This window comes from Vicia villosa, linkage group LG1 (assembly GCF_029867415.1).
Source record: "Vicia villosa cultivar HV-30 ecotype Madison, WI linkage group LG1, Vvil1.0, whole genome shotgun sequence".
Lineage (NCBI taxonomy): Eukaryota > Viridiplantae > Streptophyta > Magnoliopsida > Fabales > Fabaceae > Vicia > Vicia villosa.
Genome location: NC_081180.1, coordinates 41,947,065 through 42,019,153, shown reverse-complemented (window position 1 = coordinate 42,019,153; position 72,089 = coordinate 41,947,065). Strand labels below are relative to the sequence as shown.

Genomic DNA, 72,089 nt, shown 5'->3' with positions numbered 1-72,089 from the left:
TATAGCTTAATAGTGTAATGGTAGTAGAGTTAGGCGGAACGTTGGTGGCTGTAGAGTTTGGCACTATGTGTATGGTGGATAGGAGTTTGAACTAATATGTAATTATTTGTTTCAGGTGTAATTGCTACAGCTGATGTTGTTGAGGCATGTACTTGAGTCAATATTGCAGTCATGGTTGGTGGTTTCTCGAAAAAAAGAAGGTATGGAGAGGAAGGATGTGATGTCTAAGAATGTCTGTATTTACAAGTTTCAGGATTCTGAACTTGAAAAGCATGATGCTGCCAAATGCAAGGTAAACTTTTCATCACTAATACATAATTGTCCAACTTCTTAATGAGTTTCATCATAAACTCATTTGTATGCAGGGAACGCGCCCGGGCTCAACCCCTAATTTCTTTGTATTTCCTCTAATTTAATAGTCGATTTCTAAACGAAACCAGGAGCAAAATTAATAAAAATAAGGGTGTGAAAATTAAAACAGATGAATACCCAATGGTTCAGGTAGGCCCAACTCAATTACTTATATATGACTTAGAATAGAAATTAAAAAAAAAACTAATTATGTGTCGCCCGTCTTCTCTCTCTGACTGTTTGTATTTTCTCAGTTTCCCTTTCCGGTCACTTTCAAGAAGCAGACAGATACTTCTCTTAAAATTTCTTTTTATTATAACAATATATTATTATTATATTATATAGGTTAATTCATATTGTCAGTAGTAGACTGGTAGTACCTATTTGTAGTTCTGCACGTCGTAGTTCGTACCGCAATTGAAATTTACAATATAGACTCAATTTCATTTTCATATGGTTAGGTCATTGCCAATTACTTGATATAGAACCGCCCTGGTACTATACTGCAATGGTAATATAAATTACTTGACATTGACATATTATATATTATAATAAAATAGTTTAATGTTTTTTTTAAATCTAAAATAGTTTAATTCTTTTTCTTATTATATATCTGTTTTTTTTTTTAGAATTCTCTTTTAACTTTGGTGTTACAATTTATTTATTTTATTTTATTATCCGGTCTCGTCGTGTTGCAAATTATTTATTTAAAAACTCTTTTTATTGAATCATTAAATTTCAGAGATGAGAAGGTTTTTGGTTCCTAGAACAAGTATTAAGAAAGTGAATGTTAAGCAACCGGAAGTCGAAGTAGAAGAAACACCCCCTAATGTGGCCAATGAGTTTAATCCAAATGAGATTGTGCGTGATCGAGGATGTAGGAAACAAATTCATGAGTATGCTCCGAATATTCAAATGGTTCAAACTGAGAAACATTTGGTATTTCCATTGGTCTACAAGCTCGTTGAGTTGGCTTTGATATTGTCAGTGTCGACAGCATCTGTTGAAACAACATTTTCAGCAATGAAGATTATCAAGTCTAATTTGCGCAACAAGATCAACGACATGTGGTTCAATGACTTGATGATATGTTACACCGAGCGGGATATATTCAAGTCACTTAAAGATGTTGATATTACTCGAACATTCACCGCAAAAAAGTCTCGGAGAGGGCATTTACCTCTTAATTTTATTTAGCACACTATTCGCAGATTAGGTTTCATCTCTCTTATGTAGCACACTTTATGACTACTTATATATTGTCACATGTAACGTGCAGTTAAATTTTTTTGCCCAGGCTGCATAAAATCATAAAATTTCTGGCTCCGTCAATGTTTGTATGTAATAATTTGACCCGATTGTCAGCTTGGTAATATCTCAAGGTCCAAATAATTTAGCCGGAATATCAAATTTTAAAAATTCATACTATATTTTATTAAGCATTCAATGATTATTTTTAACTTGATTCTATTATAAAATATCTTTTGTTAATATAGTTGAACGTAGAGCCGTCAAAATGGGCCGAAGCCCATGGGCCGGCCCGCGGGGCCCGAAAAATGTTAGGGCTTGGGCCTAATTTTTTGAGCCCATTTTGTTTCGGGCCTTTTTGAGCCCGGCCCAAAAAAGTCCGGCCCTAAATGGGCCAGCCCATATGGGCTCCGGGTAGCCCATGGGCCCGATAAATAGTAAAATTTAATATTTAATTAATAAAATTTAATATTTAATACTAATTAAAAAATTCAAATTTTTGTATTTCTTTAAAATATATTTTATAATAGTAAAATATAAAAACAAATTTTAATATTTTTTTAAAAATTAAGCTTAATATAATATTTTTTTAAAATTAAAGAGAATATTTAATATATTTTTTGGAAATGGGCTTTTTGGGCCCGGCCCGAAAAAGCCCGAGGCCCGAACAGGGCTGGGCCTGGGTAGTAAAAACGGAGCCCATATAAAAATGGGCTTTTTGGGCCCGGCCCGAAAAAGCCCGAGGCCCGCTAGGGCCGGCCCGTTTAGGGCCGGGTAGCCCGTTTTGACAGCTATAGTTGAACGGGTGGTATCACTGAATCAGCCAAGTCGAACTTGTTTTTTACTCTTATCTATGCATTTTCAATGTGATATACTCCATGGAACTTGTTTTTTACTTTTATCTATGCATTTTCAGTGTGATATACTCCATTTGATTTGTTACTTGCTTGGTTTTGTTTGACATATCTTAAGTTTTTACTCAAAATTTGTTTGCCATGAATGGAAATGTGGTGCAAGAACTTTTAAGATATATGAAATGAAAGTGAATCTTTTTATCATGCCTCTTTGGCATAATGATTACGAGCCCAAACAATTTAAATATGTTGCTTGTGTTGTTTTTTATTGTGTTTTTTTTTTTCTAGTTATTTTCTATTGAATCATTTTGAAATGAGAGAAAATATTTTTAAAATATGAATAATAACTTTTTTTTAAAGTACGAAATTTTGTCCTGTATACACACTAGTTAATCTCAAAATCCAATGGGAGTTCTAATACTACATAAAGCACAACAAGCACCAATCAGCTAGAAACAAAATTATTTTCTACTTCTACATAAAGCACAAGTACGACCAACACATTTTGAAACATAGTTCAATCTATGCTTAGGTTGGTTGGATACAAAAGTGCAAGAAAAATAACAAAATTTAAGTTGCCAAGTCATATTCTAATAGAAACACCATTAAGTAATCTTCATTTATATCTCAAAGATCATCAAATGTGTTGGAACAAAACTTAATACTTGAAAAATAAAACTTCAAAAACAACACATCTCAGGTAAATTGTAAGTAATACATAACAAATAATCTAAAAAGTCTACAGCAGATTTAAAAAGGTCGGTGCAAGGATCTAAGCAAAAGAAAATCATAATTTAATCTTCATCCTCTTCGTCTCCATCACCACCTGAAGCCTTCTTAGCTGCAGCCTTAAGGTTCTTTCGCTTCACGCGACCTGGACGACCACCTCCAAGAGGACTGGTGAGTGAAAAGTCAATGTGCTTCTGTGAATCAACCCTCACCATGAAGGATGGAATGTTCACCACTTGCCTCCCAACCCTAACAGAAACACAAAAAAAAGAATAAATACAAACTATTAGGGATGAGGATTTATGAAACACAGACCAAAATTGAATGCAGAAATACACGAGTTTTAAGGATCATAAAAGATTCAACATATACAATAAGGATTTATGAAAGAAAAACTGAAACTGAAGACAGAAATACACCAGCTTTGGCTATCAGATCATTAGAGGTCCAAACTACAAACAAGTAATGGCAGAGGAAACAAAACATGAGTGAATGGAAAGAGACCAAGTAAATACTTGAATAGAAGAGACCAAGTAAATACTTGAATGGAAGAGACCAAGTAAATACTTGAATGGAAGAGACCAAGTAAATACTTGTTAGGTCTGTTTGCTTACTTCCAGGCATACTTTCTTGTTTGCCAACTATCGGTTGATTCAAACTAATAGATCCAGACATTTTCAAATAAATTAAGTAGGCACGAAATCAAATAGACACAAAACATAGACAGAGTAGAAAACAAAATAAATCAAATCCATCATAGTAAACTCATCAGAAGACAGTAAATTCTACATATTGTAGTAGCAATAACATCAAGCAAGTTGCAATCCAATTGAAATCTAATTGAGAAAAAAATAATGTTAACAGCGTGCTAGTCTCTTTTTCTCGTATACACATAATAGTTAGTATTGATTTAAGTATTTATCGAATAAAAAAAGAAAACAATATCTATTGCTCTAAAGTGTGCAAAGAAATTTAATATATGTGATGAAAACTTAACAAATACTGGACTGAATGTGCTTAGAATTTTACTTAAATTTTCCTTATCTTATGCTTATTATTGGTTGAGACTCTAAAATGTTCTGCATCCTTGGAGGCCTCGAAATGAACATGGGGAACAAAAGGAGTCAACGAGGACAACAGGTGGTCTATTTCACTAAAAAAATTCCAAAGGGCCATGTTGTATCTTAATTTAACTTGTAAACTTTTCATAATAGTTGTTAAAAGAAATTGACACAAATAAAATAAATAGGCACAAGACACGCATACAGAAAATGCACAGCACACAAAAAAGCATGGAAAATATCACAATCTAAAATTAATCACGGCATCAAACTATCCGGAGATTATTTACATAATGCAATAACATTAGGTAAACTAGTTTTAACATATAAAACAAACTCTATTGGATATCATTAACAAATGATAATTTGTTGAAAATGAAAAAAAAAGTTATAACAATTCTAATCATGATTTATAACAAGGTGAAATCAAAATTCTAAATAAGGTGCAATGCGATCAAAGGTAGTACCTGATGTGCCTTTGCCTAATGAGAACCCTAGCATGATGAATAGACTTAGCCATGCCAGATTTGAAGACAAGTGTCTGAAGACGACGCTCAAGAAAGTTCTCAACAGTGAGAGCCAAGACATAATCGAGCTTGTTCTGAGTTTCATCAAGGAGACCATATCTAAACATTCTCCTCAACAGTGCTTCACCTTCAAAGATCCGGCGAGGATTCTTCTCATCCAATGTCAACAGATTCCTTGCATTGTTACGGATACGGCTCAGAGCATATTGAACTCTCCAGAGCTCTCTCTTACAGCGAAGTCCATACTCTCCGACGAGCTTCAACTCAGCATCCAATCGCTCCTTCTCGTATGGACGACGGGGCTTCTTGAAGGTTTTCCCATCTATTCAATCGAGAACAACATTTATGTAAATTCAACATTTGCCCTAATTGCTTGATTTGAAGTGAAATAATTCATTCAACAATTTGATTTGAAGAAAACGAAAAAATAATCAAAAGAATAAATGAATTGATATGAATCGGATACTCACAGTTTCGGTAAAACGAAACATGCACCATAGCTGCTCTTCTTCTTCTGTACTCTCTTCCCCTTCGGTTCCCTGCTCGTCGCCGGTTCTCTAACCTAGTAGGTTTTCGCAGACATTTTCTTTCTCTCTATAAGTATCACAAAACCTTCCTATTTAATGGGCCGGGTATTTTTTTAAAAGCCCATTATACTGACAGGGCCTATATTTTCGAACTACTATATACACTACTACTACCAAAAGTAAATAAAAAGGATGAGTGTCTTAGTAAAATTAGATATTTGGATCCGCTTCTAAATTTATTTAGGGTAGATTCAACGTAAGATAAAAGAATAAATAGCAGAAAAGACACTAAATGTATTCGGTTAGACGTGGCAAAACAAGCAAATTTGTTTCGTTCAGCCTTACTCCACTTATATTTTTTAAAAATTAGACGAGATAAGTCGTGGCAAAACAAGTAAACTTGTTTCGTTCAGCCTTACTCCACTTATATTTTTTTTAAATTAGACGAGACAAGTCAAATCAACTTAATTTTTCATGTTTAATATTTCACTTCATCTTACTTATTGGTTAAAAAAAACTTTTTACTATGCTTTTTAATTAAAACACAAATCTAAATATCTAGAATTTTGATCAATATTGAACATTTGTTAGTAAAGATGATTAATAAACTTTTACATGTTGATAAAAAACTTAATATGAATAAACTTTCAGTTGGTTGTGAGTAATACTTCTGAACTGTCTATTTGATTATTTCATATTATATGTATAAAAAAACTTAATAGTTGATGACTCAAATGGATTAAAACTACTTATTGAGATAGTCGTCAACTATAGGAGAGTTTGTTAAGATATGTCTATGAGCCCGCAACTTTTTAATTGGTATTAGGGTGTAAGAATCTCTTGAAAATGATATCCCTCCACAATAGACCTTTCCATTTTTTTATTGCGTACATATGATTTAAGTTGTCCTACGTACCTATTATTGAACCACAATATTAGTAGTTAAAAAAACTTTGTAAGTTAGTAACATTAGAACAAAACCCCATAGTTTTACCTTTCGACAAGATACACTCATGGATAATGAACAAGACATCCTAGTTTAACTTCCTCAACAAGGTGAACAATCAAATGAACCATAACCATGAAGAACGAAGGAGGAAATAACTTTCCATGTGGCATAAAGAGAGGACATTTTGGTTTTGCAATTTTCTCAAATCTTCAATTTTCATTACATTATCACATAATTGTCTAAAGAATGAACATAACTCAATCAATAATGTTGAAACCTCATGAAGTATTATTGTGTGAATGACTAATGCTAGAAGTTATTCCATAAATATATGACAATTATGACTCTTTACCATTCCATTCACCTTGAGATTTACAAATACATCTAAAAATGTTGCTTCAATAATCATCAGGCACCCTGATATTCTTTAAAGTTGTTAACAAAATTCCTTTTATCTTTACTATTAGAGTAATGGTTGTCGAATATGAAAACGGGAGGCGGTTCCTCAACCGTCGCAGATGGGATGTTAAGGCGATTTCAATCACAATTGTCATAATCACGTGTTATTGAATTTTTATTTGAATATTTTGTAAGAAGATTTATTTATTTGTATTACAAACTTTGAGGCAGTTGGGCTTAACCACTGCGAATAGGAAATAAGGGTGGCTATTACACAAGGTCGCAACCCATGAATCACAAAATGGCTAATTTCCTATAGTGTAATCTCGATGATTTGACGCATGTATAATATTTTACAAAAGAACTATATTTTACAAAATAACTCTATGGATAAACAAAATTGATCTTGAATACTTTAGTTGAAGGCACCATGTTAACTAAATCTGTCACGTGTATGTTTGGTTTATCTTTAAAATAGGTAAAAACAATTTTAAAAATGTAAAATTAATTTTAAAATAATTTTAAAGTATTTGGTTTTTCTAAAATATAATCAATTATACTTTTAGAATTGATTTTATTTAAAACTATAAATTATAATTTTTAAATTTTAAAGTGATTTTTGTTAAACTCATTTCATATAAATATATTGAAATATAAAGGGTTAAATGTGTTGCAAGTCCCTGTAAATATTCCAAAATCTGGTCTTAGTCCCTGTAACATATTTGTTTAAAGAATCGTCTCTATAAAGTTTTTCGTCCCTATTTTTCATCTCCGTCGTCAGTTCCACTTAACGGACGCAGACGTGGACAATGTGTTGGCATTTTTTAAAAATAAATGGTCAACAACTAATTTCCACTTGTGTAATCAAATTACAATCAATATTTATATCAATCATTTTGTACCTACACATATTTCCTTCTTTTCCCTAATTTCTTGCCCTAATTCCTCTTCGTCTTCTTCATTTTTCGCTGCAGGCCGAATTGACAATTTTATTCAACAAATCAAAATCGTCCTTCGTCTTCTTCATCTCAGGAACATTGATGTCGTATTCCATAACTAGTGCTTCAAAACCCATTAACAATTCATCGTCTGTTGTGCAATGCAAACGATGAAGGAAGTGTGGCTGTGAAGCACGAATGGTTTCATACATATACAAGAACGGTCCAAATAAAGGCGGGCTCTTCTAGAGGTGTCCTTTTTGGCAGAATGGATATACTTGTGATTCATTTGTATGGGATGAAGATATGGTTGAAGATGACGGTGTTGGTGTCTGTTAAGTGCCAAACTGTAGTTATTTTGTGTATGTAAATAGTGGCACTTATCAATGCTTTTTGTTAATACCGTTTGAATAATTCCCCGTTTTTGTGTAATTACGTTTACTTTACGAATACTTGTATTTTAATATACTTTTATACCGTTTGATAGTTTTGTTGTATTTTTGTAGGTATTCTTGCGTTTCTGGAGCCTTGAGGAATAAAGTGTCGAAGACACGGCTGCGAGAGCAAAGAGAAAATAATTCTGCTGTTCTGGTGCAGGGCGCTTCGCGCGCTGTAGGGCGCGTCGCGCCCTCTTTGAGTTTGAAGAACATAGTCTGGCAGAAGTTAGGGCGCGTCGCGCCGGAGTAGGGCGCGTCGCGCTCTAGGGCGGTTTAGTAAATTTATATAGGGCGCATCGCGCCGAAACAGGGCGCGTCGCGCCCACTGCGAAACTCAGTTTTGTATAAATAGTTAATAACAGTTTTTTTAGGTTTTTGATCACCTCTTCTTGACAAGTTGAGCTCTGATCCTTTTTTGGTAGTTTAGAGGCTTAGGAAACACCATTGGGTGCGACGTCATGTGGATTGATCATGGATCTGACTCGATTTCATTGTACCGGTGAGATCTTTCCGGTTCATCTTCTCTCTTCCCTTTGTTTCATTCCAATGGTGGGTGTTGTATGTATGTTTCTACTCTTATTGTATGTATATTTGTGGATCTTGGGATCGTTTATATATTCGCTTTACAAATCATCATTGTTGTTGTTCTTGATCTTTTTGCTTAAATGCTCTGGATTTGTGTTGTTGCAGACATGGACACCATAGATCTTGATTAGGAATGATAACTGTTAGTTTCTGGGTTGCAGACATGGATTCAGGACTAACAATCGTAGTGGGTATCGAGTTTAATGCCTCCGTGTTGTTTGTGTCGGTGGAGAAATCGCTGATGTGAATAGTACGGTTGAGCTTTCGTCGGTGTTGCAGACATGGGCACCGATGTGGCATCTCGAGTGATGCCCGGTGATGTTGATGCGTCTTGTGAGTGTCGAGCGATAGATCTTCAGATTTAAGTATTCGACGGGTAGAACGAAATGCAATTCCATAACTATTTCTCTTAGGCTATTGAGATTGTTTATCTGCTTTTATTTACTTTTCCCGCATTTACCTTTCCGCACCCAAATCATGAAACTTAGAACGCGAGATAGTCGAACGGCAGTTCTTCTCACCAATCTCTGTGGACACGATAATTCCCGGATGAATATTTCCAAATCTTTTGTTGCTTGCCGCTCTACCGCTTCAACAAAATGGCGCCGTTGCCGGGGATTGGTTGAGATTAATCGCATTGCGATGGTTTTATGTTTTAAGTTTCGTTTGTTAAGTGTTTGGGCAGGACGTTTTCTTTAGGTTGCGTTTGAGGCGAAAGCATTGGCGTACCGCGAGGAAGTTTCTTACCATTCGCGAAACAATAAAGGCGTCGAGCTAACGACGTTAAACGAGCGCTTGTTGGGAGGCACCCCAACGGTTTTATTTTTCTGTTTTTCTGTAATTGAGTTGTGTAGGTGTTAAGTGGTGGCTCACTGGAAAATCTGTCTTTTTAGACTGGTCTGATTTTTCTGGTGTAGCGCGCGTCGCGCGCTCATGGGTGCGTCGCGCGCTGGGTTGCTTTTGGCCAGTGACCTCTTTTTAACGGGTCACTCGGCTTGCCTTTTTCCCACTTACACCAAGGCTTTTATAGTATAGTATTTTATCGATTTATTTTTAATTCTTTTGTTTGTGTTTAGTTTCAAATTTTGGCCCAATTACTTGGAGTCGCATTCGGTAGTTCTCCGATTTTGATTGATTCAACAAGCCGGTTGTGCGGTAATGATTGTTCAAATTTGTACATTACCAGGTACTCGTTTATCGCTTTCTATAGCCTAGCATGTTTAGGAGACTTTTCATTTGTACAATTTTCATATTACTCATTCTTTTTGCATAACTTGCTCATGACTTGAATCACAATTAGTTTCCCTTTTTACCATAAATGTGAGGTGGCTTTCCATTGTGTATATATGTGAGTGACCGACATTTCTTGTTTTAACTGGATATTATTATGTTTAATCTTTCGTTTGTATTGATTTTGTGAATGCACGAAAGTGATCAAGGCACTTGTTTGATTTTGAGCACAACTACCATAGCCAAATATTCAATTCACCTTGTGAGTGTGTGATCATTAGTATCCCTTTTGAGCCTTTTTGTCATTGTCCATTTTGTTTTTGAACTTGAGACATAGTTCACCCTTTTTGATGGATTTTGATTCTTTGTTTTCTTGACCTTCACCTATGATGTTTAGTTGGATTTTTACCTTGCCTTAGAAAGTAGGGAGTATTCACTTTATGTTATGGTTGAATTCAAGTTGGGGAGAGGATGTTTGCTTGCTTATGTTGTGATTGATGTGAGGTTAAGAGAAGAAAAAGAAAATATGTGAGAAAGAAAGAAAAGAAAAAGAAAGAAAAGAAAAAGAAAGAAAAAAGAGAAAAAGTTTGAAAAAGAAAATAACAAAAAAGAGTTGAATAAGATTTGTGCTAATAAGTATTGTGTTTGGTGTGAAACTTGTGATGAAGAGAAAAGTTTGATTGAAATTCCTTTGTTTGAAACTTTGTGGAAGTAATTACTCCCTTAGGTTTAGGCAAGTTTTTGTTTCGATTAGCTTTAGGACTTATCACTTGTTTGTTAACCGAGCCACATTACAACCTTTAAAGCCCTTGTGATTCGTGCCGTTGCATTTTCGATACTATTTTTAGATGAACGCATAATTTTGTCTATTGTTTGCAAGATTGTTGGATGAGTGTTCAAAGTCCTCACCTTTCTGTGTTTTTCATCTACCGATGAGTTTTTGCTAGACGTGATTCGTGATTGAGCTTGTTTTTGTTTAGAATGTTTTGTATGATTTTTGTACTTAGGATTCGTTTCATTTTCATGTTCGTTATAGGATTGTGGTAAGTGTTTACTTTGTTTGTGCGTTTTTGTTTGAACCGTACAATTGTTTCGTTTTTCCAAATCTTGTTGATTCTTGATTCTTTGGATTTTTACTTTTGATTCTTTGAATGTTTGGCCCTGTTTGAGGACAAACAGATTCTAGTTGGGGAGAGTTGTTAAGTGCCAAACTGTAGTTATTTTGTGTATGTAAATAGTGGCACTTATCAATGCTTTTTGTTAATACCGTTTGAATAATTCCCCGTTTTTGTGTAATTACGTTTACTTTACGAATACTTGTATTTTAATATACTTTTATACCGTTTGATAGTTTTGTTGTATTTTTGTAGGTATTCTTGCGTTTCTGGAGCCTTGAGGAATAAAGTGTCGAAGACACGGCTGCGAGAGCAAAGAGAAAATAATTCTGCTGTTCTGGTGCAGGGCGCTTCGCGCGCTGTAGGGCGCGTCGCGCCCTCTTTGAGTTTGAAGAACATAGTCTGGCAGAAGTTAGGGCGCGTCGCGCCGGAGTAGGGCGCGTCGCGCTCTAGGGCGGTTTAGTAAATTTATATAGGGCGCATCGCGCCGAAACAGGGCGCGTCGCGCCCACTGCGAAACTCAGTTTTGTATAAATAGTTAATAACAGTTTTTTTAGGTTTTTGATCACCTCTTCTTGACAAGTCGAGCTCTGATCCTTTTTTGGTAGTTTAGAGGCTTAGGAAACACCATTGGGTGCGACGTCATGTGGATTGATCATGGATCTGACTCGATTTCATTGTACCGGTGAGATCTTTCCGGTTCATCTTCTCTCTTCCCTTTGTTTCATTCCAATGGTGGGTGTTGTATGTATGTTTCTACTCTTATTGTATGTATATTTGTGGATCTTGGGATCGTTTATATATTCGCTTTACAAATCATCATTGTTGTTGTTCTTGATCTTTTTGCTTAAATGCTCTGGATTTGTGTTGTTGCAGACATGGACACCATAGATCTTGATTAGGAATGATAACTGTTAGTTTCTGGGTTGCAGACATGGATTCAGGACTAACAATCGTAGTGGGTATCGAGTTTAATGCCTCCGTGTTGTTTGTGTCGGTGGAGAAATCGCTGATGTGAATAGTACGGTTGAGCTTTCGTCGGTGTTGCAGACATGGGCACCGATGTGGCATCTCGAGTGATGCCCGGTGATGTTGATGCGTCTTGTGAGTGTCGAGCGATAGATCTTCAGATTTAAGTATTCGACGGGTAGAACGAAATGCAATTCCATAACTATTTCTCTTAGGCTATTGAGATTGTTTATCTGCTTTTATTTACTTTTCCCGCATTTACCTTTCCGCACCCAAATCATGAAACTTAGAACGCGAGATAGTCGAACGGCAGTTCTTCTCACCAATCTCTGTGGACACGATAATTCCCGGATGAATATTTCCAAATCTTTTGTTGCTTGCCGCTCTACCGCTTCAACAAAATGGCGCCGTTGCCGGGGATTGGTTGAGATTAATCGCATTACATGGACTGAGATTGTACATTAACCGAAATAACAAAGTTTGCAATTTAATACATCAGAAAATTACAAGTAACTGCTCAAAGTTTACATCATACATAGATTGCAACTTAATATCAGCAAATTATACATAGTTTGCAACTCAAAAATACAACAAAAATTTCAAAATAGGTAGGTTCCTCATTAAGTTAAACTTTTTTGGATGTCATCCCAGCTTTTCATATCCTTCTTGACTGGTGGCTTTGATGTGTCCTCTTCAACGATTACAACTGGATCTTCAGGGTGTCTTCCAGGTCCCTTTATGTTTTTAGTTTTTACAATCTTGAGTCTCTCACTCTTTCTAGTATGCACCTCAGTAGTTGGTCCCCCACACTTACTAATATGCACCTCAGCACTTGGTCTCTTACTCTTACTGGTATGCACCTCAGCATTTGGGACATACTTCCTCCTTGCATCGATCAATGCAACGACCTAAATTATGAGCCATAGTCAATACAAGAAAAACATTGAAATAAAACTATGTAACAGGTTATAACCAAACTTACTGGATCACTGAAGGCTGGTTTGACATGATATTTCTTTGAAGGCCTTTTGTTTACTGCAACCTGATTTTTTATAGGACTTTGGTCAACATTGAGTGGTGGAATGTCAAGAACTTTTTCTCATCATTATTGATATCATCGAGAATTGCCTCAAGAACATCTGGATCTATTTCATCAAGGTATCTTGTTCTAACTGGGTTCGATGCAGGATCAGTAGTAAGAGCTTCATCTTACTCAACATGAACTGGGTTTGGTGCAGGTTCACCAGTATTCACTTCAGCTTGAATAGGAACAGGCCCTGCACTGTAGACTGCTTAACATGAAGTGATACCTGGCTTGGTGCCTGACCTGATGCCTTCACATGAGCCCTTTTACTCTTTTTATTAAGTGACCCCTTTGGTCTACCCTAAACAGTATATGAGGGAAAATGAATGGATCAGTAGTTTTTGTCCACTTTTTTGGCCATTCAGAGGGGTGATGACTTCCTCATAACACTTGACATAAGTTGATTTATGATAGTACTCATGAACATAATTAATAGAATCATTTACTTTCCTATGGATTGCAGAAACTGCATGTCTATATGGTATGTTAATGAGATCCCAAATGTTACATGAACATGTATGCTTAGCTAAGTAGACTACAAAACTATCAGTAAACATTACATGAGTAACTTGGAAGGTCAATTATCCTACGTAAGTTGTTGTCCAACTAGCACTCTTTTCAATCTCTCTATCCAATCTCTTAAGTGGTTTAGACATGATTATACCCTTATACCTATTAATTTTTCCCCTTAAGGTTGCAAACCTACCCATAAGATAAGATCTAATCCATTCAAACATAATTATGATTGGTTTGTCCCTTTGAAGCAAGATAGTTGCATTAAAGGATTCACTTAAGTTATTCATCAAGGCATCACACTTAATCCATCTTCCTCATTAAACCTAACAACCTTAAGGCTGTCATCATCACTATCATCTTCAGCACCACTATCAAGTTCATTAGTCAAATACTCATCTTTAATGATATGTTCCTCACCCATTTATGGTGTAATCAAACAAGGTTTCATAGCCTCACTAGAGTCTGCAACATCTGCAGTAGGTTGATTAATGGGCTGACCTCCTAAAGCCTCTTCAAAACCCTCATCAATACCTTTGTCAAATGGATTCATCCTTGCTTTTTCACTGTCTTCAAACTTGATATCCTTCACAGACTCATTACTCGAGCCATCATCACTATTTGGTTCAATAGCACCTTCAACTAATACACCATTCTTCCTCTTTCTTACATTCTCCATAAATGTTGCATCCCTTGTACTTGGTATGGGCTCAACATATATTTCAATTTCACCTATGTCTGTAAGGACAAAAGCAACCATCTCAATTGCATCACCATCATCCCTAAATGATTTTAGGTCAGTTTCTAGACTTCCAGCAACATGTTTCCACCACATTCTAACTTTTTTGTATTCAAACCCAGGATCCATGGACTTACTTAAATCACAAGCATAAAAAAATGACCATGAACCAGAGTCTTGACCATTAAAAGCATAAACTTCCCCCCTTCGTAGGTTAAAATTGGATCTTTTACAAAACGGCCATTTGTGTAAAATATTACCTTAAATAAAGTCATTCCTAAAAAATGGAGTGAAAAGGGCAATAAACATTGGACCCACAAATAACATTTGAATATGGAAAACCCTACTCAGTTAATACACTACAAAATATCCCAGGCCAAAATTCGATAAAATGGAATCTAATATTAAACAATTGGACCTACCTCAGATTCAATGTCGAGGGACCACAAGCATGCACCTTTCAACTTGTGTCTGAGACCACAAAGCTATTGTGAGAATACAATGAGTTCGAATATGCAACCAGAACAAAAATAAACAAGCCGTGACAAATACAATGATGCTTTTGAATGGACGGATGATGTTGGAAGGGTGGAACAAACATTCACCTTCTTTTGGAAAAGACCTAGTAATGGAAGGAGATTGACCAAATTTTAGGGTTTCTTTCACCGTAACAACCCCTTTGTGTTAGAATCTTTATTCTAAGTGTAGATAAATATGTGTCAAATGATGTTAATAACGTGGCATTCAATTACTCAGCATAACTTCTCAAGAAAAAAAGTCAACTCATTGTCCATGTCTACGTCCATTAAATGGAATTGACGGCAAAAATGAAAAATAGGGACGTAAAACTTTATATGAACGATTCTTTGAACAAAAATATTAGAGAGACTACAATCAAATTTTGATATATTTACAAAAACTAAAAACATATTTAATCCAAATATAAATCACTTTTCAATCCATTTGAAATCAATCCTGTAAATCCAATTTGTTTACCATCAATTCTTCTATTACAAAACCAAACATATACTAGTTCGTACTTTAGTCACCTCTAATAAATGCATTTTATTATTCCACGGAAGTGTTTATGTGCATGATAACGAACTCAATTAAATGTGTCATCTGCTCCATAATTAAATAAAAATGATGGGACAAAATAATGGAATAACTTTAATTATGCAACTGTCTAGCAATATATTTGGACAAGCCAATATCAAACATTTTGGAAGGACGAAAAATGAATTATCATATGAATGTTGATTTTCTGCCCCCCAAATCTTGATATTTAATTTTGGCTTTTAAGTATTGGTTTACACTAAATCATTTTTTCTAAAGAGACTAAAATATGATATAAAAGTAACCAAGCACTTGGGCTCCAGTGGTAAAGGAGCTCCAGCTAAGGACGTAATCTGGAGAATACCGTGTTCGATTCCTAGGTGGGAACAATGTTTGGCCAGTGTCCATACCTCTCGGCACAAACTCTGGATTACTAGGGCCTATTTCCCCTAGGAACTAGAGGGCGATATGCATAAATTCCTTACAAATAATATCATTTTTGATATTTGTTTGAGATTTTTTAAAATGGACTTTTTCAATTCAAAAATTAATTCTCACACAAGAATGTGGAGGCGAGACGGGAGATACACAAACCTTTGGAGTGGAAAACAAATATTTAACTTAGATTTAAACTAGTAACAAACGAGTGTGTTTGCACGGGTTATGATACGGGACGTGCATTTTTTTCAGATGTATATTTTTTAATAGAAAAATGTCTAGTTACCCGTGAAAAAATAATGATTGAATGTATAATTAATAAAAAAAATTGATTTGTAACTTCATGTTCCGTTAATAATCAATATTTTGATCAATAACTTCATATTCACGTATATAAATATTATTTTTGTTTAGGTATCGTCATCAAAAATATCTAGATCAATAGTAAATTTTCGTATATAAAAATATTTAGATTAATAATAGATTTGTTCATATTTATTCAGTTCTTTAAAAACAATGTATTATTCAAATATGATATTTTTTTATGAGATAAAGAGAATAATAAAAAATTAATTACAATGAAATATGAAGTTGTAAAAGGAAAAAAAAAATAAGAAAAGAAGTAAATTTAAGTTGAAGAATAAATTGTTTAGTTTTTTTACAACTAAGGCAATTATTATATAAGAGATTATACAATTTTAAAATATATACTTAATCTTTTTCACATGTTTGTAAAAGATTGTTGATATATTTTCATTATTATATATTTGCTTCACCAGTCACATTTTTCCCGTTTCATATAATTTCTACGATATGAGAAAATAAAATTTATTAAATTTTTATTCACTCGCTACATAATTGGATCAATTATTTCATTTTTCTCGTTTCATATAATTTTCACGATATCAGAAAAAAAGAATTCTTAAAATTTTATTGACTTACTACATATTTGGACAGTAGTTTTATTTTTTTTTCTATTTCATATCATTTCTACTATATGAGAAAACAAAATTTATTAAATTATTAACTCATTACATATTTGGATAAGTATTTTTGTTTTTCCCGTTTCATATAATTTCCACGATATTAGAAATTTTTTTATTAAAAATTATATATTTAGATAAATAATTCATATTTCCCGCTCCATATAATAGCCCTTGTAATGTACCATCTATCTATGTTTTGGAGAGACATGTAGCTTCTAGTTCCCATGTAATAATTTATATTGTATAAAAAATATAATAACTTGTACGTTCGACACGATTTTTGGTCTGAATATTCGTGCGTTCACATGGGTGTTGGTGTGTTACACGTGCATTCACATGTGTTTTGGGATGTAGCTATTTTAAATATATTTTGGTCTGAATAATATTGCGTTCAAATGGATGCTGGTGTGTTACCCGTGCGTTCGCACGGGTTCTAGTACCCGTATATGCATCTATACCCAATTATTTTAGTGGGTAATTGCCCGTGCCCATATTCGTGCCTATTTTGCAAGTTTTTATCCTACCATTTATGGATATATTTTACAAATATTCATTGAGGATGATTCCAATTACCATCCCTAGATGGTAGGGATAATACATTTAGATTGACAATATATTTTTTCGAATAGAAATATTATTTTTCTTTTAGATATAAATATAATTAGTACATTTAGATTGACAATATTATTTTAACATATAAATAGAAAATATTTAAAGTCAAAATAATAATAATAATAAAATAATAATAATAATAATAATAATAATAATAATAATAATAATAATAATAATAACAACTAAGAGGGGGTGACTCTACGAAAAATATGATAACTTATCCAAAAAAATGAAAAGATAAGTTACTCTTTTTGTGTGGAGAAATATTTTACTTATGTTGAATCTCAAACAAATTGACATCACTAATTAGCTTCACTTTAATCATGAAAGGATTTATAAGTAAATTTTATGGGAAATTATTTCCTTCAAACATCGTGAGATCAGGTTGGAGATGAAGTTGTTTGTATGGGTTGTTAGTCGAGATGAAGGCTTTATCGAGAGGTTATCCTTGAAGAGAAGGGTCAGGGTGGTCAAGCTAATGCATCTTCTGCCACAACTAAGGGATCCTCCGAGTGAGCTTCTTCTACTTTGTTCTTGCATGGAAATCACCAATCTCTTTTTTGACTTTAGAACATGTCAACCAAATCATATGGAGAAACAACTATTTGGTTTGATAAAGTGTTGCGAAGGGCGATTGAAGACATTGTGGTTGGTGGAGGTATTTTCTTTGGGGACCTTCAAGAGATGGTGGCTTTTTTCCCTATTAGTTTGGAGATTGAGTTTGTGCTCGGCAGTAGTGGTTACCTCATACGCTTTTATGACTTATAGGGCCAAATCTTAGGTGTTACACATGATCATATATTGAGAGACAGTGAGATATATGGTATGGACTCTAATTTCGATAGAGCTTTGGATGATACTGGTGTTGTGATTCCAGATTTTGACCTTAGTGGTTTTACTAGAAAGAACACCGCCCCTCCTAAAGCACAACATGTTTTGGCGCGAGTCCTTTTTAGAAAAAGTGTTTAGGACATGGATGTAAAGTTTGACATAGCTAGAAAGTAGAAAGCGGTTTTTGGTTGTTTGCAAGCAACGCATGCTCAAATTTTTTTCCTTGTTACCCCTATTGGCTGTTTGGGTCAATATATTTCCCCAGTAGAGTACTGTACCATCCTTAAATCCTGACTTATGGTTCCCTTATTTCCTATTGACGAGGTTTACCCTATTTTCCGCAAGGCATGATTGAATACATTTGGGGAGCACTTTATTCATTATAAGGAGCTTTTAGAATTCAAATACCAACATGACTTGCTTATGGTGTCCTATTTAATATATTTAGGTGTCCTGGGGTTTTCGTGAAGAAAAAGGTGTCTATTAATTTCTTGACTGACCCACAAGAGGGGATATAAACTCTTAGGCCAATAGATATTCTTGTGTATGAGTGGGTAGGAGGGAAACATCTATTTGTAGACTTGACTGAGGTTTTCTTACTAGTGGAACTAAGGACTGTAGGTTTTACTGTGAGAGAAACAATTCTTAAAGTTGCTTCAGGTAAAGGGGCCAAAAGTTACTTTTTTAAGTTTATATCTCAGGGGAATTATTTAAGAGAACGTGAATTCAAATTTTAGATAAAAAAAATTTGGTAGACATTATTTATTTCTTTGTTATATTTCAGAGTATTATAATCTTAGTCTTCTAAAAACTTAAGACTTAAGCGACCTAAGAAAAAGTAGGCTTAATGTATCCTTTAGTCCTTTAATTTAATTTCAGGTTTCATTTTTGACGCAGTCGGAAGCCGCCCAAAGGAATAGCAAGCGCTAAACCTTGAATGAAAACAGGGTTGCAAGCGCAAACCCTATAGATAAGCTCTGGAGTCCACCAGGAATAAAGAAAACTTTGGATTCTGTATAATAAAAGAGATAATCCTTATGGCTATGCCAAAGGTCTTTAAATACATAAAACAAATAAACCCTATTGGGCCTTATGGGCTTTTAATCCAAAACAAAATTAAATAAAACAAATAAAATAGAAATTGCTTAAATATTAAAACTAAAATTGCTTAAATATTAAAATGCTTTCCGATGTTCGATTTCTTCTTTGATACGCACAATCCTCCTACATCATTCTCCTTCACTTCTGAAGAACTCGACCCCGAGTTCTCTTCTTGATAAAGAACTTCATCTGGCAGCTTGCTATAATTGTAAGTACCAACTGAAAACCTCTCCTTACGCCGAAACGCCATCACATCTTCTCCCACATTGAAAACTTTGATTTCCACGTGTTTATCTCGCATAGGAGGCAAATCGTTTGTCGGGTCATCTGCGGTCAACTCCGTGAAATCCTTTAGGATCCCTAGCAGTTCTTATGGAATTGTTGTTTCCTCCTTTGCAACATTCATCAACCCTTTGATCATTACTGGACATAAATATTCAGTTTCTTTTACAGCCTCATCAAGCTCCTTTTCACTCTGCATCATCATCAAGAATCTAGACTTCTTTCCTTCTGGATTCTTATCAAAGTGTAAAACAGGAGCCATAGCAATTTTATGTGCGCCCCATGTAAACATCATCACGTTATCCCGTCCTCGATAAGTGATATCATTATCAAACTGCCAAGGCCTACCAAGTAAAATATGACAAACATCCATATCAAGAACATCACAAAGTACCTCTTCTCTATAATATTTTCCGATGGAGATAGGAACTCTGCAGGTTAGTGTTACTCGAACTTGGGAGCCCTTACTTACCCAACCGAGGTTGTATGGCTTCTCATGTGGTTTTGTGGACAACTTCAAATAATCTACCAATTTTTTTGACACCAGATTCTCCATGCTGCCACTATCCACAATTAGATTACACACTTTGTTCTTGATAGAACAATGTGTCTTGAACAACTTCTTGCGCTGCCCTTCGTCTTTGGATGCTAGTAACATTCGCTGCAACACAAAATTTACCCTCTCATCAGATTCTTCCACCGCAAACTCAACATCGGCATACTCATCGTTCTTAACTGTAGAATCTTCTCTTTCCTCATCTTCCTCCCTTTCTTCCACAACAGCAACGACTCTTCTTGTTGGACAAACATTTGATTTGTGGCCTCTTCCGTTACAACGATAACATGTGTCTATAGCGGGTCTAGCATATGGATTATTTGGCCTCTGAATTGGTGCTTTACCATGCTGCACACTGCTAGAGCTGCTAACCCCCTTATTCTCAAGATTGGAATCCCGGGGTGTTGCATTCTTTTCCTTGTCACCTGCTGATTCACAGTTACTTTGGGGTGAATACCTTTCAATAGACGAGAAATTTCGAGGGGATTTCTCCATCAATTCTGCCTTCAAAGCCAAACTGGATGCTTCAGCTACGGTCCATACAGTCTGTAAACCCATCTTCTCCTGCAAGGATCCCTTTAGGCCACTGATGTATCGAGCCACTTTCTGGCTTTCTGATTCTCCCAATTCATTGCGCTCAGAAAACCGCAGGAACTCGGCTGTGTATTCAGTCACGGTTCTCTTGCCCTGAACACACTCGATGTACATCTTATAAAGAATCTGCTCATAATCCTCCGGTAAAAACCATTCTAGCATCAATTGTTTCATTCTTCTCCAAGTTCTGACTGGCCCCTTTCTTTGTCTCTGCCTTTGAACAACAAGTTTATCCCACCAGATAGTTGCAGTACTTTTAAGCCTGATCGCAACCATCTTGACTTGCTTGTTCTCAGGGACACCCATAACGTCGAAGAACCTGTCGACGTCGATCTGCCAATCAAGAAACTCCTCCACTCCCATGGTTCCGTAGAACAATGGAATATCAGCCTTCACTCGATAGTCATGATTGTTCGGTAGATTCCCACGATTATCTTCTTCATTGTAAGGTTCTTCATCAGAACTCGAATCTTCGACACAGTTTCCACCCCGTAGAACCCTAATCGGCTCCCCTCTCCTGTCTCTTCGCCGATTCCCATTGTTGGCGTTGTTCGCCTGATTTGCTAAATTCGCCATCTGTTCAGTCAAAGCAGTTAGAGCCGCGATAAAAGCCGTGGTAATTCCCTCAAGATCTGCTTTGGTCACCGGTTGGTCCGCCATAGTTGTCAAGCTATGAAAAGAACAGGAGAAAACCTGCTCTGATGCCAACTGACGCAGTCGGAAGCCGCCCAAAGGAATAGCAAGCGCTAAACCTTGAATGAAAACAGGGTTGCAAGCGCAAACCCTATAGATAAGCTCTGGAGTCCACCAGGAATAAAGAAAACTTTGGATTCTATATAATAAAAGAAATAATCCTTATGGCTATGCCAAAGGTCTTTAAATACATAAAACAAATAAACCCTATTGGGCCTTATGGGCTTTTAATCCAAAACAAAATTAAATAAAACAAATAAAATAGAAATTGCTTAAATATTAAAACTAAAATGGCTTAAATATTAAAATGCTTTCCGACGTTCGATTTCTTCTTTGATACGCACAATCCTCCTACATCAATTTTTGTCCCTTATTTAGGAGACGTTCATTTTAAGTCTCTTAAATTATATTCCGTTAGACACATTGGTCCTTATTTAGTAGACGTTCGTTCGTTTTAAGTCTCTTAAATTATATTCCGTTAGTCTGTTAACTTTGGCTGTCGTTGCACTCCAGCTCGTTTAAGTATGATTGACATGGAATTATTTTATTAATAGATTATTATTATTATGCATCAACTATTTTTCTCTCTTCACCAAAACCCTAGTCGTCACCACTATTTATCTCTTCTTCCTCTATCTTTATTCTCTCCATCCTCAGTGGGAACCTCCATCAACTTCAATGTATCTCCATTCTCCTCCTTAAGTTCTATTTGAATTACTCAAACAACTTTCAACATGTTCAAAAACCTCATTTTCAAATCTAAGCATCTGTTTACAAATGAGACATTCATATACATTGACTGAATATCTGTTTTGAGATCTCTGAGATGAAGTGACCAAAGAATCAAATGGATTAAATACATCTCCGTGTTTACGAGCTTTTTTTATTATACTATTATTTGAAACTGAAGCAATCGGTAGTGTGGATTTGGGTTGAGTTTGGGTTTAGGTTTTGAATTAGGATTATGATTATGAGATTTGACTTCTAGTTGCTTTTTTGTTAAACATGTTTGGGGTTTGTACAAGTTCTTCAAAACGATATTGATTTGTTAAACCCTTCTAGTGAGCTTGAGAAAAGAAAATATTAACTCAAGCAACTTGAATAGTCACCAAACTCTTTCATCATGGTATTAATATGTTCTCTTTTATTATTATTATTATTATTATTATTGTTGTTATTGTATTGAGATTTGAACTTATGCGAGCTTCGTTTGTTTACACTTTTGATCTATTGAACGAGTATTAATCCCTTCCTTTTGGTTTATAAGGTCTTTTACTATATTTGTGTATGAGTTATGAGGTCTTTTTCTTGTCATTGGAATATTTGTGCACGTAAGTTCATGTTTCACTTGATATTTTTATGTCATTGCATTTTAAGAATCTCTAAACTACCTAGTGCTAACTTGCATCCAATTCCAAGATTGTCAATTGTGTTAATCCATGGAAATGTTGATAATGTGTATAATGAAAGAAATTTTTTTTAATAAAGAAATCTAATTTTGCCTATCATTATGGGTTATCTTTCATATTCTTCAATACAACTTTCAACCTTTGGTCATAATTATGATAACAACTGAGGCAGTGCCAACCTAAAATCACCAATCTATTCTTCAATACAACTTTCATCTTTTGGTCATAATTTTATTTATTTTTCGTGAAGAATGAAGCTTTTTATTTATTTATTTTTCATGTTCAATATTGTTGCATCTAAATTGTTTGTTTATTCTTCTCTATGATGTCCTAACTCCGGAAATTTCAAGACTCAAAAGTAGTGGCTGATTATGATGATTAAGTTGATAGCAATAAACAAGCCTTTTTAGTATGTGAAAAATGATAACTTGATGGATTTTTTACAGTAGCTAATTTACCATACTATGTTGGTCTATTTTGTTTCTTTGATGTTTATTACCTCTTATGTTTCTTAGAATACAAAATATGTTCATGTACTGAAAAATATTGTTGGCATACAAACAGGTTGTGATTAATATGTTCATGTACTGCATCAGTTGATGGAATAATTATGGTATGTCTTTCATTCAGCAACACGTGACTAATTTCAAGATATCATATGCTTGTGAGCTATGAATTTATTTGTTGTTAGCGAAGCGTGCCACTTGGTTTATGAGGTATTAAGGTCTATGTTTTTATTAATAAGTAACTTGTTGATTCTTTCCGACTTTGTCATCATGGACAACTTCAAGTGTTGAAGAAGTGGCTTCAACAAGACCTGACATTTGCTTTTTTCACCTATTCATGCGCTACAAAAACATCATTCTCTTAGTTCCATTTACTGTTAATTTTTAATTGTGATACAAATAATTTATTTTTCTTACATGATAATGTTCTCTATATTATTTAGGTTTATAAGGACAAGAGCGTGGTTCTCTATTTATTATTTTGAAGGACTTTTTTGAATTAAATCTCATGTTTGATGCAACACAAAAGCTAAATAGTTAATGAAGAATTAGTATTGATGTCAATTGATATTGATTTGGGTACAAATAATTCATGTTTTTCTGTTATGGAAGTAGCGTACGAGTTGTTATTTTTTCCATACATTATTAACAATTTGCGAGGGTTTTTAATCTTTCAAAACAAACCCGACAGTTTAAACAAAATATTAATTTTTTAATACATATGTTGACTCAATAATTCGACTAGTCCCTTATTGACATACCACATCGCAATTTAACAGAAATGATTAAGTTGGTTAACAAAAACCCTTTTTAAAGAACGAAAAAGTAATGTTTATTAAATAAGAAACTAAAGTAAAATATAAAATTAAAGACTTTGCTAATATCAAATTCATTTATCTAAATATTTATTTAAAAAATCTCTTCACATTGCCTCATAATAAAATCTTCACATTAATATATACTCCCTCTGTTATAATTTATAAACAATATTACAATATTTCACACTTATTAAAAAATTTTAAACTTTTGTGTCTTTTTTAAAATATGTTTTATGAAAAGTTGTAAAATCAATTTTGATTGATTGTTATATATGGAAAAAAATGAAAGAGAAATTAACTTAAATGCAATTAGTATTAAATTTATCATAGAAAGATGAGTTTTTTAGAATAAAATAGTTAAATGAAATACAATTGATATATTTTTTTTAAAATTTATAACACGAAAAATAGTATTTTTTTACTTATAAATTGGTAGGGAGTGGAACAGTATTATGTTTGGTTACAACATTTAAACAATATTGAATATAAAAAGAAACATTTAAACAATATTTAGAATAATCAAAGAGAAGTAGATTAAAGATTGTTAGAGAAAAGAAAAAGCACTCAAACTAAAAAAATTCAATCATTGATTTAAAACAAAAGTGGAAAGAAAAAAAGAAATGTGTCCCACAAAAATGATATTTTTCTCCAAAATAGAAACAAAGCCTGCAAAACTCTACCTAATTGACAATAAGACATCCATTAACTTATATTTTAGAATATATTATCCTTCACTTGCCAAATGGCATCAAATATTAGAATAATGCTATCAAAATAGAAAAAAAAATAAAGAAAACTAAAATTTGGTTGCATATCAATACAAAAACCATTTAAAATTAAAAAAATTATTTTCTTAAGTAAAAAAATTAATATTTATCTACACAAAAAATTAATTATTAAAAAAATAGTTTCGCACCACGAACAACCAAGAAGCGTGACGCGTTATTGTGCGTTAGAGAGGTAAGGAGTCTGAACGAGTAACTAACTACAAATTCAGAATCCCGCAATGCCATTATCTCATATTCTTCTCCAATTCAATTCAATTCAATTCAATTCTCTTCTCATTTCTTCAACTCTCTCTCAATTTCTTCTTCAATCTCAACCTTCTCTTTCTCTGTCGGTGGAAATGGCGACGAATATCGGCATAATGGACAGTGCTTATTTTGTCGGCAGGAACGAGATTCTGAGTTGGATCAACAATCGACTCCAGCTCAATCTCTCACGCATTGAAGAGGTAACCAAACCCTAACCCTAACCCTAACCATTTTTGCTAAACTCATACTATCTTGTAATGTAGTTGTGAATACTGTTGTTGTGATCTTTGTTTTTGGTATTGGATAGGCTGCATCTGGTGCTGTACAATGCCAGATGATGGATGTGACGCATCAAGGTGTTGTTCCGATGCATAAGGTAGCAACATTGCTATGCTTTAACTTTCATTTTGTGGTTTTTTTAGGTTAACTTTGATGCAATGTGGGTTTTATTATTATAGGTTAACTTTGATGCAAAGACGGAGTATGATAAGATCCAGAATTACAAAGTTCTGCAGGAGGTTTTCAACAAGCTGAAAATTCAGAAGGTAATTTTATGATTATCCCCAAAGTTCTAATAGCGCCTGCGATAGCGGTTTGAGGCCGCAATTAGCGGCCGCTACAACCGCTATTGTTGACACTTGACAGTGGCTTACAGATAGTGTCGCGATGAACCTTACCACCGCTATTCTATTCCACCATAGCGGTGCTATAGTGTGCGGTTGACAACATCAGTATATGTAATCTGGTTTTATTCCAAATCCTGATTTGATTGTTGGATAAGTTTAATGCTGAACTGTGACTTTTTTCTTATGGTAAATGTACTTTAGATAAATTCACTTAGATTAGAACTCGTAGAAGAATGTGCAACTAATAGATTCGGTTTATAGATAGTGGGACTTGACTTAACATGACTATCATTTTGCAGCATATTGAAGTTAGCAGGCTTGTTAAAGGCAGGCCGTTGGACAACTTGGAGTTCCTGCAGTGGCTGAAACGTTACTGTGATTCTGTGAATGGTGGCATTATGAATGAGTATGCTACTTGCTTTGACTATCTTTGTTATAGTCCAATTATTAATGTGTCTGCCTAACTTGAAGGAATATCTAATTGTAGTACTTTTTCTATGATGATACATCTCCACATGCATACATTTTAAAATAATTACAAATGCAACATTATGCCATGCAATCATATTTCTCATTGTCTTGCACTATTGTGTAGTTTGTGTTGTCAAATATTTTCAATTCAAGTTTATTTATTGTTATTTTCTAGGAACTATAATCCTGTGGAGCGAAGATACAAGGTCGGAAAGGACCGAAATCTGAAATGTTCTATGAAGAAATCCAAATCACTGCAAACAGATATTATGAATAACTCAGGCTCAGGCAACACACTTGGTCCTAATAGAACCTCTGGTTAGTGATTTGGATTCCAAGATGTTCAGCATTTTGTCTCATGGTTTTACAGCGTGAATCTTTTCCCTTTCCCTTTCTCATCTCTCTTTTCTTTTTTCTTCCTTTTTGTTTGTTTTCTTTTGAGTATAGGGGACAAGCCACCATTCAGATCAAGTGGAGTGGCAAGTGGGGCTAATTCTTCAGCAGAGATTCAATCTTTGTCCAAAGAGGTATGAACATTTGGTTCCATGTGCCTATAACATTTTTTGGAACTGCATGCATAACCCAAGTCCATGACATATTACCAAATGGTGCAAATTCTATATCCATTTATTTGTTTACAATTCTATACCAAGTCATTTTACATTTTATTCATGTATGTAAGCTTTGTTGATAAACTTATAGTTTTTTTACCTCGTTGTGCTTCAGTTAGTCACTTCTTTACTCTTTTGTTCCCGTTTCACAGATTATTGATCTCAAATTAGCAGTGGAAACCCTTGAAAAGGAGAGAGACTTTTACTTTGCAAAACTACGGGATATAGAAATTATTTGTCAGACTCCAGAAGTGGAGAATATCTCTGTAAGAAATCTAAACCCTAATATGTGTGTGTGCGGGCACTTGTTATATGTCAAACTTGGGTGTTATTCAATGCAATGTAATCTGTGATTCTAATCAATTAGCCAATAATAACTTTTCTTCTATCTTAATCAGCTAACAACCGATATCACATATGTTTTTTCCCAAAAAGTTAATGGTTCTGGCATTGGCATAGACATGTTTAAGGGGATGGGATGGGGAATGAATAGCCTTGAACTTGAATTCTGAATTTGAGGGTGAGCAGGTTTGTAGTAACATTTATTTTGATTAGTTGGAGGATAGCTGAATAATTAAACATAGAGGAAGACTTAGAAAAACTCACTGAAACCAGTAAACATTATTTAGATGTAATTGCTAAATAGTCTCCTTAAAGAATTTGCTTTGAAAAGTCATAATAATGTCATTGGATCTATATAGTTGCAATTAGCGGGAAAAGGCTTTGGTGACTGTTGTTATCTAGGCCAACTTGTTTCTTCTGCCTCTTTTTAAACATCACAAGGATTGTAACTCCTACTACATTTGTCAAATACTATCAAATTGTGTTGGTGTTTGAAACTGCTTACTGTTATATTTACAAATAAACCCTTTCCTATACATGGGTTGGTTACCCAAAATTCCTTCTTACCATCAGTCCTAAAGTATCTGCGCATTATAAGTGTTTGTACAAAGTTAACTGAACTTTTTTTCTAAGAATAAAAATAGAATAAATTCAATTGTTACATGTTATCTATGCAGATTACTGTAGCAATTAAGAAGATTTTATATGCCAATGATACAAAGGAATCAGTGCTGGATGAAGCTCAAGATTATCTTAATCAAACTATGAATGCTGTAGAAGCTCAAGATTATCTTGGTCAAACTAATGATGCTGTTGAATCTGAAGCAGAAATTGAAGCCGATTCCCAAAACTAGCTCCTGGCTGGTATTTGAAGATATATGCAAACCTCTTTTTCAAAAACTCAATTCTGTCTTACCAGCTGGTAATGATCTGCACTGTCCTATGGGAATAGAACACCATGTAATGAAAATTGTCATATATCGAATTTGTTTCCTTGTAAGCCTGAACGAATAATGACATGATAGATGATCAGTCTTTTCAAAAATAGATTTCATCTACTCATCCTTTTCATCATCACTATAAAAAAACTTCTCTAATGAACATTGCTCAAGAATTCGTAGCCAAAATATATTCAGTTTTGTTTGTAAGTAGTTTGAAATTAGCTGCCGAGCTTCATAACCATTTACAGTCGTGCTAGTTGTTGTGAAATGCTGCCAAGCTTCACTGTTTCTACATCTGCCTGCTGTCTATGAAGAAACATACATCTGTGATCAAACTTCATAACCATTTATAGTCGTGCTAGTTGTTGTGAAATGTGCTGCAGAATTTGCTTAGGTGGTTTAAATGTTGCTCTCCAATAATGATGACTTGCATTGAATGACTTTAGGTTTAAATGGAACAGGTTGAGTGTACAGCTGAGCTTGTCATAAATTTGTGGAAAGCTAAAATGGACTTCAGTAGTGGATGGTTTCAAAATATCTTTGAATGCTCGTTAATGATAACTAATCTTGGCCCTTTTCTTTTGGTTGAGATAAAATTACACCTTTTGATTAGAAGTAAATTAGAGCAACTCCAGGGTACACTTTTTCCTCCTGTCTGCCACCGTTTAGTTACATATGAAAAGAAATTATCAAAATCCATTGTTGGAGTTTTATGTTGGTCTCATACAATTTTAAAAGCAACAACCCTTGGATTAAAAAAACATTAAAATGTTTATATGTGAATTAAATTGTGGGATCTATTCTATATTCTTAGAAGTTTTATTATTAGAGAAAAGTGAATATATTTTTTTAAAGTGATACGGTAACTGTAAGGTGGAATCCACTTAAACTATTTATAAATTTGTAATAGGCTGTAGTTTACAATTGAATATGCCCTTACGTGTTATTTAAATAGATGGTACTTAATCTGAGCTTTTTATTTCTTTGTATTAAATCTAATAATGGCATAGGAGTATTTATTATGGTTCATTGTAGACCGTATATAATTACTAGTCCACATATGCCACCAACCAGAGGACAATAATTGACAAAGTTAATTTGGTCTGATGTAGGACTCCATGCCATCATGCACCACCCAAACATCCTTAAGTTTCTATTTTTTTTTCTTATAAGAATAAACAAGTATTTTGGTCTCTCAATAGATGAGTCATTATAATGCTAAAATATATCAAAATTGTAAGGAGAGTTTCTCCATCTATTTAATTTGTAATCATATATTTGCAAAAGGTCTCGTCTTAGGAAGAGGTGACGATCTAAGGTCGGGCCGATGAGAGGTATCGCCTTACCCTTTAGTCTTCCTCATCCATGCAGAAAAAATATGGGATAAAACGTGTTTTGAACAAAGGAAAAGTTAAGGTCATTACTGACTCACATCTCTTAGAAATATTGATTAAACTTTTCACTATTTTACTTAGTGGGCGGTGGCCTTTTCTGAGAGAATCTTAGGTATAAGATACCCTTATAAATACATTACCCCTCAAGGGGATAAATTGCATAACATAAGTCATACATACCTTATATTACCTAAAAGAGCATTACGCACCCTGTAGCCGTAACACACTGCTAAACTAACCGTCCGTTTGCAAACAACTAGTGTCGGCCGCCTGCAAGGCCTCCACCTCACATAAGCTAGTCCTTTTAAACAACCTAAAAAACTATCGTGTAGGACTTTTCGCTGCTGAGAGTAAGCCCTCACTACCAAAATGTGTTATACACCTACTAAGACCTTTGAGTCTCCCTATCCTTGTAGTGGAAACATGCACACATGTACTTTTTGACCAATACACATTCTATTCTCTATATGCTCAATCTACCAACATGTGGTATGAATTAAGCGAATATATCTTCAAGAATCTCTCATTAAAATTAATAAATTAAATTAAATTGATTATCGAAAATAATATTTAAAATTAAAATAACTAATAAATATATATTTGAAGATTAATGTAAGTTACTAAAAAGAACTTTATAATATTTTTTTTCGGTTGATCGGAGATATTGATTTTAATACTGACCCAATTTATAAACTCGATCAAATAAGGAGTGTTTCATTCATTGACGCATAAGTGAATCTTCACTCTTGAACACTGTATAGGAGCACATTCTTCTCTTCATCCCAACCGTTGATTCACATCTAATGACCATCTGTACTCCACATCAGACTAGTTAAGAATGACTATAATTGTTTCCTATATATAAGTGTGACCTGGAGTCAATCCCATGGATTTTTGGACATGTTCCACATCATTCAAACATTGACTTGAGCACTTGAGTCATAACCTTCTAATCTTCCAACAAGGTTGTTCTCCGTAATCAAAGCAATAAATTACTTTTCAACCATCTTAGCCTGCACTTGTGTGCCACGTGTTATGATTTCCAAAAATTGTAACAGGTGAGTTGTGAGCCACCGAGACTATTTATTTGAGGAGGTGGTTGGTGCCTTGGAGCTGACCCCTTGGAGGGTAGTCATTATTGTCGTGGTTAGTGTTGTTGTTTCTATTCATATTGTAACACCCTAACCCTGAATACATACTTGAAATAGAACCATGTCAAGATGATTAAAATTCAACATAGGGTGTCACATCTCAACTCAAGTAACAACTTCCTCGATTTTAAAACATAGCAGCGAAAACTAAAAAATTTAGTTCAGACTTCAAAAAGTCTTGAATTAAACAAATGTAATCTCAAAATAAGCAATTAATTCAACACAACTCCGACAAAACACGAAATAACAATAACGTCCCAAAACCCAATGTTATAGATTAGAGCATTGACGACAAACTAAATTGCAGAAAACACAAATAAATGAAAAGGCCACAACGCCATCCTCTAGCTCACACAACATCTACTCCCCTACCTGGTTATTTGTACTCCAAACAAGTACAAAATACCACAAATAAAATAAATAGGGGTGGGAACAATTCCACATATGTTATCGATGAATAAAGCAATATAGATAGTTTCAATAATATTCATATCTATTACAAAAATTAATTCACACTCATAATCGATTACAAAAATGCAACATGAAATGCTATGCAATCCTCCTCCAAAAATGCATGTGATGCCAGATTTTGGATTTCAGATTTATTTTACCGATTTGTCCATATCTATGGTTCCTCTCTGAACCATGTCCCTCTCTATACGTGAGACCGTCATTGATTCCTCTCTGAACCGTGACCTCATTGGACCAAAATCCTACCTAACTCCGATTTATATGAATGCATGAATCACATATTAATATTCACAACTCATAACATAAAATACAATTATATCTCAAACTAAAAAAGGTTCCTCTCTGAACCCGCAACTTTGCCAATGTAAGGCCAAAGGTAATTCTTCTCTGTATCACTCAGACAAACACTTTTGTTTGTCTGCTTTTTTATTGTGTTAACGCGTGAATCTATTTAACGAAGATTTTTGCCTGTCTCTTTTAAAATAATGTTATTCAGACACAGTTATTAAAAATAGAAGTACGATGATAATTATTCACTTTCTTTCTCTCTCTACCCCACCCATTATTTTTCTCTTTTTCTTCTTTTTCAAGTATGATTCCAATCTTCGTGGTAATCTCATAACTTCCTATTTTTTCATGTTTAATAGGCAATTAATTATTCTCTCTATCTCTCTCCCCTTCCTCTGTGTCTTAGTTTCAAAATGTTTCATATTGTCCTTTCCTCCCTCTCATAAATACTGTGAATACAAGATTACACTCAAAGATGTTTTTGATTTATGGCAAACTCAAATGAGCATCCAAACAACAAGGAGGAATCAGAAAAGCAAAGCATTTGATCACTCATGAAAGCACAAGATGATCTACTATGCATATAAGTTGACTCAACACAAGCTGAACATGAAAAATGCAGAAAATCAGCAGTTAGGTCGACCTACTGTCAACCCAGGTCGACCTAAAATGAAGGAAAATCCATATACTTCTGCTAGGTCGACTCACAGACCATTCAGGTCGACTCAAAATGAAGAAATCTTCATATCAGTCTGTTAGGTCGACCTACATAGCAACTAGGTCGACCTAATCTGAGAAAATGTTCCCAGAACGCACCAGAAGAGGATTCTGGTCGACCTACTCCTTCAACAGGTCGACCTAACTGGGAGCAAAATTCAGCAAGCACTGCTAGGTCGACCTAACCTCTACAAGAGGTCGACCTAACTGATCAAGAAAGTCCAAAATTCAGTTATTCTTGATTCCAACTGTTATGCAATCATATATATTGTGCAAGGGTTAATTATTCAAAAACACCAACGACTGAAAGATACATAAATGCTTCTCATCTTCGTTCTTCGTCATCTCCAACACAATTACACATAATCATTCTTGCGTTGTGGGTTAGTGATGAGTTCGATAACGTCCATGGAACGGAATTGAAGATTCCTAGTGGGTGAAGGTTTGTGGGGTTTGTTGGTGAATAAAATCTGCGGGTTTTGTCCTCCACGACGGGTGGTTCTTGGGGGTTTTTATCAAGAGGCGTTCATTGAGGATTCGGCTGAGTGTAACGATTGAGGAACGGGGAGTTCAAGGAATCAAGACACTGCAGAAGGGAATCGAAGTGAAGCTCTTGGATAACCTTGATCTTGCTCAAGATTAAGGGGGAAGAAGATTCAAAGGATCGACATAATTGGTTTATCGTTTATCGCTTTGTTATCTTCTTTGTATAAACTGCTTTCAACATTAATGAAAGTTTTCCCAATTTCAATTTGGAATTGGGGGCAGACGTAGTCGTAGCGAGGACGGTCGACGAACTGCCTAAACAAATACCGTGTTCTTATCGCTTTTATCTTTTCCTTTTCATTCTGTTCATAATTGGTATAATTGCTAAATTGATCAATGATTCAAGTGTTAAAATTGTGAATTAAAAGTTCTGCATAAACATCACAATTCACCACATCTTGAATAAGTATCAATTTGAATATTGTCACCAAGTGTTTGTCTATTTGCTTAATCCACCTTACTGCATTGCAAATCAAAGTTTGTCTATCTAGAACTTAGTCGATATTCAATTGTGACACGTATTGACTCGATAGCATATCTCTTTATCTGTGATTTCAAATATTTTGTGGTTTTGTAACACATATAACCCTTTGCAATAGCGGTCCGGAATAGACGCAAGTCGATTCAGAACCGCTTTCGCTATAAGCTGTAAAAATCCCGGAAAAACTGTGTAGGATCTATTCACCCCCCCTCTAGATCCTTAGGCCAGCGTCTAACAAGTGGCATCAAGAGCTTGGTTAATTCCGTGCTACGTGAAACACTTATTGGAAAGATGGCTTCCGGACCTAAAGGGGCTCATAATAGAGCTCCAGTTTTCAACGGCGAAAACTACAGTTATTGGAAGGATTGTATGTGTGTCCATATCAATGCAATTGATAGGAACATCTAGACAGCTATTGTCAATGGTCCATTTCAGATCACTTTGACAAATGAAGATGGTACAGTTGTTCCAAAACCAGAAAATACTTGGAATGCTGAAGATGAAAAGAAATATGCATACGATTGGAAAGCGAGAAACATTCTAATCTCAGCTCTAGGAGTTGATGAATACTATCGCGTTTCCCATTGTAGATCCGCTAAAGCTATGTGGGACACATTGCAAGTTGCCCATGAGGGAACCGATGACGTCAAACTAGCTAGGGTCAATACGCTAACTCAAGAGTTCGAGCTTTTCCACATGCATGATGGTGAAACCATCGAAAGCATGCAGAAAAGATTCGTTCACCTGAAAAATCGATTAAACTCTCTTGATAGACCTGTTTCCAATGCAGTTGCTACTAACAAAATCTTAAGGTGTTTGAACAGGGAATGGCAACCCAAAGTGACAGCAATTAAGGAAGCAAATGATCTGAACTCTTTGGATATTACCACTCTTTTTGGTAAACTAGAGGAACATGAACAACATCTTAAATGTCTTGACATGCATGAGAAAAGGTCAAAGAAAGAAAAGAACATGGAAAAGGAGGTAGAGAAGAAGTCAATAGCTCTAAAAGCTTCAAGCTCCAAGACCTCAAAACGAGAGCCAAAGGATAGTGAGACTAGTGATGACGAAGACTCCGATGATGAAGAAATGGGACTGTTTGTGCGAAGGTACAACAAGTATATAAAGAAAAATGGAGCAAAACATTCTGACAAAGGATTGATCAACTATAGAAAGCAATAAAAAAGGTTCAACCAAGATGACTCTAACAATGGAAAAATTAAAGGGCTTTGCTACAATTGTGGAAAATCAGGTCACTACAAACCAGAATGTCCATACATTAAGAAAGATAAAGACAAGAATCAAAGCAAAGGTCATAACAAATCCAAAAGAGCTTACATAGCATGGGAAAGTGACTCATCCAGTGCAAGCTCATCAAGCGATGAAGGGGAATTGGCAAATCTATGCTTCATGGCTTATAAACAAAAGAAAAAGAAAGCTGTAAGTCATCTTAAACCTGAACTTGTAGATAAGGTATCTCATGATCAATTAAAATTAGCTTTCGAAGAACTACATAGAGATGCTATTGAAGCTTTCAAACTTTTGGCCTCAAATAAGAAAATCTTTTCATACCTTGAATCAAAAGTTGAGAAGACCGAAAAGGATATGGAAGCTTTAAAACAATCTATGTTAGACATTCAAAAGGATAAAGTTGATATTGATCCTACGTCATGGTTTGGTTGTGAGACATGTCATATTTGGCAAAAAGAAGTAAGAGATCTAAAAGTCAAGTTAGACAAGGCTCTACAACCAAAAATAACTTTTGCAGTTGATCCAAATAAGTTCAAAAGATCATATACTCCGTTATATAGTAAATACACTTTTGTACCTAAAGTATCAACTAGCAAGACAGCTCATTCTCATCATATTACCTGTCATTATTGTTGCAAAAAGGGTCATACCATTGAAAAATGCAAATTTAGGAGAATCTTAGTCCCTAAAGGAGTGTTTCAATGGTTACCTAAGTGCAACACATTATGTACTCACCAATTAGGACCCAATGAAGATTGGGGACCTTCCACTCTAAATTAATCTTGCAGGAAAAGTGTCTTGACATCATTGATAGGTGATGATCCCATTGATAAAGGATGTTCAAGACACATAAAAGAAGGCATATCTCTCTTGATATGTCATCTATGAAGACTGAAAACCAAAAGATCTACACTTAACAAGAGGGTGTCACACAATGAAGACAGAACACCTACATATTGAGAAAGCGGTAACATGCACATTGTTCACTTCCAAAAATTTCATTGATTCTATAATATGCTATCAATTAACATGCTTATAGTGACTTCATGTATGTTTATTCATATATCTCGATTTAATATATGTTTTCATCATTCTCATTCATAACATATCATATTTTGGGCATACAAGCAAAGAACAAAGCAAAAATACATCATATAGAAACATCTCTAAGGCTTTTTTCATCATCTAAGGGAACTTAGGTCGACCTACTCTGTTCTTGAGTCGACCTACAGAAGAATCCTCTTTTCAGAAAACTAAAAAGGCCCAGTTGCGTCGACCTACTCATATTTTAGGTCGACCTAAATTGGTCGGTTTTCATGTTACTTCTGTTAGGTCGACCCAGCCTCACTTTAGGTCGACCTACTGCGTTAAGTTTTCCAAATTTGGGTCTGTTAGGTCGACCCGACCCACTCTCATTCATTCAAAACATTCCATTTGTTCATTCCCTCTCATCCTCATCACATTTGGTACGGCTAACCCTAACTCCTCAAACTCAAAAAAAAACTGTTCAAAATCATCCTTCTTACACAAAATCATCAACAACTATGCCTCCAAAATCAAGAAAGGGAAAGGAAGTTGCATCTGGATCATCCTCACAACCGGTAAGTGCTGTAGCCCTTGTTCACCCTGATTGTAGAGATAATTTTGAAAAATGGCAAATGAAAAGGAAGGTAGTGAAGCAGTACATCTTCAATCAACATGTTGCTAAAAATATGCATATTCTTGAAGTTGTGAGTCTTATTGAGCATCAAAATGTTCATCCCCTTTTGGAATGTGCCACACCATACTGTGAGAACACTGTTAGGGCATTCTATGCAGGGTTCACAAGAGAGGCAGGCTGTAATTTTAGGTTTAAGATGGGGTCAAGATCTCATATCGTTGACAAACGTGCTTGGATCAGTATCTTTGGTCTCAACATTGTAGGCGATGAATTACGTATAGAAGACGGGGACGTACCGGGAGTCTATGATCATGTGGCCTACATGAAGTCTATCCTCAAAGATCCTTCCGTCTTTGACAAACCTAATGAAACAATAACAGCCGGTCACCTGAAGAGAGATCCTAGGCTTCTAAATTGGGTCATCTCAAGAGTCATTCGACCACGAGCAGGCGGATTTTCCAGAATTGAAAGGAATGAGATTATGTTGATGTACTTGATTCAAAACAGAACACGTGTGCACTGGCCACACTTTCTAACTGCTAAGTTTGAGGAAGTAAAGCAGAAGACTACTGCTCTTTGTTATGGCTCGATCATACAAACAATTGTGAACCATTTCGGCATGAAGCTCGATGGATTATCATACATTAGCATGAAACAGAACCAGGACTTTTCCCAAACAACCTTAACTCTCATGGGATATCATTGGGATCCAAATAGGGGAACCTATTATCTCATTCAAAAGGGGACCGGAAAAATCATCTACAACTATGATGATCCTACAGAATTTGGTCACACTGCAGAAAATGAAGAAGAAGGAAATGATCAAGAAATAGCAAATGATGAGGATCATACCATGGAAGATGCAGCTCATGACACGGATGCAAATTGGAGATATGTTCCGCCACAACAAGAGGATATCCCTTGGGGATACACAGCTCCACCTCCTCCTGATCAATCCAACATAATATCTATGCTTGAAGCTATGCAACTTCAACAACAGCAGAACTTTGAAACTCAACAGCTTCAATTTCAAACAATGCAGCAGCTTCAACAAGAGAGATATGAGGAACAACAACGTCAATATCAATCGTTGTACGGCTTGGTTCAGGAACAAAAGAACGATTTTGAGACGTTTGCATCCAACTCTGTATTGAGGCAGAATCAGTTTGAGGAAACGGCATTGCATCGCCATGCTAACATAAGCCAAAGCTTCAATACTCTTAACATGTCTGTGCTGGATTTGTTGGAACAGGTTGAGGAAGATCGACCTCATACATTTCAAAGAGGAAGAGGAAGAAGGGGCAGGCGTTAGGACACATCGTTTATCATATCATCATTTCATTGCATTTCATGTCATTAAGTTCTTTTTGTTAAAACATTATATGATGTAGTACTCTTTGTTGTCTTTTATTAATCTCTTGGACTACTATGTATGTTGTTGGTTTTCTTTAAAACATGTTTAGTTCTTATGATTTCACCATTTACATGTTATCTATCTCTATGACTACCGGTATTCTTTATTTCTCTTGTTACTCTCCTACTCTGTTTTCTTGTTTCTCTTTTTGATGTTGTCAAAGGGGGAGATAAATACAATAGATGCTGAGTGTTCGGGGGAGCTTTGTGAAGAGACTTCTTGGTTGAGAGATAGATGCTGGATGTACGGGGGAGCCTTGTTGAGTCTTCATCACTTACTACCAAAGCTTTTGACTATTGGTTTGCCATCATCAAAAAGGGGGAGTATGTGAATACAAGATTACACTCAAAGATGTTTTTGATTTATGGCAAACTCAAATGAGCATCCAAACAACAAGGAGGAATCAGAAAAGCAAAGCATTTGATCACTCATGAAAGCACAAGATGATCTACTATGCATATAAGTCGACTCAACACAAGCTGAACATGAAAAATGCAGAAAATCAGCAGTTAGGTCGACCTACTGTCAACCCAGGTCGACCTAAAATGAAGGAAAATCCATATACTTCTGCTAGGTCGACTCACAGACCATTCAGGTCGACTCAAAATGAAGAAATCTTCATATCAGTCTGTTAGGTCGACCTACATAGCAACTAGGTCGACCTAATCTGAGAAAATGTTCCCAGAACGCACCAGAAGAGGATTCTGGTCGACCTACTCCTTCAACAGGTCGACCTAACTGGGAGCAAAATTCAGCAAGCACTGCTAGGTCGACCTAACCTCTACAAGAGGTCGACCTAACTGATCAAGAAAGTCCAAAATTCAGTTATTCTTGATTCCAACTGTTATGCAATCATATATATTGTGCAAGGGTTAATTATTCAAAAACACCAACGACTGAAAGATACATAAACGCTTCTCATCTTCGTTCTTCGTCATCTCCAACACAATTACACATAATCATTCTTGCGTTGTGGGTTAGTGATGAGTTCGATAACGTCCATGGAATGGAATTGAAGATTCCTAGTGGGTGAAGGTTTGTGGGGTTTGTTGGTGAATAAAATCTGCGGGTTTTGTCCTCCACGACGGGTGGTTCTTGGGGGTTTTTATCAAGAGGCGTTCATTGAGGATTCGGCTGAGTGTAACGATTGAGGAACGGGGAGTTCAAGGAATCAAGACACTGCAGAAGGGAATCGAAGTGAAGCTCTTGGATAACCTTGATCTTGCTCAAGATTAAGGGGGAAGAAGATTCAAAGGATCGACATAATTGGTTTATCGTTTATCGCTTTGTTATCTTCTTTGTATAAACTGCTTTCAACATTAATGAAAGTTTTCCCAATTTCAATTTGGAATTGGGGGCAGACGTAGTCGTAGCGAGGACGGTCGACGAACTGCCTAAACAAATACCGTGTTCTTATCGCTTTTATCTTTTCCTTTTCATTCTGTTCATAATTGGTATAATTGCTAAATTGATCAATGATTCAAGTGTTAAAATTGTGAATTAAAAGTTCTGCATAAACATCACAATTCACCACATCTTGAATAAGTATCAATTTGAATATTGTCACCAAGTGTTTGTCTATTTGCTTAATCCACCTTACTGCATTGCAAATCAAAGTTTGTCTATCTAGAACTTAGTCGATATTCAATTGTGACACGTATTGACTCGATAGCATATCTCTTTATCTGTGATTTCAAATATTTTGTGGTTTTGTAACACATATAACCCTTTGCAATAGCGGTCCGGAATAGACGCAAGTCGATTCAGAACCGCTTTCGCTATAAGCTGTAAAAATCCCGGAAAAACTGTGTAGGATCTATTCACCCCCCCTCTAGATCCTTAGGCCAGCGTCTAACAAATACAATATCATACTCTTCACATTGATACAACAATAGTAATAATATATATGTTTATAAGCTAATTTGTTTATATTGGAAACCATAATTTGCTGTTAAATTATTATTTGAATATGAGATTAAGGGTAATTCTGAAAGAAAAAAAGCCAAACGAAAAAACTTTGAGCCCCTTTAGCTATTTTTATATTGATAATAGGCTTATTACTATTTTGCCCCCTGCCATATAGATCATTTTTGGTTTATCTCCCTGTAATTTTTTTTTTTTGTAAAAGTAACCTTGCCATTAAAAGATTCTTTCGTTTTAGACCTTGGCGGGAAAAGATACACTCCAGTTGCTTATGTGTCATCCTATTTGGCTTTTTCTTTTTCTTTTTTTTAATTGTGCCACGTCAGATAATTGAGCGGATGGTTGTCGGTACAAGTCCCATGGGAGGCAAAACTTTTTAGAATTTTATGTATTTTGAGTTTTAATAATATTAAAATTAATATAAAATAAAATAAAATATTACGTGGCAATAAATAAAATATAAAATAAAGTATGACGTGGCAATTATTTGACGTGGCACAATTAAAAGAATGAAAAACAAAAAGAAAAAGCCGAATAGGATGACACATAAGCAATTGGAGTGTCTTTTCCTGCCATGGTCTAAAACGAATGAATCTTTTAATGGCAAGGTTACTTTTACAAAAACAAAATTTACAGGGAGGTAAACAAAAAATGACCTATATGACAGGAGGCAAAAATGATAATAACCCTAGATAATATGTCTCAATTTTTACGAAGAAATTGAAACAATAAAGACATAACCCATAAAAGATTATAAATCAATAAATCAGTAAATTAATAAATATATTAGTGGGAAGAATGAGTAAATAAATTGACGTGAAAAATCTATAATTAAAAATCAAATATGACCATTGAACTCTAATACCAAGAAATGTAAAAAAAGTGAGACAACACTAAAAAAAGATTATTAAAGAATCTCAACATGCAGTAATAAAATCATACAAAAGTAAAATATTAATATTGACCAAATTACATGTCGATTTCATAATTGCAAGTAGCCAACTTTAATCGCTTTGACGTCTTCTCCCTCGCTGCATGTTGTCTCTAGGGTCAAGTGGCCCCTTACCTGTACCTATTCACCTGACAATCCTATTAATGAGCTCATGGACACTCTGACTTCGTTAGAATTGAGCTGAAGTTTCTGGAAAGTATCCCAAAATAGGACGTTAGCGAAACTTCCAAGATCTATCATGACTTGCTTGAAATCCCAATTGCCATGTTGCACACTTATGACCATAAGGTCATTATCATGGGGTTTGACTTTGATGGCATGCTTGTCGAAAAATGTGATGTTAACCCCCGTTTCTCCTCATTCACCCCCGGGAAAACCAAAAGATATCACATTTGTAGCAAGCATTTGTCTTGCGTATTTCCTCTAAGAGGAACTAGAACTTCCTCCACCAGCGAAACTTCCAGCTATGGTGTTTGTAGTGGAGCGTAGAGCTTTATCGGCCATCTTTAAAGAGATGATGGAAGGAACGAGAATAAAAAAGGTGTGACCCATATTAGTTTTAAGGGAACCCCATGGTGGATGCCACTGTACTGGTAAAAAATTACAGGTGTGCGTGGTATCCCTACGAGTGTATGAGATACTCAAAGGCCTTTGTAGGTGTTATGATGTTTATGGTGGTTTAGAAGATCCATTCACGCGGGGTGAGAGATAATGTGTATAAATATTGTGTTTAAAATATAATGTGTAAGTTAAGATCTTTTCATTTTCCGTTATGGGAGGGTATTCATAGAGGCCTTTGGCCTTAAGATTTTTTTGAGAAAGATCACCGTTCACTCAGTCAATAGTGAACCATTGAATCCATATTTCTTTAGGAGATATTGATTAATTAATGACCATGACTTTTCTCTAACCAACAACGTCTTTTTTATTTTTGCCATAATTGTGACGAGTGAAAAACACTTGGGATCAGACTATACCTCCTGAAGGGCGACAAATGGTTGTCACCTCTCCTGAGGGCTTTAAGGCTCCCACCCTTATTTGAGCCTTTACAAATATAAGACTACTAAATATAACACTACTGTTTTCTAATACCAAAAAATAAGATTAATATCAAGCTAAGTTGTATTAGTTATTAGCATCACTCCTTTTATTTGCAAACTTTATATACAAGCTAAGACACACTCCAAAAGAAACTATATAATATAAACATATTTGAAAAATGAGAAAGTTTTTCAAAAGTAAAACTTAAAAAGTTTTTTCAATTCATTACCCACATTTAAATGTTACATGCGTTAACAAATGTTAAAATATATAAATGTAATGTTCCAATATAAACTAACAAAGCTAAAATAGTAGGGACAGACACGTAATAACTTAATTATATGAACAATCTTGCAAGCCAATTAAAGTAAGCTGAAAATAGCTTCCTAATATGTTATACGCATATTATTAAAACTCTTTGAAATACTGCAATGCCATAAGTTTTTTTTTGTTACACCATATCATAAGTATTCTTTAAAACTCTTTCAAACAAGGGTTTATGCATGTTCAAATAAACTCTTTCAAATAATTTATTCTAAATACACCCATACTCTAATTACGATGACTTTATTACACTTCAACAAGAGAAAATCAAGAAGTTTCCATTGTTGTAGCAACATAATCTACATACCATACGTTTTATAACCATTAAACATAACATATATGACTACTCCTATAAAAGTTACATGACAGCAGATAAAGGTGACAAGAACCTTAAATATCTCCGCGGAAAACAGACTCAAAATCAGTCACACGTTAACATGTACATGCACCCCCTTATCCCCCAAGAGGCAGAAGCTACAAGATTGCATTCAATAATGCTCGTCGTACATTGTATGGTGACTATCGCCCCATTGTGATTTTGTATGGTGACTACCTCCCCACTGTGATTTATCAGCCTGCAAAATAACAGCGCCGTTAGTGCAACAGAATCAAAGTATGATAATTCTATGATCACTGAGTGTTACAGAAAGAAATACCTTATGGATCAGATTCTCAAATGCTTCTGTTCCATTCTCTTTGATATACTTCTCTGCAGCAGTTATAATGTCATCTGGCTTAGAGAAGACGTCCTTTTTCCTTGGAACATACCAGATGTTAATGGTCTGAGGATTTGCCAAGAAGGCTCTTACATAATGCTCATAAACATAAGCCGCGCCAGTAAAATAAGGAAGGACCAACCAGCAGGTTAGAATCAGCTTTGCATATGGCCATATAGGAATCCTGACATATGTATTGTGAAAATTCAACAGAGTTTCTAAATACTCATAAACAAGAACTCATACAGAGTTTGAAGCAATGCAGAAAAAGCATTACATCCAGTTAAATTATTAAGTATACTTTTCATTGAAGGTCGGTTGTTTGTTCTACAAAATCAGCAGTTACATTGGAAGGGGCAAAGCATTAATCTTGTAGTTAGGTTCATTAGTGTCATTACAAATTTACAATACTAATTCTAACTAGCACATCCAAGGTTTGTTACTTGTTAGTGTTATTACAATACTAATTCAGCACATCCAAAGGGTCAATGCAAATATACAAAGACATGCTTGTGAGAAATGACTCAATGTAGAACATTAGAGAAATTGATGAATATTCAGACATGATTGGAAACAAGAATAGCCCCACAGATTAGCAGGTCACCAAAACCAGCTAATGTTTAGAGGAGATACAGCCAAGGCAAAGACAGAGGCAGAATAAAACTTCCATAAAACTAGTACTCCCTATGATCTCATATATAAGCAACAAAAAATGTAGTTAGTCCCATTTAATTTTCTCAAAGTTAGTATAAAAATAGGTCATCGGATTCTCTTAATCGCCCCCTCATGGAAAATTGTTCCATGAGGATTATATAGTTTTTCAAAATAAAAATCTAAATTAAGAAAGGTTATTTTAGAGATAACAACACTTAAAATTTCAACTCTCAAAGTGTGTCTATGTCATTGTCGGTCTGTGTCTGAGACTGATTACGTATAATTTATTCTTTTTTAAAATTATTATGAGTGTCAAATTGTCGGTGTTTGACTTCCTAGCTAATAAGTATCATTTTAACTATCAAATAATAAATGATAACAACCATAATAAAATAAATGAGAAAAGTCATAAAAATGATAGTACTAAGAGTAAAAGGGTTTATACCATTCAAGAATTTTAGCAAAAGTAAGTTCAAAAAGAGTGATCATGGAGTACAGAACCCAATAGGTTAGCCATTGCTGATCATCCACAGGGGACTTGCTCTCAATTGCCCTAACCGAAGCATATCTACATTACACAAATGACAAATCAGTCCATTCTCAAATAATACCTTAACCCATCATAGCACAATTCAGGGTATTTAAAAAAAAGATCGAGATTAAACTTACAGAGGATAAACAAGACTAACCACAGGCCTGTAAAAGAAGAAGCACAATTGATATCAATTGAAGAAAAAAAAAAGTAATCTTAAAAAGAGTAAAGTAAAACATATTGAACAAAAAAAGAAATGGCATTTGAAAAGAGGAGAAAAAAAATACCCAGCAAGAACATCAATGTTTCTGATAAGCACCATAAGAAAATCACCGGCACCAGATCCGGATCCAGATCCTCCCATCTTCGATCGAACACCGACTCGTAACAGAAGAAGGAAATGCTTTGGGAAAGAAAGATGAAGGTAGAGTGAGAGAGAGTGTGTGTGTGTGAAGTGTGAGTTGGAAGTTTCAAGATTGTCTGAAACGAATAAAGATAGAATGAGAAAGTTATGGGGATGTGGTTCTGTGCGGCGGAGACTAGAGTAGTAGTTTGAAGGAGAGACCGTTGATTAGGGAAAATGGTATTTTTGGATTTGATTTATGGATGAGATATTGGAATGGAATGGTGGACCACTGTGGTTGTGATGCAGTGAATTTTGGCTCTAGTGGTTTACGTGACCGAATGGAAATTTATGGACTTGAAATTCAGACAAGGGTACTAACCTACCTACTTTTGTTTTCAATATGATAAATTACGAAATTACTGCTGCCGACCTATTTGTGAAATAACGATTTCTTTTATTTGTATTTAGTGACCTATTGCGTCACGCAGTAACTACCGTCTGATTTTATTAAATTAATTAATGGTTGATATTGTATAATTGGGTTAACATCAACTCATAAAATAGATAGTATCTAATTTATTCATATGATATATTTAATTATTTCTTATAGACGAGTAAATAGCTAAAATAAAATAATAATTACTTAGTAGTATAACGGAAATTAATTATAATTATATTAAAAGTGATATATAATTATTAATTGCATTGAAGTATGTTTAAATAACATTATGATGATTTTTCTTACACAACATTGTAATTATAATTAAAAATATAACTAGTAATATACCCGTGCGTCTGCACGGGTAAAAATTATTTAGTAGTGTAAAATTATCATGTAAATTAAGAGTTATGTTTATGTATATTTAGCTGCAAATTGAAAATAAGAATATCGTGTCTCAAATAAAGATAATTGTTAATTAAAAAAATGTATTTTGCTGATAATGCCCCGTGGGAAAAATAAAAAAAATTGACATTAGAAATTTGTTTTTTAAATAAAAGCAAATGCTCATTAAAATAACATATGTATTTTGTTGATAGTGGTACGTGAGAAGAAACAAAAATTGACATTTGAAAATATAAAATTTGTGTCTCAAATAAAGAGACATGTTAATTAAAATAAAATAGGTGTGAGAAAAAGAGAATTTTTACCGACAATGGTTCGTGAGAAAAGAGAATTTTTGATATAATTGTAGAATGTATAATAATAATAATAATAATAATAATAATAATAATAATAATAATAATAATAATTTAAATTGAATAATTTTATATAAAAAAAATTATAAGATAAAGTAAGAAAAAAAGGAAAAATTTTAATGTTTGAAAAAAATTTTATAGTGAAATTCAAACCACAATGGTTTTAATGAAGTGGTTTTAGACCATTTAGACCATTTACAATGGTTGGTTTAATGAAACTCAACACCACAAAATCAAGTGCAATGGGGTGTTTAGTGAAGTGTTGAGTGTGTGTTGGAGGAGAGAGATGTTGAGAAAACTCAACACCATGTAAACTGTCCAAGGGGATGACGTGGCAGCAATTGGTTGGCTGAAGGCTGGCGCGTGTGGGCCACGCGCTGGAGTGAGAGTGGGTGAAAGCATGCACGCGGAGAGAGAAAGGGAAAGGTGATAAGTGCAGCCACGTGGCTGGTTTTGATTGGCTGACCAGATTTTTATCTATTTAATACTTTGAACACAATTATTTCGTTGCAAATTAATTTTTTATTTTTTATTTTTTATACCAAAATTCATGATTTTTTTTTCTCTATAAATAGAGACTTGGTTCATTTGATTTGGACACAGAAAAAAAAACCAAGTTTTTCACTATCTTTCTCTATTATTATCTTTCTATTTGTATTTTAAATTAATTTAAGATGATTTGTATCGTATCCAATTATTTAAATAAATTTTGTTTTTATTACAAAAAATTAAAAATAAATTATTAAGTATTTATTATTTTAATTTAATTTTAATCGATAATTGTAATTTTATGTAATCATAAAAATAAAAATAAAATTTAAATAAGAATATAAAAATAAAAAGTGGTGGGGTAGGGTGTTGAGTGAAAAACCATTGGAGAGGGTAAAAGTTGAATGGGTGTTGAGTTATTAGGTGGAAGAAAGAGAAAATGATGTGGAGTGTTGGGAGTTGAAAAAGTGGGTGTTGAGTTTTTCAACCATTGTAAATGGTCTTACAATGGTTGGTTTAATGAAACTCAACACCACAAAATCAAGTGCAATGGGGTGTTTAGTGGAGTGTTGAGTGTGTGTTGGAGGAGAGAGATGTTGAGAAAACTCAACACCATGTAAACTGTCCAAGGGGATGACGTGGCAGCAATTGGTTGGCTGAAGGCTGGCGCGTGTGGGCCACGCGCTGGAGTGAGAGTGGGTGAAAGCATGCACGCGGAGAGAGAAAGGGAAAGATGATAAGTGCAGCCACGTGGCTGGGTTTGATTGGCTGACCAGATTTTTATCTATTTAATACTTTGAACACAATTATTTCGTTGCAAATTAATTTTTTATTTTTTATTTTTTATACCAAAATTCATGATTTTTTTTTCTCTATAAATAGAGACTTGGTTCATTTGATTTGGACACAGAAAAAAAAACCAAGTTTTTCACTATCTTTCTCTATTATTATCTTTCTATTTGTATTTTAAATTAATTTAAGATGATTTGTATCGTATCCAATTATTTAAATAAATTTTGTTTTTATTACAAAAAATTAAAAAATAAATTATTAAGTATTTATTATTTTAATTTAATTTTAATCGATAATTGTAATTTTATGTAATCATAAAAATAAAAATAAAATTTAAATAAGAATATGAAAATAAAAAGTGGTGGGGTAGGGTGTTGAGTGAAAAACCATTGGAGAGGGTAAAAGTTGAATGGATGTTGAGTTATTAGGTGGAAGAAAGAGAAAATGATGTGGAGTGTTGGGAGTTGAAAAAGTGGGTGTTGAGTTTTTCAACCATTGTAAATGGTCTTAGTGAAGAGATAGAGATAAAAGTTATTTAGAAGTGAAGTAGAAAGAAATGTGTTGAAATAGTTAAAAGGAAAATATATGGTGTGAGAATTATTGGATTGTCTATTGGTTTATTACATGTGGCAACATAAAAAATGATGTGAAAGTTGGAAAAATAGGTTGATTATAAATAGACAATTTTAACCTTTGTGCTTTGTAAATTTAAAAATAGAAAAGGACATTTTAGGAAGTATGGTGGTATCTTCTATTAATAACTAGATAGACTAGACTAGATAGTTGATAGTTGATGAGTAATTCAAAAACATTAGGATGAAATGTTAGGGAATTTCTTTCTACTTAAAAAAAATTCTGAATTTAAATTCAACACTTCTAAACAAAATAAAAATAAATAAAAACAATGGGACATACTGTCTGACTATTTGTAAATTTTTAAATAAGTTATGAAATTAAAAAATTGCAATCAAATTTAATATCTTGCAATTAGATCTTCAATTATAGTGTTGTAAGATTTAAAATGATAATTCATTAAAATGGTCCATTGTATTAATGAGAAAAACTAGTCTCATATTATTAGGTTAAGATAGACTTCACCATTTTATAAGTCAGTTTTATAGAATTGAATTAGACTTAATTATAATTTTTAATATTAAGTGTATTAACACTTTAATTAAAGAATCATAATTTTTATCTTATTAAGTCAATTTAGTTAATAGTTATATATAAATATCTCATTTATTTACTTTAAGAATTTTCTAATAAACTAGAGTAAAAAAAATCACAATTCTTTGTAACACTTAAAAAAAAATCATAAAGAAAAAAGAAAAACTAATAAAGAGTTAATGAAAATAATAATTAGACAGTCAGGTCTATCTTTAAAAATATTTTCTCTAAAATAAGCCGGGAATTGACGAAAGCAGTCAGCCCTCTGCATTTATGCATCTACAATATAAGAAAGTTTTATGATATGGAAAATACAAATATGCCCCTTTACTTCCTACTTGAGCCACGTGGATGTCTTGGTAGATTTTCTTTTCTACTTTTCTACTTTTCTTTCTCTCTCTTCTATTAAACTACTCCCTTTTCTTTTTCTCTTTTCTATCTCTCTCCCTTCTCCCGATGCTTCATCTTCCTCTTCTTTCTCTTTTTTTTTTTCTATGTTCATCTTCTTCATTCTTCTGGTTAGATCTTCTTTGATCTGCGATATTTAAAATGCAATATGTTTTCTATTCGTTTTATGAACATTATTTTGTTTCAATTTAACTAATAGTTTTGGTACTAATTTTTGCAGATCTGAACTATAACGAGATTGAACAAAAACTTCCAAATCTAAAATGAGATCATGTAAAATTGAAAATCTCAACCTTTATAATTTTGGTTCCATCAAAAACATGTAAGAAGAAAAACTTTCAGCTTTTTTTCCATTTCGTTAATATTTATTTGTTCACTTTAATGTTTTTTCAGGTTGTTTTACTCTTTTGGCGGATCTGCAATTTTCATTTCCAACCTTATTTTTATTTTCATCTATCTTTTTCTTTTCCTGATATTTTTTTTTGTGTGCGGAAAAGATTAATTTTTTACATCCAAGAACTACCAAACATACAAATCTAAGTTTTACTTCCTTTTTTTCACAAGTAAGAAATTTCTCATTATTTTAAAAAATATGAACTTTTTAGTCACTCTATTTTATTTTTAGTGCAGATGAATGTCTTATTTTTATACTATTTGTTTGTGACATTCATAGTTGTTTTGGTAAGTTTATGAAAATTCAACTAAAGGGGGAATTTTGAAGGTGCTATCTGAACTTGCCTATTAAGAAGATCATGTATTTGTTGGTTCTCAAATCCATAAAGAAATTGTCATTTTTATATGATTTGTTCACCACCTCCAAAATTAATTAATTTTCTTTTGTGATAAATTAAAATTAATGTGATATTGTAAATTTAAATGTGTAGTTTTTATTTATACATTTATTTTGGCTTTACTATAATAATATTTGATATTGTAAATGTTAATATTATTATTAATATGTTTTATGTTTGTATTTTATTTATCTTTGGCAATTTATTTAGTACAAATTAGGAAACCTAAAATCATTTTATTATATAAATAAAAAATTGATATGATTTAGAAAAGCTAGATGAACTTAAAGAATATTGATTAGGTAGATTTGTATCAATATCCCATAAATCATTATATCAAAAATGAAATTTTTGAGAAAAAATAAATTTATATCACTAAAATATTTGGAAAAAAACACTTATTAAATAAAAGACATTGAAGAAGATTAAGGACGAGGATGAGACAATAAGTTGTTTTCTTGCTTTTGTGCTTTAAAATGAACCCATATTGAAGAGGGTAGAATAAAAAAGGAAGAGAGAGAAATTGATTTTCAGTAAATGCTTTTATATTATGATGAATACTAATTTATTACTATTATCAATATTTTTTGACCATTTATATTCATGACAACTTATAGGAATTAATTGCCTATAATGAAAGTCTATAAAAATTGATAATGAAAACAAAATAGGCAAACTACACCTTAGCCGAGTCTTCTTGAAAAAGAAAATGCTTATTAGTAAGAAAATAGAAAAACAAGAAAGACAATAATAGATCCTAACCATTCATTATCACCACAACCCATGATCCCTATTAAAAAGGAAGTTAAATTTAAAATTAATTTAAAATTTACCACTAAAATAATGACACATATTCATTCTTGCATTTCTTCTTCAAATTAATTTGTACTAAATAGCATTACTCTCTTGAAAATGATCTCATATAATGAAAATATAATGTGATTTAATCTAATTTAAAGCTATTGTTGTATTGAATAGTCTTCTTAGAAATGATATGTGTATTAAATGGTGATTTCACAGTATGTCAGGCCAAAACATTGACGACTTATCTTTGCAAGAGGAGGATGATGAAGGGGGGTTTTGTTTTGATGTGGAGGAGGAAAACTCTAAGGTTGGTGATTTACGATTGTGTCTTGTTGGTAGATTTATGTGTGATAAACCGATTCATGTTATGTCTATGAAGAAGAGAGTGGCGGATATGTGGCGTCCGGTTAAGGGGGTTATTATCATGAAAGCTTCGGAAGGGTTATTCTTGTTTAAATTTTCTCATAAACTAGATATGGAGGCGGCGTTGAAAGGAGGACCGTGGACTTTCGGTAGTCATCTGTTGATCATAGACAGAGTTCAAATTGGTATTCAGATTGAAAATATCCCTTTGTTCCATGTTGAATTTTGGGTTCAGGTTCATAATCTGTCTGCAGGTCTAATGTTGGAGAAAGTCGGTAAAGCTATGGCGAATTTTATTGGCACGTTTGTTGAATATGATAAAAATAACAATTCTAGTTTCTGGAGACAGTATATGCGGTTGAGAGTGAAAGTAGACGTTCGTCAACCTTTAAAGAAAAATACCAAAGTGAAAAATAAAGGCGGAGATTGGTGCACGGTTAATTTTAAGTATGAGAATTTGGGACTTTTCTGTTTTGTATGTGGCATTTTGGGTCATTCAGAACAGAAGTGTGAAATTCGGTTTGCTATGGAGGAAGATAATGAATTGAGAGGTTGGTCTATTGATCTTAGAGTAGACAATATGTTGCACCCCAAAATTTTCCCTCTTTCTCTGTGCTATAAGTTATGAAGGACGTTTATTTCGTCGTTCAAAAATCAAGAAAAATTAAAGAGTTTCCATTGTTTTGAGATTGTTAAGTCAGGAGGTTTGTGAGATGAGTTGCAAGAGAATGAGTCATGGTACAATGTTATGAGCTTAAGGAGAACATTGCGTTCAAGGCGCCATTATAATTTCCATTGAAGATTGCAAGTGGATTGAAACTTGAATTGAATTAGGGGTCCATTGAAGATTGCAAGTGGATTGAAATTTAATCACTAAAAGAATATTCATTAAGTGTTGATGCAAATTTCATTCAATTTTATTCAATCATTTGTTAAAGATCTACACATCATTATGGTTATCATCCATTCAAATTCATACAAAAGCCCTTTCAAAATTCACTGTAAAAATTCAAGTTCAAAAGTCATTATGAGTCCTTCATCATTCAAGCCATTACATTGATCCAAAGCTCAAGTTCATTCAAATATGTCAATGTTCAATACATATCTGTTACACAATTCATTAATACCAAGTTTACAACAGGGTATCATTTGTGTCAACAAGAGATGAGAGGCGTGAACGTCCTGCATTCATAGGTCATCCGTGAAAAATAAAACTCAAAAACAGTGCTGCACTTGCACATGAATGAACCGAGCAACACCTAATCACAAACAAAACTCCCTGCAGCCTGCATCCAGAAAAAACCGAACCGAAACCGGTTCAAACAAAAGGATCAATAGCAGCACAGAAAAGAAGCTATAACAGAAGGAATGAGAGTCATATCAGAAAAAGATAACAGAAAAATCAGTAAAATAAAACTGACCATAGAACAGAAACCGAAACGTAACAAACTTTTGGCTCCATCAATTCTTCAATCTCACCACCGATTCACCATACAAGAATTTCAATCCATAATCCTCACGTCTTCAATTCTCGATGCCAAGATTCCTCCATTGGATTCACCACCAAATTCTGCAGATCACATAACAGAAAAAGCAACTCAGAATCGGAAAGAAGAAGAAAAAAATAGTAACAGAAACGTAAGAAACTTTCTCTCAATCTCTAACCCGGTTCTCATTATCTTCTTCATCTCCGATCTGCAAATCATCAAGAATCAACAGAAAACTCTTTTTCTCTGAATTTTTCTTCGTCATCTTTTCAATCATCAACAAACCATAACCTTCACAATCTCAGAATTTGATCTTCATCTTCCCCTCTTCATCACGTTCATCAACATCGATCATCGTCTTCACACTTCAACAATTTCCTTCACGCAACAAATCTTCAATCATCTTCGCATATCTTCTTCGAGTGATTTCAAACAATCTCCAACCTGCATCACGCACAACATCATTCAGCGAGTCTTTTCGGAACCGCAATCATCATCGCACGACATCTACAGAAAACTCAAGAACAACGCTCATGATCTTCATCAACAACAACAATAACCTCAAGCATCGGTAGCGCTCCATAAATCCGCATATGAAGTAATGCTTGAACGACTTCGTCGCGCCGTCATGAGAGAGAATCTCGCCGGGATGATTTCATCGGAGACGAAAGAGATTTGAGAGAGATTGAGATCGAGACGAAGAGAGGTGAGCGAGTGAAGATGAGAGATCCGGAACGGACTCTCCGGCGTCGCCTCCGGCCGCTGCGCCGCTTCATCGAGTGAAGAAAGGGGAGGATCCGTCATCGCGTCGTTTCTGAGAAGAGAGCTCCGAAGAAAGCTTAAGCGTCACATTTCTAAACCCTAATTCCTCTTCTAATTTCATTTGCATTAATGTAGAGTTTTAATCTGAAAACAATTCCACTAAGTATGTTTGATGTGAGTTAAATCTGAATTAGTGAGAAGGTTGATACAATATTTGATTTAGCTTAATGTGATGTAGTTTAATTGGAATAATTGGATGATGAATGTGATAATGGATCAAGCCTAAGCCTCACACGAATTACACCCTACATCTCCCTTTTGAGCCCATTGTCATGCTTCACCTTGTTTTTGTTGAATGCTGATTACTAAAAACTCTTTGGGCCTCTGTTTGCTGGGCCCTGCGTTCAGATCACTAGCCTGCACCACAAACTTCTACTCTGAACCCCCCTGTGCACATATTTGTTTGTATTAGAATTAGTTTTTTACTAGTTTGAACTTCTTTTATTTTTAGCGTAATAAATCATTGGAATTGTGTTAGTTTCTAGACTTTTGCATGATAAAAAATAATAAAAACATGTAATTTCCTTGATTAGAATTCAGATGTTTCGTTGCATAGTTTTGTTTTAATTCTTTGATAAAATACCATGAAAAATATTATGTTTGATTAAATTTCTCGCATTGATAAAAAAAGATAATAAAAAACATGTATTATTTTCTTGTTAGAATTTAATTGTTTTACACATAGTTTTGTTCTATTATTTTTAGAGAAAAATGTCATAAAAAAACAATTTAATCTTGCTAGATTTTCTTTTAGAATTCATTTAGAATTTATTTTCTCTTATTTTCTATGGCGGGTGCATGCCTCCTTGTTATTACTGATTTGGTTGTTGAGATGTGCGAGGTACTTCGAGAGGGCCTTCGATTGCTTCGTGTCCACTTTATTTGTGGGACACGAACTCGCTTCCGGTGCGACTTGACTTGTGTTGTGTTCCACTTTATTTGTGGAACACGAACTTATTCCTGATGCGATTCACCTGATCTCTCATTCATTGAGATGTATATTTCTGTATCGTCTGGATCGTGTTTCTCTTGCAGGTTGCTTGTGTGGTTGTGTTTGATACGCACCACATAGCGGTTGTGATTTATTTTCACACCGCATCGCTTTGATGCTTATGTTGGACTCCTAGCTTTGATGGATGTTAGATTACGTGAAGTTTCTTCTTTGCTTACTCTTGCTAGCTCATTGCGGATTTGCTATCCGTTCGGTATTGTCTCTTGGTCCCTTTTACCGCTTTCCGCATCATCCTATAACATGAGAAGTAGGACCTAGACATGCATCTGGCCAAGCCCTCGAAAGAGGCTCAGTTTTTGTTGGTGTGTTTACATTTGTGCTTTGCGGCAGGGAGTCACGGTGTAATAAGTCCTATATGGCACTCCGTTAAGTCCTCATGGAAGGCATGCGGAAAGGGTTAGCAATCAACCCCCGCCTAGTCTCATCGAGTCCGTTCAGTATGCGCACGCTACGCGTCGCTCGCTTATGAACCTGCACAAGATCTTGTTATCGAGTATGTCAGGAAAAGGGTTCATGTAGCCGGACCCCCGCCTTTCCTATAGCTCGCGTCGCTCGACGTTGATGCTCGGTGTACGCACGCACCGTTTTCCTTTATGATCCGTGACGGCTTGGTTGCTGAGAGGGGTCCTCCCTCTTGTCTATGGCCCGATCATTTTCACGAGGTCTAATGCTTGGTTGACTTGGGTTGAGTTGCTCCCCTTGGCTATGGCGGGACCGCTTTTCTACCATTCGGCCAGTGCCGTTGGTTTGTTTGCTTTACGAGCGGATGCTCGTTTGTGTGCTTATTGTGTGCTTCCCTTTGTATGATAACATTAGGTAGCAAGCTTTCCCCCTTTAGCTTAGGTTTTCCTCATGCATTCTTTAAAACATAAACCACACTCTTTGATTTTCTTTTCTTAAGAGCTTGTTATTTCCGCTCCATTCCCAGCATAAGTCTCCAAAGGTCGAGCAGCGGAGTGTGAATGTAACTCGTTCACCTAAAAAATACAAAACAAACAGAAATTAGTTAGCCGAGTTACGGTAGCTCTGATTCTGCAAAACAGATACGTAGGAAGCGGGGTAGGGCCCGTGCGAGCATAATCCTTTCTTTTCCCTACATTCTGCATTCATTTTAGTCCAGATTAGCGCACATCCATAGATTTAGACACAGGCGTGGATACCATCGAGTACGATGGGCGCGAGGGGTGCTAGCACCTTCCCCTCGCGTAACCGACTCCCTTACCCTTTTTCTCTGGTCGTGAGACCGTTGTTTTGTTTTGTGGTTTGCTGGCATTCCCTTCCTTTTAAGGATAAATATGTTAGTGGCGACTCTGTTAATTTTCGCGGTAGCGACACAATAGAAGACATAATACTGGTCCAAGTTCACGTTGGTTGAAGGAGGAAGGTACTGGTAGTAATGTTGCACAATAATTCATGGGGGATCGTAGTTCTGATGAACAGCACTGCATGGGAGACCAATCGACGCGTGCCCACCACGCTCGTACACACGCGTCTGGCTTTGAGGGTCCGCCTGGTGGGGACCACTTGGTTCAACATGTTTCAGGAGAATCAACTATTGGGATTTATTATCATAATGCTGCATTAAGTCAGTGTCAAATCAACTTAATGCAGCCCATAATTAGCGGTCAACGGCCAAATGCTGCCATAAAGAATATGCCTTTTTCGGAAGGAATCTTGGGAGATAATATTACACACAAATCATTGTCCATAAATGACGTTGCCCCCCTCCACTACCTAAACCAAACATGCAGACTCCGCTGCCTACGTGGCTGTCGAATCCCACCTATTTTTTGTACCAAAATTCCATTGGCCCACCTATTTTAACTCAACCAATCATAAACCCACAAAATACCAGCATGCATAATTCTGAATCTCTTCACCTTAACAGCATCATTTTTTCTCAAACCAGTTCCGCTGAAGAGCTAAAGAAAAATACCACCATACTAAAGCAAAAAACCAGTAACTTAAATACCAGACCTCACAAATTTAAACCAAAAACTACCACTCCAAAAATTACTAATAGTAACCTAGCCTCCTAACACAACTCTCATAATCCTACTCAGCTTAAGTCTCCTTTGAATGGTAGCACCCATCCTTCCTGCTCTGAAGTTTCCGAAGAAGAAAATGGTGATGGTCAGTTAGAACGTAAACGCCACAGGGAACATCTATCTAACAGTGGCACAGATAATGTAAATGCAACTTCGACTTTTTTATCGGCAGGTCCTGGCAGCCAGAACTGCCGGGACAAATGAAAATTCTTAGTTGGAATTGTCGGGGCTTAAGCAACCCACGTGCAATTCCGAACCTGTGACAACTTCCTCAGAAGCATCGCCCGAATGTGTTGTTCCTGTCGGAGACGTTGTCGAAGAAGCAAAAGCTTGAGAATATTCGTGTGTTGTTGAAGTTCGATTATTGTTTGTCGGTTGATGTCGTTGGTAGAAGCGGAGGTTTGGCAGTGATGTGGAAAAGTTCTGCAAATTGCAGCATTCTGAATTTCTCTCGAAACTATGTTAATTTATTGGTTGAAGACGATTCGAAGGGTGTTTGGCGTCTTACGTGTTACTATGGTTATCCAGAGAGAACTCGTAGAAGAAAGGCTTGGGATATATTGCGTGATCTTCGAAATATGTCTGATGTGCCTTGGTGCGTTATCGGGGACTTTTACGACTTACTCTCGCAACATGATAAAGTCGGCATCCATCAACACCCCAACTGGCTGTGTACCGGTTTCCATGAAGCTGTATCAGACTGTAACTTACTGGATGTGCCGCTGGAAGGACACCCTTTCACATGGATCAAAAGTAGAGGCACCGAACACGTTATCGAAGAAAGACTAGATCGAGCTCTCGTCTCGCAAGATTGGTGGGACAATTTCCCGGATGTTAAATTACTTAATCTACTAGCCTCCCACTCTGACCACAGTCCCATTCTGTTGCAATGTGATCCGATCCATCGTAATAGCGCCAAGAAGTACTGTTTCCGATTCGAAAATGTTTGGTTAAAAGATGATGAGTTGAATGATGTAGTTAACAGAGGTTGGAATGCTGGTACTAATAGCGAAGTGCTGCATCGTATCAGTAACTGTGCGGCGGAGTTGTCAAGCTGGAACAAAGCAAATTTTTAAGCAAAAGAGCCATAATCTTACTCTGCATATGGCAGCTATGGAAGCTGCTAGATTAGTAAATGATGAAGGTGCAACAAGTATATTTTTTGAGGCACAACGTGAGTATAATAAAATTCTGATCCGGGAGGAAATTTTTTGGAAGCAAAGAGCGAAAATGCATTGGTTAAGACATGGCGGCTCGATCTCCAAGTTTTTTCATAGATCAGCTACAACAAGGAAGAATTTCAAGAGGTTAGATATGCTTGTTGATGTGGTAGGGGTTGTGGCTAGAGATCAAGAGGGTCTGTGTCGCATATCATGTTCGTATTTTAAGGAGCTGTTTGCAGTAACGCATGGGGAGTATGAACCGGTTTTACAGTGCATCCAACCGGTGATAACGCGAGAGGATAATTGTAAGCTGCTATCCCAAATTACCAAAACTGAATTGTATGAAGCTCTTATTCAGATGCACCCGGATAAGTCTCCGGGACCCGATGGATTTAACCCGGCTTTTTATCAGCATTTTTGGAATTTATGCGGTGATGATATTTTCCAGGCTGTTTCTATGTGGATGACAAGAGGTTATTTTCCCCCAGAACTTATTGAGACTAATATTTGTCTCATTCCTAAATGTGCCACCCCAAAGGATATGAAGGACCTTCGACCGATCTCGTTGTGTAATGTTCTTTACAAGATTGTTGCTAAGATGTTAGCTAATAGGCTGAAATTGGTATTGGATAAATGTGTTTCGGAGGAGCAGTCGGCTTTTGTTGAAGGGAGGTCCATTCTCGATAATGCTATGGTAGCTACGGAAATTTTGCATGTCTTGAAAAGGAAATCGAAAGGTAACAAGGCTACTTTAGCATTGAAAATTGATATTAGTAAAGCTTACGATCGAGTTGATTGGGGGTTTCTTAGAGGTATTCTTCTTCGCCTTGGCTTTGAGGAGAGATGGACCCATTGGGTGTTAATGTGTGTTACTTCGGTGCATTATTTTGTGCTTGTCAATTCAGATAGAGTTGGACCCATTATTCTTGGAGCGGTGTTCTCGTTTATTAAGGATCGTATTTGGAAAAGAATTAATTCTTGGAGCGGTAGATCTTTATCTAAAACGGGGAAAGAAGTTATGATTAGATCAGTGCTCCAGTCCATTCCCACCTATATTATGAGTGTTTACTAGATCCCGGATGGGGTGGTGAACGATATCGAGAAAATGCTTAACTCGTTTTGGTGGGGGGTGGTCGTAATAATAGAGGTATAAGGTGGATGGCTTGGGAGAGGTTAACTATGCGGAAGAGTGAAGGAGGTTTGGGATTTAGGGACTTCAAAGCCTTTAATATGGCTATGGTAGCAAAACAAGGTTGGAATATTATGACGAATCCTACTTCTCTTGTGGCTAGAATCTTCAAAGCAAGGTATTTTCCCCGCTCCTCTTTTTTTATTCTAATCTTGGTCATAATCCGAGTTTTATTTGGCGGAGTTTGTTCAAAGCTAAGGATGTTCTTAAGATTGGTAGTAGGTGGAGTATAGGTGAAAGGAATAAAATTAAGGTTATGTTGGATCCTTGGGTGCGTGAGAAAGGAATGTGGTGGGTTGGTGGCCCACAAACTCAAGAAGTGTATGAGATGTTTGTAAAAGATCTTTTGTTACCCAACGTCAAACAATGGGATGTAGGTAAGGTGTACTCTTTTTTTTTATCATGCGGGGGCTGAATCCATTCTTAAAGTTCCTTTGGTGGAGGATGTTGTGGAAGATAGATTGGTTTGGCAAGAGGAGAGGAATGGTGAATATAGTGTGAAATCGGGGTACAATCTTTGGAAAGGAATGTAAAACGGTACTATGCATCATGCTGTTGAGGGCAATTGGAAGAGTTTGTGGAACATTTCTGCGCCTCCTAGAGCTAAACATCTGTTATGGAGAATCTGTAGGGGTTGTCTCCCGACTCGTTCTAAGTTGCAACAACATCATGTTAATTGTTCATCGCTTTGTCCGTGGTGCGATTTAGAAGATGAAGATGATTGGCATATCTTTTTCGGATGTGTTTCTACTTCCTATAGTTGGCGGGCAACAGGTTTGTCTTCTTTAATCGACCCCCGTTTACATTCCTTCCATGATGCTAAGTCTTTGATTTTTGATGTCGGGAGGATCGTAGGGAGGCGGGTAGATTTGCAGTTATGCTTGAGGTCCTTTGGAGGAGTAGAAATAATGTGGTTTGGCAAGATTCTCGAGAAGATGCTATTAGAATTGGGATACAAGCCTACCACAACTGGCATGATTGGTTCCTATCCAGAGAGGAACATACAGTAGGTGATTCTATTAATAGTTCTATGACTTGGATTCCGCCTTTGATAAATCAGGTGAAATGCAATGTTGATGCAGGTTATAATAATGTTTGTGGTACTACTAATAGAGGGTGGTGCTTTAGAGATTATCTTGGGAGATTCATCAGAGCAGGTGTTTTTTGGTGTCATGCCCCAAAATTTGCCCATACATTTTTTCTTCATTCCAATATAAATCAGTACATAAAGCTCCTAGACATACTCTCCTATACAAGGCTCTGAACTAGGGTTTGGTTCACTAAAAAGAAAATCACTGAATCAATGGCTCAAGGTGGTTCCATAGGGTCACAAACATCCCAAAGAATCTCCATGCAAGGTTTCAAGCCAATCAGAGGAAGTTGAGTCCCTCAAACCTTGATTAGGTCAATAGTCGACTCTCAAGGGCAAAATGGTCATTTCAAGTCAATGTACAGTCAAAGTTCAAGATATTTGGTCAACAACATCCTCATAACCCTAAAATCATCATTTGATCAAGGGTTGATCATGATGATGCAAGGAAAGATCAGAAAAGTCAAAAGTCAAAAGTTACTATTTTGGGCATGAACTGAAAAAGTCAACCAAACTTTGAAAATTCACCAAATATTCATACTGCATCAGAAAAATTCCCACCAAAGCTCATTTTAAAGGGAATTCATTCCTCTATCCAATGGTCCAAGAATCGAAGCTCATAGGTCAATGGTTTAAGAGATATGGCTTCATACATTATAGGTCCTTTTCAAAAGCCAACAAAAAGACACTTTTTTCAAAAGGACATAAAATAAGAATAGAAAAAGATTTTGATATGAGACCAAAGACATTGGTTAGAGGACTCTCTAAGGTTTCTAAAAAGTCCTAGAACACCTCCATACCTCAAAAATTGAGGGAGATACACCTTGTCAAAGTTGGACTATTTTTGGGAAAAAATGTGAAAGAAAAAGGTCCAAAACTTCAAAATTTTCAAATGAGCCCATATTATTTTCATCCGAGACTTATCATAAGCCCATCCACGAGATAAAGACAAGGACTTCTTATTTTTATAATTTTTATTAATTATTTATGATTTTTATTCATTTAAATCATGATTTAGTTATATAAAATATAAAAATAATGGAAGATTTGGTTTTCTCTCAAATTTCAATCATCATTAATCGTCAAAATATTCATTAATTGATACAAAATTCGTGCAAGAGTTAAATGGTGAAAAAATATTGAGTTTGGCCATAAATAGAAATATTCCAATCAAGCTCTAAATCAAATTTCCATGGATTGATTTTAAAAAAGATTTGATCAAGTTTTGTTGCCCTAAAATCTTTCTCTATAAGTACATGAGCCAGCCAAATGCAAGGGTTCAGAAATTTTGCCTCAAAAACCATCAATCCCGAGTTCAAAAAAGCAAGAAAATCTCAAGATCAAAGTTGCAACACAGGCCGATTCAAGGAGTGCTATTGCTTCTAAAAGGTTCCCTGAAGATCACTGAACAATTGTCCACCACTTTCGAGTCCCAATTCATCCAGAATCGAGTGCTGTAAGTCGTTTTAAACCGATTCCTATTCTAAGTCGAATCCATTAAATCATGCATCATAATGAAATTCTATTGGTATATTCGTGTTCAACGTGATGTGTTTGTTGTTTCTGGAAAGTTAATCGAATTTCTGTGCACGTTTACTAGGGATACCATTATTAGGGTTTCAAGGTTCCAATTGGGGTTTTGAATTTCAGGTAAAATTAGGCTTAACTATGAGTGCTAACGTGTTCGCAAGGTCTAAACGATCCCTTTCATGGGATCGCGAAAAGTTTTTGTGTGGTTTTGGTGGTATTCGCTATTTTGCAGGGGCTATGGCAACGATGGAAGAACCGTCGCTAAAGGTATGAACACCTAAGACGACGGACAGAGGTTGAAGAAGGGTGGCGTGTCATCTCCCTACTAGTCGAAGTTGCGCGCGTTTTGGTTTCAAAAGCCAGGCCGTTCCTGTGCGTTAAGACGCACGCGCGTATCGTACTCCCTCACTATCTCAGCCATTGACTACAATCCCAGATCAATCCAATGTATCCAAAGTTGCGCATCTACCATGGACCACCATAGATGCGCCACACCAGATCATAACGCTAAGTTTTCAATTTTTTTTCCTTTTAATTGCATAAATCCTTATTTTTTATTTTTAATATATATATATATATATCTATATATATATTGTTTGTTTTAATATTTTCTTACCTTAATAATAATAAATTAATTATAAAAGTTTTTTATATATCAATAATATATTTATCTATTTATCTATTTATTTATTAATTGTATATACTTTTTTTTTCTTTATATTTATTATATATTATTTATATTAATTTTATTTTTTTAAATTATATATTTATATGTTATTTTGATTTATTTTAATTACATATTTATTTAATTATATATTTATTTATTCTAATTTTAATTTATATTTAATTATTTAAATGATTTCAAAAATTTATATATATAGTATTTAATTCCAAAAATCGCATAAAAATTATTTTTACTCTCGATTTAATATTTTGATGTCGATTTAATTAATTAAGTCGCGAGACCAATAATTATTTAAATCGATTTATCATTATATTCTATTTGAATTTGAACCAGGATTTATTCTACACTGAGAATTCTTTTGCCTTTGCCCTTGTTTCAGGGCTTACCTCCGAGGCAACCTCCGACCGCTAACCATATCAGATCAAATTCGAAAGCTAAGTACTATTTCGTATTTAGTTTAAATAATCGTTTTATTTCATTTTGTCTTCTTATCAAATTAGGGTTAAATTTAAATATCAATGAACTGCCTATACACTCACGCCTCGTTGTTTCTTCTTTCAGTTCTCAATGTTCAGAGTCAATGCTTCAGGCAAACCTTGCCCTCAATCCTGTCAGGAAAATTCCAAGCTAAGTACCTTCTCTCTATTCTATTTTTAATTTATTATTCTACTTTCTTTGTGGTTAATGAAGTTTGCCCTCGAACCTGATAATGCACTCACATTGTGTTTTCTGCCTATTCTTTTCTTTTTTAGGGTTCGTCGAATGCCAAAGCTACGTTGTTGGTAACCCTAAACCTTATTTTTATTTTATGCCTATTATTATTATTACTTGTGCCAAACCCCATTGGGGGGATCCGCTGGTTTCACTTTCCCCTCCCCTTTATTGCCTTATAACTGCGTGGTTAGTAATCCTAGGGAGTGCAACTTGTTAATTGAATTAGAATCATTAATTACAAGATAAATATCTGAATTTAATCACGTGATTGTTGCACCCACGCACACTTTTGGGGTAACCTCTTTGTTGCCTGTTGCCTGTTGCCTTGTTGCCTTGTGTTTTTTTTGCAGAATAGCCAGTCTCTCGAATATGAGGATACCTCAGCCATGTTGCCTCGATAAAAGGTCATGAGACCCTAAAATGATGCTGCCTTCGAAACACTAACATGACCTCGTCCCTCGGAAGTTGCCCACGAATACGGCTGAGGTATCTTCTGGTTGCCTACGAAAAAGGCTATTCTGATCATTCCCTTTAGACTATCTGCCTCTCTATGGCATGGGTCAGTCTTTGGGCGAATGATATCTCGACGACCCTTCAACATCCAAACGAAAGGCTTCCTGCCCTCTTATGGCAAGGATTGACCCTTTCATTCTGAAAGGCTAAAAAGAGACCTATCATCTGAGTTTAAGGTAATTGCCCCTAATTGCCTTGCCATGCTCTATTTTCTATATTCTTTCTCAAAAATCTTCAAAAAACTGGCTACGCTCATTTACGAGCTAAAGTCCATTTTTCCTCTTTCATCTACATTTTCTGAAAACGAGCAAGCAAAGCAATTAAGAGCCCATGGCAAACCATGGATGCAAAGGGTGCCTTACACCTTCCCTTTGCATAAATTACCCCCCGAACTTAGATTTCTTTAAAAGGTTTTTTTTCTGTTTCTTTTTGCCTTTCTGATTTAGTTTGGATAAAATAAAAGTCGGTGGCGACTCATGCTTAACCGCGACATTTTGATTATAAAAAGTCAGTTCACCGTATTACAGAACTGGCGACTCTGCTGGGGAGAAAATTCGATAAAAGAGGGGTTACCTTAAAAGTTTAGGATTCACTTAAATGTTTTCTATTATTTGCTTTGCTTGTTTTATTTTCAGGGCTGTTTTGGGAAAATTGAAGGACGAATCCTATTCCCGGATTCAAGAACACCTAATATTAGGAGTGGCATAGTCATGGCGACCTCTTTCACATATGTGGGAGATGAGTCAATATGAAGTTCACACTTGAGTTAGGACTCCATAGCATATGCACACATTTCTCAAATGAGGGGGGGTCTATGTATGTGTCTGTGGGTGCGCCGGAGCTCAAGGACCTTTAGTTACCCTTAACCCATCCTGGCCTTTAGGAACGTAGTGGGGGGATTACCCTTGACAAATGTTAAGGACTAGTCGCTACCCGATGCTACAATTCAGATAGGTTCTTTCTCAAAGTATCATTGCATGGTGCAAATGCATCATGTCCGAGGGTGTTTTAGAAGGGCTGACAATTCTGGATAACTTGTAGAACCTGTTGCTGAAATTTCCTTATCCATAGAAATGCCCTTGGGAAGGACACCTGATCAAACTCCATGCAAGCCTTAAGCCAAAAATTGTGTGATTTGTGTGGATTTGTTTTTCTGTGATGCATCATGCATACATGCATTCATGACATGGCTAACTCATCTCAAGGAGAAAATGGTCTTTTAACCATAATTTGTTTTGTAGGTTATTTGAATAATGGGAATCCTAATCAGAAAACCTTTCTTCCTCAACTTCAAGAAAGTACCTACTGCATTAAGACTCTTATGTGATGATATTACTGGTTCTCTTGTTCTTTCTGAATCTCTCAACAAACTGATGAGTTTAATGCGAACCAAAGTGGATGAAGCTATCCTCAACTCTATGATGCAGTTTTATGATCCTCTTCTCCATTGCTTCACTTATAGAGATTTTCAACTGGTACCTACATTGGAAGAATTCTCTTACATAATGGACATGCCCATACCTGATCAAATTCCTTACACTGGTGAGGAAGGAGGTCCTAAGTTGGAAGACATTGCTGCTGCTCTACACCTACCAAGATCAGAAATTAATAAAGTATGGATCAACAAAAGAGATTATTCTGGAATACCTGTGGATTTCTTGATCGAGAAAGCTAAGATCTTTGCTAAAGCTTTAAGCATGGATGCCTTGGAAAGTGGTCTAACCTTGCTAATATATGGACAAGTTCTGTTTCACCGCTGTGACAAAATTGTTGATAGGGCCGCTATCAAGATCTTCCTTAGCAAGAATCCTGTTCCTACTCTACTTGGTGATTTATTGCATTCCATCAATGCTAGAGTGACAAAGAGACGAGGTTGTGTTCTAGGGTGCATCCCTCTCTTACATAGGTGGTTTATTTCTCACCTACCCCGATCCTCAATAAAGAATGAAGAAGGTTTGACTTGGATTCAAAGGATTATGGAGCTTTCATACGACGACATCATTTGGTATCCAAAGAAATTCGAGGGAGTTCAGTTATATGACCGCTGTGGAGAGTTCCCTAATGTGCCTCTTCTTGGCATCCATGGAGGAATTACCTATAATCCTATACTTGCTCGACATCAGTTTGGTTTTGCTTTGAAAGACAAGCCCCGCTCCATATATCTTAGTGCGGAAATTTTTGACTATGGTTCAGATACAACTGAAAAGAAGAATCGCTTCATTAAAGCTTGGTATGAAGTAAAAAAGGTGGGTGCAAGAGAATTGGGAATGAGGATCGATATTCCTTCAGATCTTTACTTTAAATGGATTTATGACCGAGTCGTCGAGTTTGGCATACCACATCCATCTGACACACCCGTTGTTCCAAGGATCACTCCTCCCGAGGTTCGCGTAGAATTGGAGCCTTATGTACCCGCTCCAAACGAAGACCTTGCTGCCACCGTTGCTCATTTAAGACAAGAAAAGGCTGATCTTGAGAAGCGTCTACGAAAGGTTGAAGCAGAAAAAGCAGTATTAGTGGCTAATGCTAAAGAACGAGATAGTATGCTTGATTATTTCTCTCGCAAGTGGAAGATTGAAGACTTTATCTCGCCTGATCAAATACAATCATGGGAGTTAGAGATTGATAGGCTTATTCATGAAAAGAACGAGATGGTCAAAGCCCATAAAGAGGAAATCAGAGGATTGAAGAGAAAACGCCGACTTGAAGAATGATTCTTTTATTTTATATTTATTATTTAGTATTTCTTTGATGTAACTTCAAAAAACAATAGTAACAAAAAACATATAATACATTGGTTTTTATTTAAAATAATTAATTTATTTTGTTTCTACCTTTCTTTTAAATGTGTTAAAAGGCCTTTAAATCCTTGAGATCATTGCACATGCATAATCATATCATTCATAAACATCACATCACAGGTTTCATAAAAACAAATGCCTCATCTTTCCGCTGTTTATTTCAGCAAGAAAGATGGATGTCGAACAAACTGTCAAGAATCTCCAAGCTCAGAATGCTGAATTTCAAGCCATGATCCTGAACTTGTCCAAGGGGCAAGATGAACTGAAGGATCTCCTGACTAAGAAGACCAAGACCAAGAAACCCAAAGGAGTGATCAATATGGGAAGAAGGTTCAAAGGTCGTCCTAAGAAGGCTGAAGAAGCTGAAATTCCTAAGGATGAGGAAGAAGAAGAACATGAGGGTGACGCTGAAAGTGACGAGGATGGTCAAGATGAGGACGAAGAAGAGGATCCTCAAGATGAGGATGAATCTGATGAAAAGTATAGGCTGTTGGAAGAACGTCTGAGAAGTGTGGAAATTCAGAAGATACCTGGGATGGATTTTGAGGAGCTAGGACTCATTCCTGGAGTCGTTATTCCCCCAAAATTCAAAGTTCCTATCTTTGCTAAATATGATGGAGTTTCCTGTCCCAAGATGCACTTGAGGTCTTATGTAAGAAAGATTCAAGCTCATACCACTGATAAGAAGCTATGGATCCACTTCTTCCAAGAGAGCTTATCTGGAACTCAACTCGAATGGTACTATCAACTGGAAAGTACCGACATCCGTACATGGGAAGATTTGATGGGTGCCTTCTACCAACAATATCGATACAATTCCGACCTTGCACCAACTCGCATGCAACTACAAAGCATGTCTATGGGCTCTAATGAAAGTTTCAAAGAGTATGCTCAAAAATGGAGAGGTCTAGCTGGAAGAGTCAAACCCTCCTTAACTGACAGGGAATTGGTCGATATGTTCATGAATACACTGACTGGACCTTTCTATAGTCATTTGCTGGGAAGTTCACAATCTGGATTCACTGAACTCATACTGACTGGGGAACGTGTTGAAAGTGGTATTCGAAGCGGTAAAATTCAAGTGGCTACGTATGCTAATACCTCAAAGAAAGCGCACAATGAGAGGAATGAATCTAATACTGTGGGGACGGTCCTAGCCTCCAATCAAGTGCCGACACAACAAAGGGGCAACCAACGTAAACAAGGTGCATCTAAAAGGCAATTCACAAGGATCAACATAACTTTGGCCGAAGCGTTACAACAGTTGCTTAAAGCAGGGTTGATTACTTTAAAGGATCCTCCTCTGAAGCCCAACACCTTATCTCATCAATATAATCCTAATGCAAGATGCGCTTATCACTCTGATAGTATTGGACATGACACTAATGATTGTTGGCCATTAAAGAACAAGATCCAGGATATGATCGACGCCGGAGAAATTGAGTTCGACCCCCCTGCAACCATGCCTAATCACAACAAGATTGTTAATACTATGGATGGCTAGAAGGATGAACTATTTAGATAATAAGATTTACTTTCATTTGCAATTTCTATTCTGTTTGTTTAAACATTCGACTTATGATAGAAATTATATGTTTTAATAATTATCATCCGTGCATTGCATATGTTTGTCTTGAATACATTATTTCGTTATCACTCATTTTAAATTGCGTTTTACTTTGCATATGTTTTGTGTTTATTCAACTCCTGTTAAGCTGTAAGCCTTTTGAGGGAGGATGACGAAAAAGATACCGCAACCTCATACAATATGCTTTTGAACGGACTATGTTGACGATGTACAGGCATTGTTTCAATTCCTAAACAGTGGAGATATAAGGATGTTAATCCCTCGTCAACCCCTTTTGAGCCTAAGAAGTAGAAGTTTATTTCTTGTACTAATTAAAACTCTTGATCATAACCTGGGGCAGGGTAGTTCTCAGTTAATTTGGCTGGGCATTCTATTTTAAGAGAATCATTCAGTACATCTTTCAACAAAGGTTTCAATCACAAACGTTCAGCCGCACACATCAAAGAAGTGTCAGAAATGTCAATCAAAAGACAATGACGGTTCATCAATCATCAAACAAGGCAGTCAACATCTTTCAAAAAAGAAAAAAAATGGAAAAAATATATATACAAAGAAAAGCCTGCTAAGTCAAAAATCAAAAAGAAGACTTAGGCAAAAATCAAGGCGTCCCGCTGACTGTAAGCTCCAAAGAGACAGTTCAGGCAAAAGTTAGGGATATCAAAAAGATGAAAACAAAGAAGTCAATAAATTCTTGAACAACTCAAAGTTGCGACTACCACAAGGAAGAAGTGACTGCCATCTCAAAAGTTCTCTCTGCTTGTGAACCATCATCATTATCAAAGGTGCAAATCCAAAAGTCTCTTGGAACCTGAATGCATAAGTTGAATTAACTGAGCTTAGGACTGAAGAACATCACGAAGAAGGGGATGGGTATAAATAAATTTTGAGCCATTATCCTTTGTTTCTTAAACCGTGAACCAAGCCACGTTACAACCCTTGAAAGTCCTAATTGAAGCATGATTAGTTCAAAAGCATACTGTCACCAAAAGGGTATCCTGACTCCTTGAGGATTACAAAAATGCTGAGTTGATATTTCATTTTTACAAACATCACGTTGTTACAAATATCATGTTTTTACAAATATCACGCTTTTACATCTCTTGTTTTAATGTGTTTCCAAAAACTCAAGACAAACGTATGCATTGCATCTCATGAATACATTATTAAACATATTCTGCTACATAATTTCAAATGTTAGCAACAGAAAGAATTTGCACAGGGTACAACTAATGATTGAAAGTTATCCCGACAGACAAAATTACTCCAAGGAAGCCATGTCTCTTACGTATACAAGGGGCATGACATGTTTTGTCCAATCAATCTGGGGCAATCAAGTCAAGATTCTGAGAATCTCTCATGGATGCTCGAACAATCATGGGCATGCATCCAAGCATATCTAAAGCTACTCCCCAATCAACGTGAGACATTGTCATGAGCCTATGATTACTGGGGGCATATCGCCCATAGTGAACATCTCATAAAGTCCTCGCGAGGCGAATCTTTCCAAAGTTCCTGCTAACTGGGGAAAATCTATGCAAGTCCAAGTTCAACATCTTGATCAATACTCAGTGGCGTGTCCTGAATCAAGTAGTAAGTTACTATGATACTGGGGGCAACTTTCCAGACACCCACATCTCCCCACAAAACCACGTTCGTAAGATCATATCCCCACAGAGCAATTCTCAAGAAGATATCTTCAAACATATTCGTCTCAACAAAGACATGACTCCCCAACTGAGTTTACATCTTCAGCATTATCGGTCATCCAATATGTTGCTCTTCTCCAACGTGGTTTATCTCTAAAATCAGGGTACATCAAACTACTAATCATCTCCAAGCAGAAACCATAAATCACCAGCTGAGCATCTTCAAGATAAGATCCGACAATAAAATCACAAGGATATAGAGATTTATTTTCTCAATCAGGACAACATAAATCATATTCGCATATCATATGTCATAAACATATTCATACATTGCATACATCACTTCATGCAAGTTTCTCATTTATTTTGAGAATCCCATCTCATTCATTACATGCATCATGACATTGCATACTTTGTTTTCAGGTTCCGCCTCGACAATCATTCCTCTCAGATATAATCGAGCTGGAGATTCATTCTGACAAGCCTTTTTACATTCCAAAACTTCGTCAAATAACTCATCAACCCTAACAAACAAACATTCTCTATCAGATATGGTCTAATATATGACCCGTTCCGGTATTCTTAATCAGATATGGTCTAATGTATGACCCGTTCCGGTATTCTTAATCAGATATGGTCTAATGTATGACCCGTTCCGGTATTCTTAATCAGATATGGTCTAATGTATGACCCGTTCCGGTATTCCTAATCAGATATGGTCTAATATACGACCCGTTCCGGTATTCTTAATCAGATATGGTCTAATGTATGACCCGTTCCGGTATTCTTAATCAGATATGGTCTAATGTATGACCCGTTCCAGTATTCCTAATCCGATATGGTCTAATATACGACCCGTTCCGGTATTTTTAGTCAGATATGGTCTAAATGTATGACTCGTTCTGGCATTCACCTTCAGATATGGTTTAATGTATGACTCGTTCTGGTATTCACCTTCAGATATGGTTTAATGAATAACTCGTTCTGATATCCCTCCTCAGATATGGTCTAATGTACGACTCGTTCTGCTATTTCTCTTCAGACATGGTCTAATGCATGGCTCGTTTTGATATTCCTCTTTAGATATGGTCCAATGTATGACTCATTCTGACATACCTCTACAGATATGGTCTAAATGTATGACCCGTTTCTCTCATCACGAACAACGCTGAAACGATCAATCTCTAACAAATACTTCTCAAACACTCCAAACCGAATCTAATGCATGATTTGCTGGATGGCGTCTTCAAGCCCATCTCCGACAAAAGTCCCTACATCAGCTAGGGCAAATTTCTTGGTATTCTAGTGTTCAATCATCTTCCACCTTCAGATACCGACTGGCACACAAACCACTCACTCTTCAGGCTTAAGATAATTTAACAGGGGCAGCTGTCATACCCCAAAATTTGCCCATACATTTTTTCTTCATTCCAATATAAATCAGTACATAAAGCTCCTAGACATACTCTCCTATACAAGGCTCTGAACTAGGGTTTGGTTCACTCAAAAGAAAATCACTGAATCAATGGCTCAAGGTGGTTCCATAGGGTCACAAACATCCCAAAGAATCTCCATGCAAGGTTTCAAGCCAATCAGAGCAAGTTGAGTCCCTCAAACCTTGATTAGGTCAATAGTCGACTCTCAAGGGCAAAATGGTCATTTCAAGTCAATGTACAGTCAAAGTTCAAGATATTTGGTCAACAACATCCTCATAACCCTAAATCCATCATTTGATCAAGGGTTGATCATGATGATGCAAGGAAAGATCAGAAAAGTCAAAAGTCAAAAGTTACTATTTTGGGCATGAACTGAAAAAGTCAACCAAACTTTGAAAATTCACCAAATATTCATACTGCATCAGAAAAATTCCCACCAAAGCTCATTTTAAAGGGAATTCATTCCTCTATCCAATGGTCCAAGAATCGAAGCTCATAGGTCAATGGTTTAAGAGATATGGCTTCATACATTATAGGTCCTTTTCAAAAGCCAACAAAAAGACACTTTTTTCAAAAGGACATAAAATAAGAATAGAAAAAGATTTTGATATGAGACCAAAGACATTGGTTAGAGGACTCTCTAAGGTTTCTAAAAAGTCCTAGAACACCTCCATACCTCAAAAATTGAGGGAGATACACCTTGTCAAAGTTGGACTATTTTTGGGAAAAAATGTGAAAGAAAAAGGTCCAAAACTTCAAAATTTTCCAATGAGCCCATATTATTTTCATCCAAGACTTATCATAAGCCCATCCACGAGATAAAGACAAGGACTTCTTATTTTTATAATTTTTATTAATTATTTATGATTTTTATTCATTTAAATCATGATTTAATTATATAAAATATAAAAATAATGGAAGATTTGGTTTTCTCTCAAATTTCAATCATCATTAATCGTCAAAATATTCATTAATTGATACAAAATTCGTGCAAGAGTTAAATGGTGAAAAAATATTGAGTTTGGCCATAAATAGAAATATTTCAATCAAGCTCCAAATCAAATTTCCATGGATTGATTTAAAAAAAGATTTGATCAAGTTTTGTTGCCCTAAAATCTTTCTCTAGCCAAATGCAAGGGTTCAGAAATTTTGCCTCAAAAACCATCAATCCCGAGTTCAAAAAAGCAAGAAAATCTCAAGATCAAAGTTGCAACACAGGCCGATTCAAGGAGTGTTATTGCTTCTAAAAGGTTCCCTGAAGATCACTGAACAATTGTCCACCACTTTCGAGTCCCAATTCATCCAGAATCGAGTGCTGTAAGTCGTTTTAAACCGATTCCTATTCTAAGTCGAATCCATTAAATCATGCATCATAATGAAATTCTATTGGTATATTCGTGTTCAACGTGATGTGTTTGTTGTTTCTGGAAAGTTAATCGAATTTCTGTGCACGTTTACTAGGGATACCATTATTAGGGTTTCAAGGTTCCAATTGGGGTTTTGAATTTCAGGTAAAATTAGGCTTAACTATGAGTGCTAACGTGTTCGCAAGGTCTAAACGATCCCTTTCATGGGATCGCGAAAAGTTTTTGTATGGTTTTGGTGGTATTCGCTATTTTGCAGGGGCTATGGCAACGATGGAAGAACCGTCGCTAAAGGTATGAACACCTAAGACGACGGACAGAGGTTGAAGAAGGGTGGCGTGTCATCTCCCTACTGGTCGAAGCTGCGCGCATTTTGGTTTCAAAAGCCAGGCCGTTCCTGTGCGTTAAGACGCACGCGCGTATCGTACTCCCTCACTATCTCAGCCATTGACTACAATCCCAGATCAATCCAATGTATCCAAAGCTGCGCATCTACCATGGACCACCATAGATGCGCCACACCAGATCATAACGCTAAGTTTTCAAATTTTTTTCCTTTTAATTGCATAAATCCTTATTTTTTGTTTTTAATATATATATATATATATATATCTATATATATATATATATTGTTTGTTTTAATATTTTCTTACCTTAATAATAATAAATTAATTATAAAAGTTTTTTATATATCAATAATATATTTATCTATTTATCTATTTATTTATTAATTGTATATACTTTTTTTTCTTTATATTTATTATATATTATTTATATTAATTTTATTTTTTTAAATTATATATTTATATGTTATTTTGATTTTTTTAATTACATATTTATTTAATTATATATTTATTTCTTCTAATTTTAATTTATATTTAATTATTTAAATGATTTCAAAAATTTATATATATAGTATTTAATTCCAAAAATTGCATAAAAATTATTTTTACTCTCGATTTAATAT

At 35.3% G+C, this 72,089-nt stretch overlaps 4 protein-coding genes across 4 annotated transcripts in view; 2 read left to right on the top strand and 2 right to left on the bottom strand.

Moving 5' to 3' along the window:
* LOC131621225 (malate dehydrogenase, cytoplasmic-like) overlaps positions 1–836 on the top strand; it is a 1,664-nt gene extending 828 nt beyond the window's left edge. The window contains exons 4-6 of the mRNA XM_058892347.1: positions 6–74; positions 131–292; positions 813–836. Of these exons, the coding sequence (XP_058748330.1) occupies positions 6–74; positions 131–292; positions 813–836 (255 nt within the window). The remainder of the gene's footprint in view (positions 1–5; positions 75–130; positions 293–812) is intronic.
* Positions 837–3,058: 2,222 nt separating this feature from the next.
* Positions 3,059–5,398, bottom strand: LOC131635443 (small ribosomal subunit protein uS4y). Its single transcript, XM_058906066.1, has 3 exons — positions 5,241–5,398; positions 4,711–5,092; positions 3,059–3,431 (listed from the first exon to the last, which is right to left on the bottom strand). Exons 1-3 carry the CDS (start codon positions 5,266–5,268, stop codon positions 3,248–3,250), a joined length of 594 nt encoding a protein of 197 aa, XP_058762049.1. The 5' UTR covers positions 5,269–5,398; the 3' UTR covers positions 3,059–3,247.
* Positions 5,399–25,053: 19,655 nt separating this feature from the next.
* Positions 25,054–28,324, top strand: LOC131604919 (microtubule-associated protein RP/EB family member 1A-like). Its single transcript, XM_058877336.1, has 8 exons — positions 25,054–25,371; positions 25,479–25,547; positions 25,630–25,716; positions 26,097–26,203; positions 26,444–26,586; positions 26,716–26,795; positions 27,032–27,145; positions 27,899–28,324. Exons 1-8 carry the CDS (start codon positions 25,144–25,146, stop codon positions 28,073–28,075), a joined length of 1,005 nt encoding a protein of 334 aa, XP_058733319.1. The 5' UTR covers positions 25,054–25,143; the 3' UTR covers positions 28,076–28,324.
* A 13,675-nt stretch (positions 28,325–41,999) lies between these two features.
* Positions 42,000–44,181, bottom strand: LOC131635430 (HVA22-like protein a). The gene is made up of 5 exons (XM_058906056.1): positions 43,965–44,181; positions 43,815–43,841; positions 43,591–43,713; positions 42,432–42,675; positions 42,000–42,350 (listed from the first exon to the last, which is right to left on the bottom strand). Exons 1-5 carry the CDS (start codon positions 44,039–44,041, stop codon positions 42,264–42,266), a joined length of 558 nt encoding a protein of 185 aa, XP_058762039.1. The 5' UTR covers positions 44,042–44,181; the 3' UTR covers positions 42,000–42,263.
* Positions 44,182–72,089: the final 27,908 nt, after the last annotated feature.

Coding starts and splice junctions, on each gene's coding strand:
- LOC131635443 (XM_058906066.1), bottom strand. CDS start 5,268: ATGGTGCATGTTTCGTTTTACCGAAACT. Junction 5,093..5,240: donor TGTTTCGTTTTACCGAAACT/GTGAGTATCCGA, acceptor TCGATTGAATAG/ATGGGAAAACCTTCAAGAAG. Junction 3,432..4,710: donor ATTAGGCAAAGGCACATCAG/GTACTACCTTTG, acceptor TGTTTCTGTTAG/GGTTGGGAGGCAAGTGGTGA.
- LOC131604919 (XM_058877336.1), top strand. CDS start 25,144: ATGCCATTATCTCATATTCTTCTCCAATTCAATTCAATTCAATTCAAT. Junction 25,372..25,478: donor ATCTCTCACGCATTGAAGAG/GTAACCAAACCC, acceptor GGTATTGGATAG/GCTGCATCTGGTGCTGTACA. Junction 26,796..27,031: donor TTCAATCTTTGTCCAAAGAG/GTATGAACATTT, acceptor CCCGTTTCACAG/ATTATTGATCTCAAATTAGC.
- LOC131635430 (XM_058906056.1), bottom strand. CDS start 44,041: ATGGGAGGATCTGGATCCGGATCTGGTGCCGGTGATTTTCTTATGGTG. Junction 43,714..43,814: donor GTTAGTCTTGTTTATCCTCT/GTAAGTTTAATC, acceptor TGTGTAATGTAG/ATATGCTTCGGTTAGGGCAA. Junction 42,351..42,431: donor TTGAGAATCTGATCCATAAG/GTATTTCTTTCT, acceptor GTTATTTTGCAG/GCTGATAAATCACAGTGGGG.